Source organism: Salmo salar, chromosome 14 (genome assembly GCF_965601325.2).
Source record: "Salmo salar chromosome 14, fSalSal1, whole genome shotgun sequence".
Lineage (NCBI taxonomy): Eukaryota > Metazoa > Chordata > Actinopteri > Salmoniformes > Salmonidae > Salmo > Salmo salar.
This window is the reverse complement of record NC_138304.1, coordinates 41,226,041-41,297,453: the sequence shown is the minus strand read 5'-3', so window position 1 is coordinate 41,297,453 and position 71,413 is coordinate 41,226,041. Positions and strand designations below refer to the sequence as shown.

The 71,413-nt window shown below is 43.9% G+C and overlaps 4 protein-coding genes and 1 long non-coding RNA gene across 6 annotated transcripts; 1 reads left to right on the top strand and 4 right to left on the bottom strand.

The window, feature by feature from the left end:
* Positions 1-1,030: 1,030 nt before the first annotated feature.
* On the bottom strand, positions 1,031-2,515 carry LOC123726627 (uncharacterized). The gene is made up of 2 exons (XR_006758688.2): positions 2,304-2,515; positions 1,031-1,348 (listed from the first exon to the last, which is right to left on the bottom strand). It is a non-coding gene; the product is annotated as an uncharacterized LOC123726627 (long non-coding RNA).
* A 13,888-nt stretch (positions 2,516-16,403) lies between these two features.
* LOC106569538 (fizzy-related protein homolog) lies at positions 16,404-24,880 on the bottom strand. Its single transcript, XM_045694351.2, has 13 exons — positions 24,722-24,880; positions 23,234-23,304; positions 22,211-22,339; positions 21,766-21,829; positions 21,421-21,551; positions 21,184-21,266; positions 20,853-21,036; positions 20,643-20,708; positions 19,655-19,757; positions 19,255-19,439; positions 18,666-18,899; positions 18,309-18,506; positions 16,404-18,126 (listed from the first exon to the last, which is right to left on the bottom strand). Exons 2-13 carry the CDS (start codon positions 23,300-23,302, stop codon positions 18,085-18,087), a joined length of 1,488 nt encoding a protein of 495 aa, XP_045550307.1. The 5' UTR covers positions 23,303-23,304; positions 24,722-24,880; the 3' UTR covers positions 16,404-18,084.
* Positions 24,881-43,853: 18,973 nt separating this feature from the next.
* On the bottom strand, positions 43,854-45,670 carry plekhj1 (pleckstrin homology domain containing J1). The gene is made up of 6 exons (XM_014140997.3): positions 45,256-45,670; positions 44,994-45,061; positions 44,836-44,902; positions 44,528-44,618; positions 44,336-44,399; positions 43,854-44,235 (listed from the first exon to the last, which is right to left on the bottom strand). The coding sequence occupies exons 1-6, from the start codon at positions 45,347-45,349 to the stop codon at positions 44,152-44,154; spliced, it is 468 nt and encodes a 155-aa protein (XP_013996472.1). The 5' UTR covers positions 45,350-45,670; the 3' UTR covers positions 43,854-44,151.
* A 363-nt stretch (positions 45,671-46,033) lies between these two features.
* On the top strand, positions 46,034-59,260 carry sf3a2 (splicing factor 3a, subunit 2). Its single transcript, NM_001165401.1, is given in 8 exon segments — positions 46,034-46,048; positions 46,682-46,973; positions 57,213-57,259; positions 57,355-57,464; positions 57,783-57,832; positions 58,048-58,188; positions 58,307-58,375; positions 58,499-59,260. Coding segments are annotated over 7 exon segments (927 nt in total). The 5' UTR covers positions 46,034-46,048; positions 46,682-46,775; the 3' UTR covers positions 58,811-59,260.
* A 108-nt stretch (positions 59,261-59,368) lies between these two features.
* LOC106569539 (uncharacterized) lies at positions 59,369-64,394 on the bottom strand. 2 transcript variants are annotated; one of them, XM_014140996.3, is made up of 6 exons: positions 64,293-64,394; positions 62,727-62,821; positions 61,346-61,471; positions 61,110-61,244; positions 60,834-60,931; positions 59,369-60,199 (listed from the first exon to the last, which is right to left on the bottom strand). In XM_014140996.3, the coding sequence occupies exons 2-6, from the start codon at positions 62,812-62,814 to the stop codon at positions 59,834-59,836; spliced, it is 813 nt and encodes a 270-aa protein (XP_013996471.1). In that variant the 5' UTR covers positions 62,815-62,821; positions 64,293-64,394; the 3' UTR covers positions 59,369-59,833. The 2 variants fall into 2 exon arrangements, with proteins under 2 accessions (XP_013996471.1, XP_013996470.1); XM_014140995.3 differs by having other exon boundaries at positions 60,768-60,931; positions 64,293-64,381.
* Between the last annotated feature and the right edge of the window lie 7,019 nt (positions 64,395-71,413).

Here is a 71,413-nt window from a genome sequence, read left to right as displayed (position 1 = left end):
AGGCCAGTGCCCTGTGCTGAGGGGCAGACTGGGACTTGAACTTGCAGTATGCAGCAGACTGTAGGCCAGTGCCCTGTGCTGAGGGGCAGACTGGGACTTGAACTTGCAGTATGCAGCAGACTGTAGGCCAGTGCCCTGTGCTGAGGGGCAGACTGGGACTTGAACTTGCAGTATGCAGCAGACTGTAGGCCAGTGCCCTGTGCTGAGAGGCAGACTGGGACTTGTTGTTCTCATTGCTCAGCATCACAACAAAATCACTAGTCTTCCACACAGCACTAGGATCAGTTGTCTCTCTCTCTCCATCCATCCATTCATCCGTCTGGTGTTCTGGATCCTTTGCTTCAGCTGAAATAAAATATTAAGAAAGACGTGATAGCACAGAGCCTTGACACAAATTATGAGGGAAAAAATCCCATTCCACATATGCACCCACCTAACATTTTTATTCCCGCTCTGCACATCCACATTTATACAGTATGCACTCAACATGTAAATACCACACTCTACTACTCATACTTATTGGGAGCTGTAGTTGGAACTCTAGTGGAAGATATGAAAAGTGACAAGGGGTGTAGAGGTGAGAGGTTTATTTTGCACTGTCCTTTTCTCATCCCTGTGTTTTCTCTCTCGCGCTCTCTGTCTCTCTCTCTGTCTACCTGTTTCTGTATGAAGCCTGTTGACATTCCGTTCTGCCTTTGTTCTAATGCCAACCTTTCAGCCCTTCTCAAAGAGGCAGAGGAGAAGATGGGGGAAGAGGAGGAGGACAGCAGTATGAGGGGAGATGGGGGAGGGGAACATAGCACTCGTAATAAACCCTATTTGCTAAAGCACTGCTACTGCATGGAGTGCCTTCTTTTCTCATCAAATTCCAATATTAAAGAAATAGAGATGGCCTTAATAATGGGGTTTGCCTGAGCTACATACTGTAGATAGTTGTGAAAACGGTTCTACATTATCATAGTGTTCATATTGTGTTACATTATCTACACAGTACTGTCACCACTAAGGAAAACAGACGACAGTCAAAGACTGAACTTCCACAAGGAGATAAATCCCATTTTTATTTGCTTTTGGCTTGATTTTATCATCTGGATAGTGTGCATGCTCACAGCTATAATCATTGTCTTCCATCTCCAGTGTGTTTCATGGGCAGAGCAGGTAGCTATGCAACAGGACTGGGAGCAACTGGGAGAGGAGGGTGGGGTGGTGGTGACAATTTAGTAAGGGAAGAGAAGGGAAGGTTGGGGGGGTGGGAAGGGAAGGTTGGGGGAAGAAAGGATGACAGTAAATGTTGGCAACCATGGTTTGTAGAGAGGCTGGCAGATCACAGGCGGAGAAAGCTCTCTCCCTGGAAAACAGATAATTTAGAGGAGATGTGTTATTATATGTGGAAAAGTAAATTCCTCTTTTGAGTAGGTCTTGCTTTCCAAGTCATGCCTTTCCTTCATTTTCTGTTCACAGTAACATATCTTTTTTTTTAAATGACACTCAAATGTAAAATTATATATGAACATCTCAATGGCTCTTTTTGACATGGATTTCATGAAGCTTTCCACTTGAAAGTAACTGGGGAAGAAAACAAGAAGAAAACAAGGCCAGATGAATGAAAGGTGGTGTGGAAGAACTAGTAGTCGACTAATGATGTCATTACATGGTCTGATCTTGTTGCTAACAGGACCAACAAACAAATTAAAAATCTAGTAGCAAATGTATTTTATTTTTATAAACGATATTTGTTATTGATTGTCGAATAGACATTGTGGACGTGGGAGCTGTCCAGTGGCTCAGTGCTGAATGACGCCCTAACCCCAGCATCAGACTCGTCTTTCCCTACACCGGCCCCGGAAACCACATGTTGCACGAAAGTTTTCCATCTAATGCTGATTAAAATACCCTAGATATTCGACGTAAATGAAGACAAACTACGTAAATAGGCTACTGAAAGTTAACCGATACACACACCATTTTGAGATTTGTTCGACCAAAAAAAAACAGCAACGGGATCGGGAATATTTTTCTCGGGGCTCAAGCTATATGGAGCGAGAGAATGACATTGCATTTCAGAATAATTTCTGTAAATATGGAGTCCACTCTTAACTTGCCAATGATACGAACAAATGTACTTCTCACACTGACCGTTTTCTTCTTTCGGGCACGTCCTGGATCTCTTCAACCATAATTGTGTAAACAACACAATATATTGCCTCTACAATTCTCTCTACAATGGCAACGTCTTTACAACAAGTTAAAAAAATGTTTACCTGTCTAACATGTGAAAGTGAAATAGAGGACGTCTGACTTACCATCATAAAGCCTACGGATCAACAGGTGACTCCTTAGTACCGTTTCTATTGGGCTGTGTGCTCGTCTTGTCGCCCCGCTTTCTCTCTTTCCGGCTGCCATTGAAACACACGTCAATCTCAGCTGTAAACCCTCCCCATCTGAGGTCCACGTAATGGTTATTAGGATGTTACTAGGTAGCTCAGCGAGAGATGAAATTCTGTCCGTTTATATATTGTCCAAACACCAGAAAGGGGGCTGGATCAATGCAGATGACGACTACAGGAAAAGACCAATTGAGATTCGATGTTTTTATATATATATATATTTTTGAAAATCATGGGTGCGGCCCCAACAAATTATGACCTGAAACTACAAATAAAAACCAATGGAGTGAAACATAAATGATCTAAAAGGCAAATAGGCTTACACGCACATTATATAATGTATAACATTTATTATAGATGAAAAAGGGCTTTATGAAATAGATTTGATTGATTGATCGATCATATAAGGCTGTTCTTGTAAGGATTAAATCCCCTATCTTGAGAAAAGGTGAAATTCATGAGCCAATGTTCTGCAAATTGCCCCAGAAAATGGCCACAGTGTATGGTCACTTTACAGACAGTTAAAAGGCAGTACACCAACAAGATAAATGATCATATGAATGTGTGCATACTGTATTTTCCTACCTGGAATTACCTGAACAAATAAAGAAAATAGGAAATAATATGCAAATAGATCGCAAGGGTGCCCTCTTCAAATAGATTGCCAAACTTTCAATAACCACCGAAGGTTATGTGTGACTCATTATTGTGGATGCTGCTCATCTCACTCCTCTCTCAGATAAACATATTTGGAAAACCCAAGTGGTTGTATTTTCCATTTCAATGCTCATTTTAACCCCCCCACCCCTTATACCACACAAATACCTAATTACTAAAAAGGTTGAAGCCGTCTCATAGCCAATGTGTTGTAGACTAAAATCTAAAATGTGAGTATGTTCCCATCTGAGGGCCTTGAAGATGTTTTTGGTGCACCACTGCCCTTCCTATGAATAAACTCAATTACGCAGCAGCATTGTCTGTAAAGGTCGCTGTTAATTGTGAAGAGTCCCGCTCGTGCCTCAAGAGGGCCCTAAAAGGCCGGAGCCATGCAAACTCAAAAACATGTACAAATACAAATGTGAGGTACAAAATGGGTGCAGTTTAAAATCATATATCTCTGACTGTATCACTTGAACACCCTGTTTCTCAATATATCATACTGGGCATGAGTCTGTAAGGACTAAGGATGCAATGTAGTGTCAAATCAAATCAAAATGTATTTGTCACATGCGCCGAATACAACAGGTGTCAGGTTACCGTGAAATGCTTACTTACAAGCCCTTAACCAACAGTGCAGTTCAAGAAAGAGTTAAGAAAATATTTACAGAGTCAATGTGTGGGGGTACAGGTTAGTTGAGGTAATTTGTACATGTAGGTAGGGGTGAAGTGACTATGCAAAGATAAAAAACAGTGAGTAGCAGCAGTGTACAAAACAAATGGAGGGGGGGGGGGTCAATGTAAATAGTCTGGTGGCCATTTGATTAATTGTTCAGAAGTCTTATGGCTTGGAGGTAGAAGCTGTTAAGGAGCTTTTTGGTCCTAGACTTGGCGCTCCGGTACCGCATGCCGTGCGGTAGCAGAGAGAACAGTCTATTTCTTGGGTGACTGGAGTCTGACATTTTTTGGGGCTTTCCTCTGACACCGCCTAGTATATAGGTCCTGGATGTCAGGAAGCTTGGCCCCAGTGATGTACTGGGTTGTACGCACTACCCTCTGTAGTGCCTTATGGTCAGATGCCGAGCAGTTGCCATACCAGGCGGTGATGCAACACGTCAGGATGCTCTCGATGGTGCAGCTGTAGAACTTTTTGAGGATCTGGGGACCCATGACAAATCTTTTCAGTCTCCTGCGGTGGAAAAGGCGTTGTCGTGCCCTCTTCACGACTGTCTTGGTGTGTTTGGACCATGATAGTTGGTTGGTGATGTGATCACCAAGGAACTTGAAACTCTCGACCCGCTCCACTGCAGCCCCGTCGATGTTAATGGGGGCCTATTCGGCCCACCTTTTCCTGTAGTCCACGATCAGCTGGTTAGAGAGGCATACAATCCTATAAGGACACAGCCTATTGAATGACCAAACTAATGTTTAACAGCAAATAGGGTATGCAAAGTATTATGGCCTAGAAATAGGATAAAGCATCAAGTCACGTATCCTTACAATGTTGTATTGAAAACCAACCCAAGATATAGCCTTTCTGGATAGCCAACACAAAGCCACGCTCCTTTAGCCCTGTTTATACCTGGTTCTAAAATGCAGCCTTTGTCCCAATCTTGTCCACATTCTGATTGTGCCCACATGTTTAGACAATTGTAGATGATTAAAAGACACATTGTGATCTGATTGTGATCAGATCTTATAAGTGTAAACAGGCAAGATCGGGATAAGATCAGGAAGTAGGACGCATGTGAACAGCAGGTATAACAGAGTCTTTGATTGCCCAGCAGTCTGGTGGTGATTAGCACTACAGCTGGGTTCAATATGGATCCTAAAGACCTCTCTCTCTTTGGGCCGTCTCCTGATAGACTCATCGGGAGGCAGGATTATGCATATGAAGACATCTCACTCTATTCTCCAGCCTGCTCTCAAGGCTTAATTTAATGGTAAAGCAACTAAGCTGGAGCGGGTGCAGAGATGTAACGCTTTGCATGCCCTGTTGTATGCCTACATCACAATACATCTGTGTAATTTGCATTGGATTATGATTGGGTTCTACAGTAGACAGCAGACACAATACATTATCTGCCTGACGAACACACCGTTTGATCCTTCATTGTTTTTCTGTTTGTGTCTGTGGTCCAATAGTCTCCAGCAGTTTCCAATTGTCTATCCGGTCCAAAAACAAACCCGTCTGCTAATCTCTCTGTGTTTGCAGATCTGAATGGACTGGATAGGTGTAAACAATGGCGGACCAGTCACTATATTGCTTAAACCAGTTGTGTTCCTTCAGATTAGTAAACAGGCAACCAGGTTAGATAAAGGGATGGAGCTTGGTAAGGGTTGTTTTCAGAATGAGCCTCCATCCCCTCTACCTCCACGAACAGTGAAGGGTAAAGAGGTACCTTATTGGCCTCTCCTTTCAGTTCAGTGGTCATGAAGAAAAGGAGACAAGTAAAGGAAGCAATTCAATACTATTAGGATGCAGCTGTCCTATGGGCCTAAATGGAACATTACCAGTTCCTGACCCTTTGGTGTTGGCAGGTCTCTAAGGACAATATTGTGGGAAATCTTTGTAGCCATTTGTGGTACTAAGTGAAGCAGAAGCACCATATTTTTTCCCACCTCCCCAGTCGTTTCACACCATTGAACCCTGAAGGGGTGGGAGCAAGCAAACTAGCTCTGAAGGGCTCTGGACAGCCACAGTGTTTGCAAGCTTTTGTCATTGCACACTCACCCAATCAGAATAATCCACAACCTGGACTCAGGGGTAGACGTAACATAGTAAAAGTAAATCCCGGACACTCCAAGTAGTATCATATGTTTTGTTTTGTTTAGTATGTATTCATTTCTGGATGTTCATCATCCATTTTGTATGATCTGTTGCGAATTACAATTCGTACAATATGTTACGAATTGCATTTCATACTATATGTTCCTGAATTTGCAAAACATATGATGTGTTACGAATTGCAATTTGTTGTGGCAAACATTAGCTAGGTGGCTAACGTTAGCTAAGCTTTGATTTTATTTTGTTAAGATCCCCATTAGCCGACGCCAATGGCAACAGCTAGTCTTACTGGGGTCCAACACATAACGAAAAAGACATTAGAGACAAAAGACTACAATTGACATACATTTTAAAACCTGTTGGGGCTAGGGGGCAGTATTTTCACGGCCGGATGTGTAACGATCGTCGTGCAGGAAGGAAGAAGTGGACCAAGGCGCAGCTGGGAGCGAACACATGTTATTTATTACAGACTGAAATAACACGGTCAAAACAGAGAATAAACGTATCGCTACTGCTCCAACAAAAAGAGACAACAACCCACAAACATCGTGGGGGGAAAAGGAACTTAAATATGATTCCCCAATCAGAGGCAACTAGTGACAGCTGTCTCTGATTGGGAATCGACAGAACCCAACATAGAAATACACCCCAAAGCAAGGCTATATCAAAAACATAGAAAATAAACTATAGAAATTCCACACCCTGACCAAAATAGAAGAGTTCACCTGGTCAGGGCGTGACAGTACCCCCCCTCCAACGGTGCGTACTCCCGGCGCACCAACCTAAAGTCTATTAGGGGGGGGGACCCGGGTGGGCGCCTCACCCTCGGTGGAGGCTCTGGCCCCGGGCGTGTTTCTCCCCCTGCCTCCACCCTAGCCCTACCCCTCTGGCCCGGACTGGACCACGGTGGAGCGGCATGCTCAGGCTCCGGAGTGGAGCCGCCGACCGGAACAGGACTGGTCACCGGTGGACCGGACACAGGCCGTGCCGGACTGTGGACACGCGCCGTGGGCCTGGTGCGGGGAACAGGGACGGGCCGGACAGGACCGGGGACACGCACCACCAACCTGGTGCGGGGAGCAGGGACGGGCCGGACTGGCCTGGGGACACGCACCACCGGCTTGGTGCGGGGAGCCGGGATGGGCCGGACAGGACTGTGGACACGCACCACTAACCTGGTGCGGGGAGCAGGGACGGGCCGGACTGGACTGGGGGCACACACCACTGGCTTGGTGCGGGGAGCAGGGACGGGCCGGACTGGACTGGGGACGCGCACCACTAACCTGGTGCGGGGAGCAGGGACGGGCCGGACAGGACTGGGGACACGCACCACTAACCTGGTGCGGGGAGCAGGGACGGGCCGGACTGGACTGGGGGCACACACCACTGGCTTGGTGCGGGGAGCAGGGACTGGCCGGACTGGACTGTGGACGCGCACCACTAACCTGGTGCGGGGAGCAGGGATGGGCCGGACAGGACTTGGGACACGCACCACTGGCTTGGTGCGGGGAGCAGGGATGGGCCGGACAGGACTGTGGACACGCACCACTAACCTGGTGCGGGGAGCAGGGACGGGCCGGACAGGACTGGGGACACGCACCACTAACCTGGTGCGGGGAGCAGGGACGGGCCGGACTGGACTGGGGGCACACACCACTGGCTTGGTGCGGGGAGCAGGGACGGGCCGGACTGGACTGGAGCCACACACCGGCGACACAGTGCGCATAAGCGGCGCCGGATATCCTGGACCGAGGAGGCGCACTGGAGGTCTGGAGTGCACAGCTGACATCACCCGTTCTGGCTCAACACCCACCTTAGCCTGGCAAGTGTGGAGCGCTGGCACAGAACGCACTGGGCTGTGTAGCCGTACCGGAGACACAGTGCGCGTCCTCGGCGCAGGATACATCGGACCGAGAAGGGGCACCGGAGGCCAGGAGCGCTGAGCCGGCACAACACGTCCTCGCTGAACACTCCCCCTAGCCCGGCAAATGTGGGGCGCTGGCACAGAGCTCACTGGGCTGTGCAGGCGCACTGGCGATACCGTGCGCACCTCTGCCACCCAAGGCTCTTCCTCCACGCTGTCCTTACGCAGGTCCTCCAGGACCTGACACATCTCTGCCTCCTCCTTCGCCGTTATCCCCCACGAGAGCAGTGGTCTGGGCTCTTCCTCTGCCCTTCCGGACCACCCCATTAGCCCCCCCCAAAAAAAATTATTGGGGGTGTCTTCCGGGCCTCCTCAACCGCCGCCTGCGACTCCTTCCACCGGCTGGCATCACCTCCTCGACCTGGGAATCCTTCCGCCAGGGTCCTTTCCCCGACATGATCTCCTCCCAGGTCCAGAACTCCTTTCCCTCGCGAGCCCATCTCTCGCGCTCCTTTTCCTCCCGCTGCTTGGTCCTGGTTTGGTGGGTTGTTCTGTAACGATCGTCGTGCAGGAAGGAAGAAGTGGACCAAGGCGCAGCTGGGAGCGAACACATGTTATTTATTACAGACTGAAATAACACGGTCAAAACAGAGAATAAACGTATCGCTACTGCTCCAACAAAAAGAGACAACAACCCACAAACATCGTGGGGGGAAAAGGAACTTAAATATGATTCCCCAATCAGAGGCAACTAGTGACAGGTGTCTATGATTGGGAATCGACAGAACCCAACATAGAAATACGCCCCAAAGCAAGGCTATACCAAAAACATAGAAAATAAACTATAGAAATGCCACACCCTGACCAAAATAGAAGAGTTCACCTGGCCAGGGCGTGACAGGATGAAAAACGTACCCAATTTGAACAGGTTACTACTCTGGCCCAGAAACTAGAATATGAATATTATTAGTAGATTTGAATAGAAAACACTCTGAAGTTTCTAAAACTGTTTGAATGGTGTCTGTGAGTATAACAGAACTCATATGGCAGGCAAAAACCTGAGAAAAAGTCAAGCAGGAAGTGAAAAATCTGAGGTTGTAGTTTTTTCAAGAGATTGCCTTGACTGTATACAGTGACTTAGGGTTCATTTTGCACTTCCTAAAGCTTCCACTAGATGTCAACAGTCTTTAGAACGGTGTTTCAAGATTCTATGGTGAATTTGATGGGAATAACAGCACAACATTTACATTTACATTTAAGTCATTTAGCAGACGCTCTTATCCAGAGCGACTTACAAATTGGTGCATTCACCTTATAATATCCAGTGGAACAACCACTTTACAATAGTGCATCTAAATCTTTTAAGGGGGGGGTTAGAAGGATTACTTTATCCTATCCCAGGTATTCCTTGAAGAGGTGGGGTTTCAGGTGTCTCCGGAAGGTGGTGATTGACTCCGCTGTCCTGGCGTCGTGAGGGAGCTTGTTCCACCATTGGGGTGCCAGAGCAGCAAACAGTTTTGACTGGGCTGAGCGGGAACTGTGCTTCCTCAGAGGTAGGGAGGCGAGCAGGCCAGAGGTGGATGAACGGAGTGCCCTTGTTTGGGTGTAGGGCCTGATCAGAGCCTGAAGGTACGGAGGTGCCGTTCCCCTCACAGCTCCGTAGGCAAGCACCATGGTCTTGTAGCGGATGCGAGCTTCGACTGGAAGCCAGTGGAGAGAGCGGAGGAGCGGGGTGACGTGAGAGAACTTGGGAAGGTTGAACACCAGACGGGCTGCGGCGTTCTGGATGAGTTGTAGGGGTTTAATGGCACAGGCAGGGAGCCCAGCCAACAGCGAGTTGCAGTAATCCAGACGGGAGATGACAAGTGCCTGGATTAGGACCTGCGCCGCTTCCTGTGTGAGGCAGGGTCGTACTCTGCGAATGTTGTAGAGCATGAACCTACAGGATCGGGTCACCGCCTTGATGTTGGTGGAGAACGACAGGGTGTTGTCCAGGGTCACGCCAAGGCTCTTAGCACTCTGGGAGGAGGACACAAGGGAGTTGTCAACCGTGATGGCGAGATCATGGAACGGGCAGTCCTTCCCTGGGAGGAAGAGCAGCTCCGTCTTGCCGAGGTTCAGCTTGAGCTGGTGATCCGTCATCCACACTGATATGTCTGCCAGACATGCAGAGATGCGATTCGCCACCTGGTTGTCAGAAGGGGGAAAGGAGAAGATTAATTGTGAGTCATCTGCATAGCAATGATATGAGAGACCATGTGAGGATATGACAGAGCCAAGTGACTTGGTGTATAGCGAGAATAGGAGTGGGCCAAGAACAGAGCCCTGGGGGACACCAGTGGTGAGAGCACGTGGTGCGGAGACAGATTCTCGCCACGCCACCTGGTAGGAGCGACCTGTCAGGTAGGACGCAATCCAAGCGTGGGCGGCGCCGGAGATGCCCAGCTCGGAGAGGGTGGAGAGGAGGATCTGATGGTTCACAGTATCAAAGGCAGCAGATAGGTCTAGAAGGATGAGAGCAGAGGAGAGAGAGTTAGCTTTAGCAGTGCGGAGAGCCTCCGTGACACAGAGAAGAGCAGTCTCAGTTGAATGCCCAGTCTTGAAACCTGACTGAATAGGATCAAGAAGGTCATTCTGAGAGAGATAGCAAGAGAGCTGGCCAAGGACGGCGCGTTCAAGAGTTTTGGAGAGAAAGGAAAGAAGGGATACTGGTCTGTAGTTGTTGACATCGGAGGGATCGAGTGTAGGTTTTTTCAGAAGGGGTGCAACTCTCGCTCTCTTGAAGACGGAAGGGACGTAGCCAGCGGTCAAGGATGAGTTGATGAGCGAGGTGAGGAGGTCTCCGGAAATGGTCTGGAGAAGAGAGGAGGGGATAGGGTCAAGTGGGCAGGTTGTTGGGCGGCCGGCCGTCACAAGACGCGAGATTTCATCTGGAGAGAGAGGGGAGAAAGAGGTCAAAGCACAGGGTAGGGCAGTGTGAGCAGGACCAGCGGTGTCGTTTGACTTAGCAAACGAGGATCGGATATCGTCAACCTTCTTTTCAAAATGGTTGACGAAGTCATCCGCAGAGAGGGAGGAGGGGGGGGGGAGGGGGAGGAGGATTCAGGAGGGAGGAGAAGGGAGCAAAGAGCTTCCTAGGGTTAGAGGCAGATGCTTGGAATTTAGAGTGGTAGAAAGTGGCTTTAGCAGCAGAGACAGAAGAGGAGAATGTAGAGAGGAGTGAGTGAAAGGATGCCAGGTCCGCAGGGAGGCGAGTTTTCCTCCATTTCCGCTCGGCTGCCCGGAGCCTTGTTCTGTGAGCTCGTAGTGAGTCGTCGAGCCACGGAGCAGGAGGGGAGGACCGAGCCGGCCTGGAGGATAGGGGACAGAGAAAATCAAAGGATGCAGAAAGGGAGGAGAGGAGGGTTGAGTTTGTGCTTTTCGGTAAAAGCACATTTTGCAATATTCTGAGTAGATAGCCCGGCCATCGTGGCTAGCTATTTTGACACCCACCAAGTTTGGCACTCACCAAACTCAGATTTACTATAAGAAAAATTGGATTACCTTTGCTGTTCTTCGTCAGAATGCACTCCCAGGACTTCTACTTCAACAACAAATGTTGGATTGGTTCCAAATAATCCATAGTTATATCCAAATAGCTGTGTTTGTTCTTGCATTCAAGACACTATCCGAAGGGTGACGCGCCGGCGCGTATCGTGACAAAAATGTTCAAAATATTCCATTACCGTACTTCGAAGCATGTCAAACGCTGTTTAAAATCTATTTTTATGCGATTTTTCTCGTAAAATAGCGATAATATTCCGACCGGGCGACGTTGTTTTTGTTCAAAGACTGAAAATGTAAAATGGAATCTTCACGTGCACGCGCGCACCCGTTTCATTGTTCTCAGATTGACCACTATCCAAATGCGCTACTGTTTTTCAGCCAGGGACTGCAGAGTCATCATTCAACGTTCTGGCGCCTTCTGAGAGCCTATGGGAGTCTTAGAAAATGTCACGTTACAGCAGAGATCCTCTGTTTTCGATAAAGAGGGTATAGAAGGCCAAGAAATGGTCAGAGAGGGCACTTCCTGTTTAGAATCTTCTCAGGTTTTGGCCTGCCATATGAGTTCTGTTATACTCACAGACACCATTCAAACAGTTTTAGAAACTTTAGGATGTTTTCTATCCAAATCAAACAATTATATGCATATTCTAGTTTCTGGGCAGGAGTAATAACCAGATTAAATCTGGTACGTTTTTTAATCCGGCCGTGAAAATACTGCCCCCTATCCTAAACAGGTTAAAGAAAACCAACCCTCTGTGTTCTATTAGAGAGATAGCTCTGAATTCACAATATAGCAGAGGTTGAAAATACCATTACACAGGTTATGGTCAATAATATCAAAGACTGCACTGAAATCTAACAGTACAGCTCCCACAATCTTCCTATGGTGAATAAAATGTCAAGCATAGATTGTATAATACGGAATATGCATTTTACATTATGAAAAACAGAAATGTGAAAACGTATCACTGTCTCTTTAACAACCATCAGTCATTTGTGTCAGTGCAGTACATGTTGATTGCCCTTCTTTATAAGCATGCTGAAAGTCTGTTGTTAATTTTTTGCAAGGAAACAGCATTGTATTTGGTCAAACACCATTTTGTCCTACAGTTTGCAAAAAGCTGGCAGCAAGCTGATAGGCTGGCTGTTAGAATCAGTAATGGCCGCTTTACCATTCTTTGGTAGCAGAATGACTTTGTCCTCCCTCTAAGCCTGAGGATAAACACCTTCCTCGAGGCTCAGATTAAATATATGACAGATAGGAGTGGCTAGAGTCAGCTACCATCCTCAGTAACTTTCCATCTAAGTTGTCAGTGCCAGGAGGTTTGTCATTATCGTTCAATAACAATAATTTTCCACCTCTCCCACACTGACTTTACAAAATTAAAACTTACATTGCTTTTCTTTCATTATTTGTTTTTGTATGCATGAATGGGACTGCTCAGTGTTCATTGTTGGCATTTCCTGCCTAAATGTTCCCACTTTGCCAATTAAGTAATTATGAAAATAATTGTCAACATCAAATGGTTTTGTGATGAATAAGACATCTGATTTGCTGAAAGATGGAGTTGTCTTTCTGCCTATAATATCATTTAAAGTGTTCCAAAGTTTTTCTATATCATTGATCTTGGCTTCATAATACAGTTTATGTTGATTTAGTCACATAATTTCTCAATTTGCAATAAGTCAGCCAGTCAGATATGCTGCCAGCCTTATTAGTCACTCCTTTTGCCCCATCTCTTTCAACCATACAGTTTTTCAATTCCTCATCAATGTATGGAGCCTTAACAGTTCTAACAGTCAGTTTCTTAACAGGTGCATGTTTATCAATAATTGTAAGAAGCAATTTCATAAATTCATCAAGTGTAGATTCTGGATGATCCTTATTAATCACACCAGACCAAAATATATTTTAAACATCATCCACATAAGAGTCACAGCTAAATCTTTTGTACGATCTCTTATATGCTATTTTAGGCCCAGCTTTTGGAACCTTGGCTTTCCTGGATATAGCAGCGCATCACTGCATCCAATGGGTACGGATATAGCTTTAGAACAAAGTTCTACAGTATTAGTAAAAATGTGATCAATACAAATGGATGATATAGTTCCTGTAGTGTTTGTAAACAGCATGGTAAGTTGATTTGAACCTCTATGGGACCCCCTTCCCGTTCTCATCCCGGTAATGGGATTGCTTGACAAGATAGCAAAAATCAAATAATTTCAATTTCTCAAACAATCAACTATTTTACACCATTTGAAAGATAAACATCTCCTTAATCCAACCACGTTGTCCGATTTCAAAAAGGCTTTACGGCGAAAGCATAAAGTTAGATTATGTTAGGACAGTACATAGACAAAAAATTACACACAGCCATTTTCAATGCAAGGACAGGCGTCACCAAAAGCAGAAAAACAGCTAAAATTATGCACTAACCTTTGACAATCTTCATCAGATGACACTCCTAGGACATTATGTTAGACAATACATGCATTTTCTGTTCTATCAAGTTCATATTTATATCCAAAAACAGCATTTTACATTGGCGCGTGACGTTCAGAAAATGTATTTCCCCCAAAACCTCCGGTGAATCAGTACTACAATTTACAAAAATACTCGTCATAAACGTTGATAAAATATTAAACTGTTATTCAAAGAATTATAGATTAACATCTCCTGAATGCAACCGCATTGACAGATTTCAAAATAACTTTACTGGGAAAGCACACTTTGCAATAATCTGAGTACTGTGCTCAGAAAAATACACTACGCAATACAGATAGCCGCCATTTTGGAGTCATCTAGATGCATAAGTAGAATTAGAAATATTCACTTACCTTTAATAAACTTCATCAGAAGGCACTTCCAGGAATCCCAGGTCCACAACAAATGTTGTTTTGTTCGATAAAGTTCATAATTTATGTCCAAATAAAATGTCACGACGAAAAGTAAAAACAAAAAATCTATTTACTTTCGTTCAAACATGTCAAACGTTGTATAGCATCAATCTTTAGGGCCTTTAGAACGTGAAGATTCAGTAATATTCCAACCGGACTCATGCATTGTCTTGAAAAACGTTTTGGAACAGAGCTACCTCTCGCGTGAACGGGCACCAATGAACTGACATCCTTCCCTGGGTTACCAACTTCCCAGCCTTCTCATTCGGTCTCTGTTCATCATAGACGCCTCAAACAACTTTCTAAAGACTTTTGACATCTAGTGGAAGCCGTAGGAAGTGAAAAATGAATCCTTAGTCACTGTGTGTTTGATTGGCAATGACTTGAAAAACCTACAGGCACCAGATTTTTCATTTCCTGGTTGTATTCTTCTCAGGTTTTTGCCTGCCATATGAGTTCTGTTATACTCAGAGACACCATTCAAACCGTTTTAGAAACTTCAGAGTGTTTTCTATCCAAATCTACTAATAATATGCATATTCTAGATTCTCGGCCAGAGTAGTAACCTGTTTAAATTGGGTACGTTTTTCATCCGGCCGTGAAAATACTGCCCCCTAGCCCAGACAGGTTTTAATAACCTGAACCAGATCCCAGGCACTGGTGTGACCACCATTTGCCTCATGTAGTGTCACACATCTCCTTCGCATAGAGTTGATCGGGCTGTTGATTGTGGTCTGTGGAATATTGTCCCACTCCTTTTCAATGGCTATGCGAAGTTGCTGGACACGCTGTCGTACACGTCGATCCAGAGAATCTCAATGATGCTTAATGGGTGACATGCCTGGTGAGTATGCATGCCATGGAAGAACTGAGCCATTTTCAGATTCCATTAATTGTGTAGAGATCCTTGTGCATTATAATGTTGAAACATGAGGTGATGGCGGCGGATGAATGGCCTCAGGATCTCGTCACGGTATTTCTGTGCATTCAAATTACCACCGATTAAATGACATTTTGTTGGTTGTCTGTAACTTATGCCTCCCCATACCATAACCCTACCGCCACCATGGGGCACTCTGTTCATAACGTTGATATCAGCAAGCCACTTGCCAACACAGTGCCATACACGTGGCCTGCGGTGTGAGGCCGGTTGGACGTACTGCCAAATTCTCTAAAATGAGGTTGGAGGCGTGCACATGTGTAATGAGCATGCTGTTTAATCAGCTTCTTGATATGTCACACCTGTCAGGTGGATGGATTATTTTGGCAATGGAGAAATGCTTACTAACAGGGATGTAAACAAAGTTTGGCAAAAATTTGACAGATTTGGAACATCTCTGGGATGTTTTATTTCAGCTCATGAAACATGGGACCAACACTTTACATGTTGCGTTTATATTTTTGTTCATTGTAGATACTGACTGTTAGCACTTGGTGGCCTATAGCAACGCCCTAAAATAATAGGCTTTTGATGATGCAGGTGAACCTGCAACCACAACACTTCAGCTGGCGGTTAGGGTTAAGGTTAGGAGTCAGGTTAAAGCGTTAAGGTTAACTATCATGCAAAGTAGTTGCACGTTTTCTAATTAGCTAAAATTGTACATGAGATTCAAACACACAACCTTTGGGTTGCTAGACATTCGCATTATACGACCACCCTACTTTCATTTTTATCCTAAGTAACCTTCTGTCTTACGTAACCATACGTAACATAGGCCTACTAATTTCAGTTTCCTAAATTTACATTTACTATGTTACATCTAGTCTGTAAGACCATGCTGTACATTCAAATGATTATTTTGAATCAAATGGCAACAAAAACCTGCACGAACTACAGCCTGATCTTGGTGCGGAAATGGAACAGGGGTGTGGATGAGGCTGCTGCTGTAGGAGACAACGCCCTCTGGTCATTCCTTTGCATTAGGACAGCTACAAGAGCCATCTAACAGAGGGCTTCAGTTCATAGTACGATATTCATCACACACAGCAATCAATCAAAGCACTTCAGCAATAGTGATGTATGTCTCGAGGGATTATTCCACACGTTATGCCGATTACACATGCTCCACATTCCCATTCAGACACAGTTGATCATACGATTACACATGCTCCACATTCCCATTCAGACACAGTTGATCATACAATGATTACACATGCTCCACATTCCCATTCAGACACAGTTGATCATACAAACGATTACACATGCTCCACATTCCCATTCAACACAGTTGATGATACAAACAGATAAAAACGTACACTCGAAAACCTTATATACAATCACTTTTTTTTAATTCCGTTTCTCTCAGTACAGAAATATTTATCTTCATAACATTCTTTAGGCATTTCCAGTTGGCAGCATTCTTTGTTTTTATTTGTTTTTAAGTGGCATAAAAGGAGTACAAATGCTTATTTAGGACTGGAGCTAATATATACACCAAACAGATCAGCGTTCCACCTTTCTCAGATAATATTCAACTCTCAGAACAAGCTATGGGTGTACTACTGGACACTTTTACACAGCTCAAATAAATACCACTCATTCAAAGATGGCACACCAGGTCATGCCAACACCACATCCAAACTGAGAAAATGAAAAATAATCACTAGAAAAATCGGCCTAAACATTTCTTTTAAATGAATTAAAACAAAATGAGATATTTTCACATCTGCTTAGAGTCAAGAACAAAATATAAGCTGAGGAAAAAGATAAGTGCCATGGACTAAATATATCCTTATTTTCTTTTTTACCACAGACACAGCACAATGCACTAGTAATGCCTTTAAGAGGCCATCAACATCTTTCCTTTTTTCTTTACAGTGACTTTCAGTTACTGCTACACCCAGGAAAAAAAGTTCACCTGATTAAGATTAAAAATGTTACTTTTAATATTTCCGTTTTTTCTTTCTTGTATAAGTCTCAATGCAAAGGTTATGCCTAGTTATTTACATCTGTTTTGAATGCTACTAGCCCATTATCACACTGAGTGCAATTGCAACTCAAGACAGCAATAATGTGAAATGTGTCTAGGTAAATGTAGGTTAAAGATAGAAACTGGTTAAAGATGTAAAAAGACAACTGCCAAAACAATACGATTTACAGATAACTAAGTGAGTATATGTAGTTTGTTTGCGGCCACTGCTCAAATTACAATTGCAGATTTTTTTCTAATTAAAAAAACATAAGACTTCCGCGCATCATCACACTTCAAATGAACTTAAAAAGGTGTTTTTACAAGGTGAATAAATTACAATGGTCTACAACATGCAAAAAAACAGTGAGCTCCCACCTCTCAAGCCGTAGGGTTAACCATCACTAGTTTACAAACAGGTACAGGACAGCTCACCCTGAAGTCAAAGCATGTCATACATTTCTATACCGTCAATGGTGAAAACATGAGCTTGATTATAGACGTAAACTACCCCTTTAAGGCAGGCACAAACACAAAAGCATCAGGCTCTTCACAAAGTCTGACACGTAACATTAACACACACAGAAAACAAAACCCAAACACAGGCTGCAGAAGCAGACTGGAGACGACACGTGATAACAATGTTTTAAAAAAGAAAAACAATAAATAAACATTCAATAAAAGGACAAACTTCGTATTTGGCAGGTATGCACACAGTGTCTGTCAAAAAACAGAATCACTTGGGGGAAAGGAAAGTTCCAGAGTCCTCTTCTTCCTCTTCCTGGGACAGCACCAATATTACTGTATGAGGGTGTGGCCTTGTGATGTCACACTGGTTATGATGGGCGGTGAGGCAGTGGAAGAAGACTCCTCTATCGGCTTGACGACCTGGCCTTGGGTATGTGAAAGGACCCTAGCCTACCAGAGGCCTAGGAAGAGATAAGGGGTCCGACTTGTTGTGTACAGTACATTATTCCCTATGGGCTTGTTCCCCCACCCCGCTTGTTCCCCTGCCGGACAGCTGCGCCCCTCTGGCTACCGGATCCTGGTGAACAGGTTCAGAACAGATACAGACTCCTGCAGAGGAAGAGAGCAGGGGTCAGATCTTTAAAACACTACAATCCTCTATATCAGCTGAGACAGTGGTTTTGCTTATTGGGTTGTTATTGGTAACAAAATCATTTAAAAGGTAGACTTCATATGGGGCACAGGCAGCACAAAAAATCTATGTCCCCAATCAATATGAGGTGTCTGGCTACCTTGGTGGACCTCATCTTGCTGAAGACGTTCCAGAAGCGCAGCGTCTCGTCTCCGGCTCCTGTGACGATGGCCTCTCCGTCTGGGGACATGGCCAGGTAAAGCACTCTGTAGGAGTGGCCTGTGAGTTTGGCCACCTGTGTGAGGGAGGGGTACTTCCACACCAAGATCTGGTTCTGGGAGTAGCCGTGTGTGCTTACCTGGAGGTAAAAAGGATTTTAGTCACAAATGTTTAGGAGTCAAAATGATTTCCTTTAAAAAGGGCCTGTCTTTGTGCCAAATTAATGGAAAATATCACATTTCATACAAATTTTTGTTTCCCACAGAATGACCCTAAAAAGCCGCCCCTACCTACGTACCAGTTCGTTGGTGTGCTTGGACCAGGCCAGGTTGCAGACTTGGGAGCCTGTGTCGGTGCACTGCAGGGGCTGGCCTGTCAGGGTGTTCCAGAAGCGGATGCAGCGGTCGGCAGTGCCCCCTCCAGACGCCAGCAGGCCATGCTGATGGGGGGACCAAGCGATGGCCTTCACTGCTGCCAGGTGCTCCGTGTACTGCTGCACCGGGAGAACGCTGGAGTGGTTCCATACCAGCAGCTATGGGGAGGGATTGTTATTTTTCTGGGAAGTTAATGCCATAGGATAAGGATATAAGCAGGAGTGTACAATAGTTATTCAAGAGGTTTGTGTTTGTCCTGTAATCCCCGATACCAGTAGCTGGTGGTCTGTACTGTGTGTACCTTGTTGTCATTTCCCCCTCAGGCCAGTAGCTGGTGGTCTGTACTGTGTGTACCTTGTTGTCATTTCCCCCTCAGGCCAGTAGCTGGTGGTCTGTACTGTGTGTACCTTGTTGTCATTTCCCCCTCAGGCCAGTAGCTGGTGGTCTGTACTGTGTGTACCTTGTTGTCATTTCCCCCTGAGGCCAGTAGCTGGTGGTCTGTACTGTGTGTACCTTGTTGTCATTTCCCCCTGAGGCCAGTAGCTGGTGGTCTGTGCTCCACTTGAGGCCGCAAACTTCCTGTCTGTGTCCCTGGAGACGGCGTTCTGACTGGAGGGGCGGGGCTCGGATGTCCCTCTGCAGGATAACCCTGTCACGACTGCCAGACGACAACTGGTCGGCATTCCACGCCAACGCACCTAGAGAAAAATATTTTGCAAAAAATATTAAAACAGCTGAAATGCACTCAGTTTTCATAGTTTTCTTTTGACTAAAGGATGAATATTTAATGATGAAGCCATAGCCATAGAATTAGTAAATATTATATTCTATGGTTGCAGCACTACCGTTCCTCTGACTCAGAGGAGAAGCTCTCCTCTTCTCTCTGTAGGACAGCCAGCCTCCTCCTACTCACCCACTCTGGCTGTGTGTCCCTCCAGTACTGACAGTTTCTTCCCTGCTGCTGCGTCCCAGATCTGTACATAGCCCTTATGAGTCCCCACCGCTACTAAGTTCCCCTTGAGAAACCACCCACACACACACACACACACACACACACACACACACACACACACACACACACACACACACACACAGAGAAGAGTACAATAACCGGACACACATGGTATCAGGGCATATCCATCACACCCCATGAAGCGTATAGAGCCAGGACTACAGAGCCCTGGAGGTATAGGGTAAACTGTAAATAAGCGTATAGAGCCAGGACTACAGAGCCCTGGAGGTATAGGGTAAACTGTAAATAAGCGTATAGAGCCAGGACTACAGAGCCCTGGAGGTATAGGGTAAACTGTAAATAAGCATATAGAGCCAGGACTACAGAGCCCTGGAGGTATAGGGTAAACTGTAAATAAGCATATAGAGCCAGGACTACAGAGCCCTGGAGGTATAGGGTAAACTGTAAATAAGCATATAGAGCCAGGACTACAGAGCCCTGGAGGTATAGGGTAAACTGTAAATAAGCATATAGAGCCAGGACTACAGAGCCCTGGAGGTATAGGGTAAACTGTAAATAAGCATATAGAGCCAGGACTACAGAGCCCTGGAGGTATAGGGTAAACTGTAAATAAGCATATAGAGCCAGGACTACAGAGCCCTGGAGGTATAGGGTAAACTGTAAATAAGCATATAGAGCCAGGACTACAGAGCCCTGGAGGTATAGGGTAAACTGTAAATAAGCATATAGAGCCAGGACTACAGAGCCCTGGAGGTATAGGGTAAACTGTAAATAAGCATATAGAGCCAGGACTACAGAGCCCTGGAGGTATAGGGTAAACTGTAAATAAGCATATAGAGCCAGGACTACAGAGCCCTGGAGGTATAGGGTAAACTGTAAATAAGGGGTGAACATGATAACACGTAGGAGTTAAAGCACACAGACTCACCCTCTCTGACCAGCCCACTGACGTGACAGAGTCCCCTTCCACTGACAAGTCACACAGACGCGTCACCTGAAGACCAAAAGACACAATCCATAGATTGTCAATTTCCAACTCACATCATATGAAAGAGTTTACGAGAGAGAGGCATTTGCGATAAACGGAGACAGTGTCACTGATTTCAGTGTGATAACACACAAACATTCACACACACACCTGGCTAGTGCAGGCGCTCCAGAGGTAGACGCAGGTTCCCAGGCCGACACTGAGGACGTTGAGGGAGGACCAGTCCACCAGGTTGAGGTAGAAGTCATCCTGCAGCTCCGGAGCATCAAGCACCTTGAAGGGGATCTTAGAGATCTTACGCGTGGGTTTCCTAGGCGACCGTAACAGCTTCTGACTACAAGGAGGGAGACAAGGAGACAAGACGGATGACTCATTCAATGTGACACAGAAAAGACTCATTATAATGGAATGAGAGGAGAACTAGAACACCACTGTTAGCCATATAATATAAAACCAATGCATAAGTGAAAGTGGTGGATACCTGTTGCTGCTAACAGGAGACAAGGAGTATGGAGACACTGTGTTGCCATCCTCGGGTAGAGATCGTTTGGCACTGACAGAATACTGTAAACGCAAACAACTGGCATATTTAGTATCAAAGGTAAACATGTTGTACGACTAACACAAATTAAAACTGCAGCACACACAATACACTACCCCTGGTAGCTTTGAAAAAGACGCTATTCCAACAGAATGTATAAGGGCCTATGTTAAGTACACTGAAGAGGCTCCTCTTGGCGGGGGTGGAGGGCTGGAGGCGGCGGTCCTCTGACTGGGGGTCCTGGACCTTCTCTATGCCTGCCCCCAGCAACTCGTTCTTCAGTAGGGCAGAGTACGCCAGGCCGTCCGCTAGAAGGAGGGAGGGATATGTTCATCTCAATTGTAATGGGTATGAATGAATGAATGAATGAGTAAAACAGAATGAATGAGTAAAACAGCATGAATGAGTAAAACAGAATGAATGCGTAAAACAGAATGAATGCGTAAAACAGAATGAATGCGTAAAACAGAATGAATGCGTAAAACAGAAACACAAAAAATTCAACAGAGTCAAGAGGCTTACCTTTGCTAGTGTCTGTTGTGCCATCCTTTGTCTTCCTGTTCTGATTGTGAGACTTCTCATTCTCCTACACAACAACATTAACAGTGACTAATGTGTAGAGCCAGGAGAGGAGCGCTTTATTGGTTTATAGTTAATCCATGAGGTGCTCTTTGATCATGGGGTGAAATACTATAGATGATTTGATGCTGGATAGTAAACAATGCCGGAAAAGCCTTTGCAACCAAACTTCCAGAAGTAATCAAGGCACTCTCATGTAGTGGAACAATTTTAAAAGCCTTTATCGTTTAATGCATAGCAAAAAAATTTAAATGCACCGACGTGGTGCAGCTACAACACCCTTCATTAGGGTGACAGAAAACAGAAACCCAGCAAGTGATACGATCAACACAGATATAAAACTTGGGACACAAAACAAAATCCCAAAGTGCATTGCGGGGGGACTCACGTTGATGCGGTGGAAGTTGACGCTCCAGTTAGCGCCGGCGCGGGAGGGGATGAAGCGGTCGCCATGTTTGCTTGGTGACGACAGGGGGGAGTTGGTGGGTGTCAGGGCTCGTACTGTATCTATGGCCTTCTTCATGGGGAGAGAGAGTGGGATACAGGGTCAGAGAGGGACTCGTCCACAGAGAGCACAATTTAACCACGAGATGAGAAAATGACAATCATTGCACATTAATATCTCATGAGATCCGCAGAGCCCAAGCGAGATAAACAATTAACTAAGGGGATTTCGTGATTCACGGATGAGGTGTTCAATAGAGATACAATTAAAAGGAATACTCTAAGATGTAGCCTATGCCTATTTTCTAATGGGTTTCCACAGGGAGAGAGGGGTGAAACTTGACGTAAAGTAAACAGGAAGGGTCAATCAGAGAGGTGGTTTTAATGCAGACAAAACATCAGGGGACCTGACAGAGCGACTAATTGAATAAAACCGTAACTTTTAGACTTCACACACGGTTGGACAACAAAGCTCTCGTGTCACACATTAGACACCCTCTTTAGTCTTCACAAAGCAGTGTTGTTATTAAACATGTAAGGGAGGAGCCAGTATCAGACTATTGTCAAGCTAATCTGAAAAAATCTATATAGTCTTTGTTCAGTAGCTATCAACTTCAAACACTGACAGTGTGTTCTGCTTAGGCTAAATGTATGTCTGATATAGTTTAGCAAGAAAATAATACACAGACTGGTTCTCTAGGACAGCCTACTGGTACACCTGACCTACTTTCAGGGGATTTGTATCTCTGGATAGATGACCATACGCTACATCCCATCAACTGAACTAGAACTTACTCTTGAAATCCCTGAACATTATGCTGTCAGCTGAGTGTGCCAACCAATTCAGACAAATACATCTAGATGTTGGCATCTATGAACATCATATGCCATCTCAATACTGAATGATATTGTGCACCACAAGCCAATCCAGAATAATACACAACTTTTATTGAGTCTATGCACTTACTAAAGGGCTGGCATTCTCGTTCTGGATGTTGATCTGCCTGAGCAGCCGACACTCATAGTCCTGGTCCATGTCTGTAAAGGAGCACATTTACATTTCAGTCATTTAGTGAACACTCTTATCCAGAGCAACTAGGGTTAAGTACCTTGCTCAAGGGGACATCTACAGAATTTTCACCTAGTGGGCTCGCAGATTTGAACCAGCAACCTTCTGGTTACTGGCACAATGATCTTAACTGCTAGGCTACCTGCCACCCTACAACAGGGATGTAGTAGGCCAACTCATTATTTGGACACTGTAGCAAACATGTTGCAAAACATTTTGCAACAAAAATTTGAGCTTCTATTGGACAAATGCAGGTAGGTCGCTTCTCATTTTGTTCCGTTTCGCTCTATAAATTCACCCCAGAAAAGATACAGAATGGATATAACTTCACAAACATTGTCATCTACACAGATCCTCAAAAATATATATTTATTTTTTTATTTAACTAGGCAAGTCAGTTAAGAACAAATTCTTATTTATAATGACGGCCTTGTTAACCGCCTCGTTCAGGGGAAGAACAACATATTTTTACCTTGCCAACTCAGGGATTCGATCCAGCAACCTTTTGGTTACTGGCCCAAAGCTCTAACCACTAGGCTACCTGCCACCTCTATGACAGTGGTTCCCAACCAGGGGTACTTTGCCTGTATCCACAGGGGGTACTTGGCCTACTGGTAAAATTGACTTGACTTCAGCAGTACTCCTGGCAGAGAAAAAAATGACTTGGTGGTACAGTAACGAAAAAAGGTTGGGAACCACTACTATATGATACTGCGTGGTGTATATAAACTCAACACCTCAGATTATTGGCACTGCTTTGACTTATGGAAACTGTACCTAACTATTGGGGTCGTTTTGTGTGGAGACTTGACCAGCTGGTTCACTAATCTCGATTTATCTTCTGTCGTGCTTGTTGTGTATATAGTATCATCAGAAACCTGTTGGCATTGCTTATTGATGTCATGACCTGTAAACTTAGCCCATTGACAGAAGGCCTCAGAACGGGTGAACATCACTTCCATCCCATAACTAACACTACGCTTGTCACTTTCATGTATCTCGATGAAGGAATGGAAATATGCGGATTTCTTGGAATTTCGTATTAGAGCTCTACTAGTCTGCTCAATAAATACTAATCGATGTTGTAGACAGCTAACGTTAGCTAATTAGTCGACAAACCTGAGTGCTCGTTGCACTAGCTAGCTACAAAGCTAACGTTAGCTAGTTAGGCATTAATAGCTAGCCAACGTAGTTCAAGACAAGAGAGCAAACGTGAGCGCCACTTTTAAACACCATTAGATAAGGCCACTGATAGTAGCTAGACTACCATTAGCACGCTGAATAGGCTAAAAGTTAGCACTATCTAGCTAACGCTAGCTATTGTGATTGTTTATCTCCAAACGTTCGAACTTGTTTCTCACACAATTATTTTTCAGATTGACCTACCGTGCAGCGTCAAAGACTCTCAGTTATACACCAAGTTTGAGACTGTTTGTTTGGCGAGATTTTTGGAAAAATAAATCAATTTTATTTATTCTCCAGCCCAGACAGAGACAAATGTTTAGACCAACAAATCGAACAAACGCTCGACTGCGATTCGCAAAGCAACATGGGAATGGCGCGGTGACGTCACTGTTTTTGAATCACACATTTTACGTCGTCAAGGGAACAGAGTTTCCACTAGTTAGCACAGCCACAAAGTCAACGCTTAGCTTTTCGGTCATACTTTAAGGATAGGGTTAAGCATAACGTTAGAAGTATGGTTAAGGTTGGGGTTAGATGTAAAATCAGATTTTATGAAGAGAAATGGTAGAAAAAGTAGTTTTTTTTGTACCTTGTGTTTGTGGTAACGAATGACTGACTACCAGGCAGAAGGGCAGGTAAAAGAAAAAATATATACTGTCAAGGAGGTGTGTAAACAAAACCCCTTAAAAATTTGGCAAGACAAGAAGAATTTCTAAACCATCTTTGATGAAACATCTTTAAGAGGACATTACTGTGCTAAAGATATTTACCATTGATAACCCAATCATAAAAAAACTAAACTAAGAAGAAGGAAGAAGTACCATAATGGGATAGTTACAGTTGTATTATTGACTGTATGTTTTGTTTATTCCATGTGTAACTCTGTTGTTGTATGTGTCGAATTGCTATGCTTTATCTTGGCCAGGTCGCAGTTGCAAATGAGAACTTGTTCTCAACTAGCCTACCTGGTTAAATAAAGGTGAAATAAATAACAGTTGAGACATTCCATTGAAAGCTAATAATGGGCTCGTTTGAGTGGTAAGGCTAAAGCAACCGACCGTAGCCGAACGTCGAGGAGTGAAGTCGACGGGAGGTGATCTGCAACATAAAACGTTTTCTTTATAATGTCGAAATAAACATGTCTTCAACCCCCATATCACACACTCATAAACTGAAATCATATATGTGTTCATTATATAATCAATTGAGAGAGAGCCACAAATATCACACCAATTTGTATATATCCCAGGTAAATTGGTTTCTGTTAGTGATGGGTCGTTTGCGAACGACTCGTCTAAGAGCCGGCTCTTGTAGGTGAACGTTGGGAGCCGGCTCACATATCAGAAGAGCAAAATATATTAATAAAAAAATTAAGATACAAATAATCAAAATACTTAAATGAATAGAATTGACTAATTAAAAGAACGAACAAAATATATGAACCAAAGATGCGTGAGGGAGAGCCGAGACGACTCACTCACAGTCACACACTTAGCAGACGAGGAGAGAGAGGAAGGACAGCTGTGAAAACAACAGCTGGAAAATGAGTCTGAAGCACAGTAGCATTTGGATGCATTTTAATAAAAAAGACAATGTTAGAGCACAGTGTAGAATTTGCCAAAACAAAATCTCATATAAAGCCGGTTCTACGCACAACCTACACCGGCTTCTGCGAACTGTGCACCCAACTGTGAAGCTAGCTGTAGCGGAGCTTGGAGAAACTAGCGGGCCTGCTAGAGATAGTGGTGGAGCCGGTATCCACTCAGTCAAGTAGGCCTACTCCGTGACCCACAGCAAAGCAGTCTTCTATGGACCAGTTTATGCCAAAGTCTATGTCTGTAGCAAAACAAGGTCAAATTGATATTGCATTGGCTAAAATGATTGCCACCGATTTCCAACCATTTTCGATCGAGGAGGACAGAGGTTTTAGAAATTATAGCAATAGTCTGAATCCAATGTACACAATTCCAAGCAAGAAAACCCTTTCAAAATCACTTATTCCACAACTGTATGAGAGCACACAGGCTTCATTGCGGGAAAGAGTCCAAAAAGCTACTGCAGTTTGCCTTACCACTGACTGATGGACATCAAGGGTAACCACTTCTTACATGTCGGTTACATATCACTTCTTTGAAGATTTTTCGATGTCTAGCTGTCTTCTGGACTGCTTTGAGTTCAGCGACAGACACCTCTGAGAACTTGGCAGAGGAACTGTTGGGAGTGGCATGAGAATGGCAAGTAGATGGAAAAGTGGTCTGTTGTGTTAGCGACAATGCAGCTAACTTAACCAAAGCCATGAAAATCTTAAAATGTACCCATCATCCATGTCTTGACCACACAATCAACCTAACTGTAAGAGATGCTCTGAAGGTGATGAAGCACACTGTGGACAAAGCTCCACAGGAGCACAGTAGGTGCTGAAAAACTAAAGTCTACACAACGCCAGATGGGGATGCCTGAGCTGAGGCCTAAACAAGACTGCACTACAAGGTGGAATTCAACATTTTATATGTTGAAGCGGTTTTTTGAGTCAAAGGATGCCATCATCTCTACCCTGGCCATTGTCAATGCACCTATTGATGCTCTGACCCAAGAGGAATGGGATGTGGTGGAGGTGTGCAGAGTCCTGGAACCCTTTGAGCAGGTCACTGTGGAGATCAGTGGAGAGAGGTACAGTAAGCAGTTATTACTACATCATTATTTAATCCAGTATTATATATGTATATGAGCAGTAGATGAGAATGTAGAATCAATAGACAAAACATGAACCTGAACAAATAAGTTACTGTTCTCTCTTTTCAGCTATGTGACAGCCTCAAAAGTGATACTCCTGTGTAAGGGTCTGCAGCGAATCACAGCCAGCCGCCAGAGAGAAGCAAACAGGACATGTGGCAGAGTTGATGGACACCCTATGTTCATCAATGGACAGAAAGTTCCACAGAATGGAATATAATCACGTGCTATCAGAAACCGCTGCACTTGACCCAAGGTTTAAGAAGTTAGCCTTCAGTGATGCCAGAGCGATTGATGAGGCTCTTCAAAGAATAACCTCAGCAGCAGGGAAGAACAGCCCCAGCAGTCAGCTGGCTCAGGCACCAGGGCAACAGGAAGGAGAGGGATCAGATGGAGCAGAAGCACCAGCAGTAGTGCCACAAACATCTGCTGTTTGGATGCTGTTTGACGAGAGAGCAACTGGGGATGCAGCACGAAGGAATCCTTCAGCAGATGCCATAATGGAGGTCCGATCCTATTTGGAGGAGCCCCTCCTCTAAAGATCTGCAGATCCTCTGAGCTGGTGGAGGAACAAGGCCTCTGTCTACCCACGGCTTACTAAAGTCATGACAGGGAGACTCTGCATAGTGGCCACATCCGTTCCCTCTGAGAGGGTCTTCTCGAAAACGGGACAACTAATTACTGAGAGAAGAAACCGCATCAGCCCCTCGAAAGTGAGGCAGCTTGCATTTCTGAATGCAAATTTCTCATAAAAGCTAAATATGGTCAGCATTGCTGTGTGCTGCTGGTTATAACATGGCAATAAAGAAGAGAGAGAATAAAGGGACCAGTTTAATGTTTTAAGTGGGATGCTGCAGTTTTGCACATTGTTATTTATTTTTCTTTGATATGGTGCAATATTCTATTATGCTGTTCAGATTGTTTTAGTTTTGAATGGTTAGATTTATATGCACTTTGTTTATATACATTCAAAAGTTATACTTTAAATGCAAATGTTTAATAGCATTCCTTTTCATAACAAACCAATGCATTTTTAAATACATTGTGGTTAAGGTAGAGTATGATTTAATTTAATCATTTAATTAGAATTGTTTTAACACCAATCATAGTCAAACTATCGCAAACTGTTTAATTTAAAAAAATACAAACATATATTTTTTTAAAGAGCCGTTTGGGAGCCAAACGAGCCGGCTCTTTTTGGTGAGCTGAGCCGAACGAGCCGGCTCACTGAAAAGAGCTGGAATGCCCATCACTAGTTTCTGTTTCAGTCATGTCTTTGGTCATGTTTGAGTGTGTCAAACAAAAACACCCTAATGTTTGGTTGACTGCTCCTACAGTTTTGCTTTGGTACTACAATTTAACTGTTTCCCGGCCCAGAAAGACAATTTCCATACACGGCCACATAGAGAAGTCAGTTACCTCAGAAGTTAGCTCATAGCTGGCTAGCTAAGTTAGCCACACAATGCTACCGTTGCTAGTTAGCTTGTTGTACCTGGTGTTGGCACTTGTTGACTTATGGTGTCGTGCCAGTCCCCGCTTCACTGCCATTACCAGCCTGTTGATCCAGCATTACCACTCCCTAGCTTGGAGTGATCACGGAGCTCGGCGGTCCTGTAGGCTACCGGTCCTCACAACACCGAGACAGACAGTCCACGCTTGACAATGCCAGTCAGATAGCTTCATATGGGCAGGAGTTTAAAGCCTGGACCTTGATAAATATTTAGGCGGGAGTCTCGAACCCAAAGCATGACGGTATAACTTTATAAGTATAATAAGTATAACTTTCTCTCGAAGCATCTGAAGCCAATACAGAGGCAATTGAAGCATACACAGAAACAAACCAAAACAAAAAACTTTTTTCTTGGAACACACTTCTCTTATGTGAAAATCTATTCTTTGCACACTGATTCAGTACTGTACACAGGATGTTGTTCCACCCATATCAACAGTGTGAAAATACAACTCCAACCCTCAGATGAGCACACACTTTGCGTTCGTTGCTAGGGAGCTGAACATGCTCAAGTGGCTGCACAGGATAGCAGCTCTTGCACTCACTGTCAGAAATTCAAACCAAGAGCATTGAAATCTCAACTTGCGGGCTTCGGGGGCGAGCCTCCGGATTCTCATCAGATGAGTCTGCCACACAGATCAATGATCATTCCAAACGCTCCAGGTCTAAAAACGTGTTTCGCTCCCTTCGTGATCCACCGCCCAATAAACGCTATTGCTCATCCTCGCCTTGTCACAAATCTCAAAACACTGAGATGTGCAAGGAGATTAAGTCACCGGACAGCCTTCACTGTGGCTCAGTTGGTAGAGCATGGTGTTTGCAATGCCAGCATGGTGTGTGCAATGCCAGGGTTGTGGGTTTGATTCCCATGGGGGGCCAGTACAAAAAACAAATGCATGAAATGAAATGTATGCATTCACTACTGTAAGTCACTCTGGATAAGAGTGTCTGCTAAGTGACTTAAATGTAATGTATGACAACCATGAGTCTTCCCTTGAGCACATCCTGGCCAGGCTTCCTCTGCTGGTACCTACCTCTGAACGCAGCATGGTTGTTGAATCACATGACACACAAGAGCCTCCCACTCTTATGAGCACTGTGAGGATGATGCTACGTACCACAGCTCTAACATCGTCCAGTCCCAGTCTGCTGGCCTGGCAGTGACGGTCAACTGGAAAATATCCTTGCCTGAAATATTTGAGAGGGCAAGCAGGAACCTCAATGTGGAACATGCACCTACTGCCATGGTGTCCACAACCATGTTTTATTCAGTTCTTCAAAGACTGAGACATCCATTCTGTTGTTCAAAGACTTTGTGCATGAGATCCAATGCACTTGGAGCATGCCAAATGACAGAACTCCTGCCTAGCATATGCACTCGCTTAGCTACAGTATATGGTGCAGATGAGAGTGGTTTTGGACAGTTCCTCCGTATGGACAAATAATTTGCTTCGCTTGTTCTGCCTGATTCTCCCATCACAGTTCAGACCAAGAGCTGCCTAACAAACGATGCAGGACATCTGATCGCTTCCTATGCAGGACACATGACAGCACTGCTTCAGCCGCTAGGCTTGGCAACTCAGCAGCAGTACTGGCCTTTAAACAGAAGGAGCTGCATGAAGCCCCCTCCGCAAACTATGATACTGAGACCTTGAATGAATTGTATACAGTTACAGACTTGCTCAGATGGTTGGGAAATATTTGGCAACACAGTGTGTGGCATGGCGCCACCTATGGTTAGTTCAGTCTAAGCTCCCTGACAAAGAGACGGTTCCACTGGTAGGTGTACCCATAACACCTGGCCAGACATTTGGCCCAGCAGTGGCCCAACTCCTCCAAGTGTCTAAGGAAGACAGAGAAGCACAGATGAAGCTTCAGCACCTCATTCCAAAGCCTACAATGCATCAGCCAGGGAAACCTTTTCTCCCATCCCAGGGTCACAACTGGGATGCCAAGAAACCAGGCTCAGACTAATGCTGCTCAGGGCTGGAGGAACAGACACCCTCAGCCCTACCGAAGATGTAGAGCGCAGCATCGCCCAAGAGGCAGAAGTGCTCCATGTGCAGGCCACATCCTCTCTGCACCACAGCATGCAGAGCCTCGATCCTGATGAGACCGACTATCTAGCGCATCACCGTTTCCTCGAGCACCACCTTTCCAGCTGGAAAAGGTCAATGGCCAACAAATGGGTGTTACGCACTCTAACACAAGGCTGCGCAATACAATTTTGTCAGCGACACCCACGCTTCAGGGGTGTCTTGAAAACAACAAGAGGTAGATCCAGCGCAACAACAAAAAATGCTGGATGCCTCTGTCCGATCCTGGACCTAAGGTGCCTGAATCGTCATCTTTCAGCCCTTCCCTTCAAAATGCTGCCAATCAAAACCATCCTTAAGTCAGTACAATCAGGTGATTGGTTCACCACAGTGGACCTGAAAGATGCATACTTTCATATCCCCATTATACCAGCACACAGAAAATACCTGAGATTTTCCATCGAAAAACGTGTTTTTCAGTTTTGCGTTGTACCCTTCAGCCTTTTGCTCGCCCCTCGCACTTTCACAAAGTGCATAAGCCCAGCGCTAGCCCCCCTTCTCCAAGCAGGAGTCAGGGTCCTGAACTACTTAGATGACTGATTAATATGTGCAGGGTCACAAAGCCTTGGCACACACATCCATGGTCTCACATCACCTCTCCGACTTGGGATTACCAATGAACATAGAAAAGAGTAATCTAGTCCCCACTCAGTGTGTGCACTTTGGGCTTGACACTGGAAACCCAAATAATGCAAGCAACAGTCTCTCCAGAAAGAGTGGTATCTTTGACAAATGTCTTTCACCATTCAATCTAAGAAAAGAGGTGACAGTTCTAGAGAGTCAGAGGCTCCTTGGCCTCCTTGCTGCTGCAGTCCATGTTGTACCATTGGGCGTGCTCCACATGCTGCCAATACAGCGCTGGTACAACAGACACAATCTATGTCCCAGAAGGGACAAACACAAAAAGCTGACAATTTTAATTAATTGCTAGAGAGCAATACAATGGTGGCGCTTAGCACTTCAAACTTCCAGTGGAGCTCTCCTAGGCACAGTTCACAACCGGGTGACTTTGACCACATACGCCTCCCTACAGGGATGGGGAGCAGTCTTGAACCAGTCAGTGTTCCATGGTGTATGGTCAGCACCATGGATAACGACCTACATCAACATACTGGAGCTCAAGGTGGTTCACCTTGCACTCCGGTACTTCCTCCCAGTACTGCGAGGACAACATGTTCTCATACTGACAGACAAGACAATCGTGGTTGCACACATCAACCGCCATAGTGGACTGAGGTCAATGGCCCTGCACCAATGATGTATATAAACCCTGGATTACTGATGCTATGTATTGGCCATTGAGAGGCTTTGAAGCCGCCAGTCGGCCATATTGGCACTCCCCAGTAGGAGCAGTCCTCCATAGGAATTCATGGAATTCTACACTATTTCAATTAAACGTTTCAAGGCCAAAATTACATTAATTGAAGTATTTTTGTTGTTGTAGTGGGAACACTGATTTTAATCATCTCTAAAAATGGTAGTTTAACAAAAATGTTTTTATATAATCTTTCATTTGAAATGTTTATGTTTAGCGCACATAATATCATTTAAAAGTAAAAAATATGCATTAAGTCGTCTGTAATTTAATACATGTAATGTAAACATTAATAAATGCATTTCTAAAGCTTCCCAATTTTTTTTATAATCTTGGGGGAGTGTCAAGATGGAGACGCGGTAGATTCAACACAGCGCCCCCTATAAGTCATCTAGTGTATATATAAATTAGGGATGCACGATATATTGGTAAACATATCAGAATCGGACGATATTAGCTAAAAATGCCAACATCGGCAACGGCCCAATGTCTAGTTTAACGCCAATGTGCAAAACCGATGTCAAAGTTGACGTGCATACCTATATAATGTTGGTACATGATGTAATGACACCAGGTAAAATTTTGCGCTACACGTGCAACACAGCATTCCTAACCTAGCGCACAATGTCTGCTGTGTGGATCGAGCATTCAACAAGTCGAGCAGTCATTTGAAAGAGTAAGAACATTTCAGTGAGACAACTCAAAGGCAACATTCATAAACGCCAAGATAATGGAATTCATTGTCCTTGACAATCAACCGTTCTCTGTCGTGGGTGATGTTGACTTTCGCCGACTGGTCGAGCACCGGTACACACTACCAAGTTGGTGCTATTTTTCAGATGTTGCCCTACCGGAGTTACACAGTATTACTATTAGCGTCACTGCTATTAGCTTCACGACTGATATTTGGATCAGCGATGTCAGCCCCATGAGCATGCTGAGTCTGACAGCACAATGGGTCGTCGTGGATTTCCAACTGAGGAAAGCCGTATTGTATGTTCAAGAATGTGCTGTTTGTCATACCACTGCTGCCATTTCAATTGCATTTGAGAACATGTGTGAAACTTGGAAACATGAACACACTAGCTCCATTCGAACAACTGACTCGGGAAATAAGCTTATCAACTGCACCTGCAGCAGACGTGATACCCTCTGTCATAGCATTGAAATGCCTGCTCAACAAAACTGCTGACACAGGCTGTGATCAAGCGATTCGGTGTCATTCTCTCTGAGCCTCTTTACTGTGTCGCCACCATGCTCAATGCTAGGTACAAGGACCACTTCTTCGATGCAGACAAGAAACAGGGTTTACGTGAAATCTTACAGACACAGCTGGACAAGATGGAAACGGACACAGTGACAGTGCGCACCGAGGAAGCGGACCAATGACAGAAGAGGCCACGGACAGACAGAGCTGAAATTTCACTGCTTGACATGTATGATGAAATCCTGGTTGAGAATGAAACGACTGAACAAATTAACAACGAAACAACACAGCAAGTAAGTGAAAGAAATAGGTTTTGATGTTTTACTGGTAATGGGGACATAAGTAAATGCCAACAAAATAACTTGTTGGTCAGTGTGGTGTGTGTGTAACCTTTATTTAACTAGGCAAGTCAGTTAAGAACAAATTCTTATTTACAATGACGGCCTACCCCGGCCAAACCCGGACGACGCCCTGGCCAATTGTGCTCCGCCCTATGGGACAATCACGGCCGGATGTGATACAGCCTGGATTCGAACCAGGGACTGTAGTGACACCTCTTGCACTGAGATGCAGTGCCTTAGACCACTGCATTCCATGTATGTGTGTGTTAACTATTTAACTGTACTAGAATGCTTCTAAGGCCGCAAAAATGTTAAATATCGGTTAGCGGTATAGTTTTTTGGGGGGCAAGGAAAATATCAGATATCGGTATCAGCCAAAAATGTCATATTGCTGCATCCCTAATATAAATAATTTCACTGCACCAGGTAGAAAGTGAGCTACTGCTTTGGGCAAGCAGACACCTTACATCCCTCAGAGCAATACACCCACCGAGGTTGGAGAATCGGGCAGCAGACCTTCTCTCCAGAGGAGCCCCACTTCCTTCAGACTGGAGGACACATCCCACAGTAATGGAGATGATCTAGGCTCGATTCGGAAGGGCCATCACCGTCTGCTCGCATCACAAGACTCAACCCATTGTCCTATGTGGTTCTCAATAAAGGGTCCAGCAGGCCCACTCAGGGTCGATGCCCTATCACACAGATGGCTGCTGTATGCGCTTCCACCAATTCCCTTGCTCCCTCAAGTATTGAGGAAGATTAGTCTTGAGAGCGCGTCACACCCACAACATCACTGGTTTTCAGACCTTGTACAGCTCTCAACCATGGGAAGTCCCTCTTCGAGCGGACCTGTCACAAGTGAATGGCAAGCTTTGGCACCCCAAACCCAGCATACTGAAGTTGTGGGTGTGGCCCCTGAATGTGACTGCCTTGTAGCTCCAGGATTGCCCTCCAAATTTGGCCCTCGGATGGTTTTATTTGGACCCCTGTCACGTCCTGACCATAGTAAGATGTTATTTTCTATGGTAGAGTAGGTCAGGGTGTGACAGGGGGTGTTTTTCTATGTTTTGTATTTCTATGTTCAGGTTCTAGTTTTGTATTTCTATGTTGGGTTTGTTTGGGATGATCTCCAATTAGAGGCAGCTGGTCCTCGTTGTCTCTAATTGGAGATCATACTTAAGCAGGGTTTTTTTTTCCACCTGGGTTTGTGGGAGATTAATTTTGAGTTGTATATGTTTCACCTCTGCGTCCCGGTTTTGTTGTTTTTTTGTCATTCAGTTTATTTATGTATTGCATAGTTTCACAGTATAAATTAAATGTGGAACGACACACACGCTGCACTTTGGTCCACTCATTCCTACAACAACTGTGACACCCCCAATTTTTCTGGGCAAAAATAAATTCATTGTTGGACATAAAATACTCTAAAAACACCAGGAAATCAGCTCCAATTGATTTTAATTTTGTAATCTGTTCCCAAGTATTCCCAAGCAAAATAGAGATGTGATCATATATACTGAACAAAAATATAAATGACATATAAAGTCTTGGTCCCATGTTTCATGAGCTGGAATAAAAGATCCCAGAAATGTTTCATAAGAACAAAAAGCTTATTTCGCTCAAATTTTGTGCACAAATTTGTTTACATCCCTGTTAGTGAGCATTTCTCATTTGCCAAGATAATCCATCAACCTGACAGGTGTGGCATATCAAGAAGCTGATTAAACAGCATGATCAACACACAGGTGCACCTTGTGCTGGGGACAATAAAAGGTCACTCTAAAATGTGTAGTTTTGTCACACAACACAATGCCACAGATGTCTCAAGTTTTGAGAGAACGTGCAATTGGCATGCTGACTCCGGGAATGTCCACCAAAGCTGTTGCCAGATAATTTAATGTTAATTTCTCTACCATAAGCCACCTCCAAAGTCGTTTTAGAGAATTTGGCAGTACGTCCAACTGGCCTCACAACAGCAGACCACGTGTAACCACGCCAGCCCAGGAACTCCACATCCGGCTTCTTTACCTGCAGGATCATCTGAGACCAGCAACCTGGACAGATGAAACTGAGTATTTCTGTCTGTAATAAATCCCTTTTGTGGGGAAAAACTCATTCTTACAGTTCATATAAGGAAATCAGTCAATTTAAATAAATTAGGTCCTAATCTATGGATTTCGCAGGGGTGCAGTCATGGGTGGGCATAGGCCCACCTACTGGGGAGCCTGGCTGCACCCCTGCGAAATCCATAGATTAGGACCTAATTTATTTATATTGACTGATTTCCTTATATGAACTGTAACTCAGTAAAATCATTTAAATATATTTTTGTTCAGTATATACAAAGGTCAGCAAGGTTTGAAACGATTCTGTTTTAGTCACATATCTGTTTGGGATTCTTGCGGTCAATTTGCAGTCTACACATGATTTGTAATTATGTTTCGGCCCCCTGACCATCCGCTCATGAAAGAAACGGCCCGTGGCTAAATCTAGTTGATGATGCCTGCTCTATGCGAACCCTGTATTCCTACAAGTGAAATGTGTTCAGGAAGTGTTGTGTCGACCATGCAGAAATGTCACCTTCCTGCCCAATTTCTGTCATTTTTACTTTCCTCCAGGACCTCATGGCTGCAGGAAAGGCCCCATCTACATTGAACGTGTATATGGCAGCCAGCTCTATGGGTCATGACCAGATTGCAGGTGCAACATCAGGGCACACCCTCTAGTATCATAGTTAGTTAAAAGGTGCACCCCAAGGCTCCTTCAGTACCCCTCATGGGAGTTCACTACGATCACTTATGAGCCCACTGAGCCCTGTCTTCACCTGAGCTACAGTGCCTTCAAAGTATTCATACCTCTTGACTTATTCCACATTTTGTTGTTTTCCAGCCTGAATTCAAAATGGATACAATTTGAGTGTTCTTTCTCACACAATACCCCATAATGACAAAGGGAAAACATGTTTGTGTATATGTTAGGAACATTTATTGAAAATGAAATACAGAAATCTCTCATTTACATACAATGCAGTCAGAAAGTATTCCCCTTGAATTTTTCCACATTTTATTACGCTACAGCCTTATTCTAAAATGGATTCAATTCTTTAATGAAAAAAAGCAAAAACAGGTTTAGATATTTTTGCAAATGTTTGAAAAAACCCCCCGGAAATATCTAATTTACATAAGTATTCAGACCCTTTACTCAGTACTCTGTTGAAGTACCTTTGGCAGCGATTACAGCCTCGAGTCTCCTTGGGTATGATGCTACAAGCTTGGCACACCTGTATTTGGGGAGTTTCTCCCATTGTTCTGTGCAGATCCTCTCAAGCTGTCAGGTTGGATGGGGAGCGTTGCTGCACAGCTATTTTCAGGTCCCTCCAGAGATGTTTGATCGTGTTCAAGTCCGGGCTCTGGCTTGGCCACTCAAGGACATTCCGAGACTTGTCCTGAAGCCACTCCTGCGTTGTCTTAGCTGTGTGCTTAGGATCATTGTCCTGTTGGAAGGTGAACCTTGACCCAGTCTGAGGTCCTGAGCGCTCTGGAGCAGGTTTTCATCAAGGATCTCTCTGTACTTTGCTCCGTTCATCTTTCGCTCGATCGTGACTAGTCTCCCAATCTCTGCCACTGAAAAACATCCCCACAGCATGATGCTGCCACCACCATGCTTCACCATACGGATGGCGCCAGGTTTCCTCCAGATGTGACTCTTGGCATTCAGGCCAACGAGTTCAATCTTGATTTCATCAGACCAGAGAATCTTGTTTCTCATGGTCTGAGAGCCTTTTGCAAACTCCAAGCGAGCAGTCATGTGCCTTTTACTGAGGAGCGGCTTCCGTCTGGCCACAGATCTGTGCCCAACACAATCCTGTCTCAGAGCTCTACGGACAGTTCCTTCAACCTCATAGCTTGGTTTTGGCTCTGACATGCACTGTCAACTGTGAGACCTTATATAGACAGGTGTGTTTCTTTCCAAATCATGTCCAATCAATTGAATTTACCACAGGTGGACTCCAACCACGTTGTAAGTCGCTCTGGATAAGAGCGTCTGCTAAATGACTTAAATGTAAATGACTTAAATGTAAATGTAGAAACATCTCAAGGATGATCAATGGAAACAGGATGCACCTGAGCTCAACTTTGAGTCTCATAGCAAAGGGTCTGAATACAAAAATGTATACATACCTGTTTTTGCTTTGTCATTATAGGGTATTGTGTGTAGGTTGATGAGGAAAAAAAATATTTCATCCATTTTAGAATAAGGCTGTAACATAACAAAATGTGGAAAAGGGGATTTTTGTAGTAAGTTAGCTGGTGATGTAGCTAAACTCAGGACCCTGTCTTCGAATGATAATTCGTAAAAATCCAAATAACTTCACAGATCTTCATTGTAATGGGTTTAAACACTGTTTCAACCTGCTTGTTCAATGAATTAATGAACATGCACCTGTGGAACGGTCGTTAAGACACTAACAGCTTACAGATGGTAGGCAATTAAGGTCACAGTTATGAAAACTTAGGACACTAAAGAGGCCTTTCTACTGACTCTGAAAAACACCAAAAGAAAGATGCCCAGGGTCCCTGCTCATCTGCGTGAATATGCCTTAGGCATGCTGCAAGGAGGCATGGGGACTGCAGATGTGGCCAGGGCAATAAATTGCAATGTCCGTACTGTGAGGCGCCTAAGACAGCGCTACAGGGAGACAGGACGGACAGCTGATCGTCCTCGCAACACCTGCACAGGATCGGTACATCCGAACATCACACCTGCGGGACAGCTACAGGATGGCAACAACAACTGCCCGAGTTACACCAGGAACGCACAATCCCTCCATCAGTGCTCAGACTGTCCGAAATAGGCTGAGAGAGGCTGGACTGAGGGCTTGTAGGCCTGTTGTAAGGCATGTCCTCACCAGACATTACCGGCAACAACGTCGCCTATTGGCACAAACCCACCGTTGCTGGACCAGACAGGACTGGCAAAAAGTGCTCTTCACTGACGAGTCACGGTTTTGTCTCACCAGGGATGATGGTTGGATTCGCGTTTATCGTCGACTAATGAGCGTTACACCGAGGCCTGTACTCTGGAGCGGGATCGATTTGGAGGTGGGAGGTCCGTCATGGTCTGGGGCGGTGTGTCACAGCATCATCGGACTGAACTTGTTGTCATTGCAGGCAATCTCAACGCCGTGCGTTAGAGGGAAGACATCCTCCTCCCTCATGTGGTACCCTTCCTGCAGGCTCATCCTGACATGATCCTCCGGCATGACAATGCAACCAGCCATACTGCTCGTTCTGTGCGTGATTTCCTGCAAGACAGGAATGTCAGTGTTATGCCATGGCCAGTGAAGAGCCCGGATCTCAATCCCATTGAGCACATCTGGGACCTGTTGGATCGGAGGGTGAGGGCTAGGGCCATTCCCCCCAGAAATGTCCAGGAACTTGCAGGTGCCTTACATCTCACAGTAGCAACTGGCAAATCTGGTGCAGTCCATGAGGAGGAGATGCACTGCAGTACTTAATGCAGCTGGTGGCCACACCAGATACTGACTGTTACTTTGATTTTGACCCCCCTTTGTTCAGGGACATATTATTCCATTTCTGTTAGTCACATGTCTGTGGAACTTGTTCAGTTTATGTCTCAGTTGTTGAATCTTGTTATGTTCATACAAATATTTACACGTTAAGTTTGCTGAAAATAAACACAGTTGCCAGTGAGAGGACGTTTCTTTTTTTTATGAGTTTAGTTAGCTGTTAGCCAATTGGCGTTCTCAACTAGTTCAAACCTAGTGAATGCTCCCAAGTCGTTCCTCCAATAACTCCCATAGATTATAAAATGTGGAATAACAACATGTCATATTTCAGTCTTTGTGCTGGCCATGATGACGTTGAATTAAAGTGCAAAAACGGATTGGATTTTCAAAAAGTCATCAATGTAAAGGAATTTCAGGATTATTATTATTTTCACCAAATCTTTTACCTAAATCCAATGACATGGTTAACATTTTTCGTTGATTTCACTTTGAAATCACGTTAGTTGACTACTCAAACGTAAATCAAAACTAGACGTTGAACTGACATCTGTGACCATTGGGATACCCTCAAGGAAGGAATTCAACAACTGTCCTCTGGGAAAGTCCCTTCCTCAAAGGTAACACGACAGAGAGACCAACCACAGAGTCTTAACAGCGTTATTTCTGGTCGCGCCCTGGACTACGATTCAATGCCCTGGCTGACGCTGTTGTTATCATGAGGTGTCTCATCTTCTTGGACCAGCCTGTGAACTTTTAACACCAACTGTTTGCCAATTGTGTGGGCAGTAGCCTAGCTGGTACTGTCTCTGTCTGTATTCATACTACATGTACCACCCTGCCAAATTCTCTATTTCACACAAAGACAGACACATAGACAACTGCAAGTATGCAACAACAACAAAAAAACACAATGGCACACATCAGGACAGGGAAAAAATTACATGTTCTCTCTCTGTCACTATCCATCCCTCTCTCTGGTGCTCTGATGAGTGCACTCTATTAAATCTAATGAGATTGCTTGTGTCAATAATTGAGTAGGGTGTGGGTTACAGAGCACGCTAGTGGAACAGCATAAAGGAGCAGTTACTCTGTCAACAATGTGTCACTGGAACCCCTGTTTGTTTGGTGGAAAAATACCTCTGTTAGAAGACACATGCAAAAGACAATTATTTTTCAGGCAAGATTTAACTGGCAGTAGGCTAAATGGAAACAGAGTCTCTTTCAGTTTCACATTCTGCAATGTTGCCAGCCCTGATGTCACAAAGTAAGAGAAAAAGACAAATGCACATTTTTCATTATATCCATTACATGTTGTGCATGGAAAATGGAGTCCGAATTTGTGAACAGGTGAGTGAATTCACCAAAAAACAGGCTTTGTCGCTAGTGGTCATTCTGGTAGCTGCTTTCTTGTAATACAGTAACGAATGAGCCCTGTCTTGTAGTGCTGAAATGTAGGACCCAATGATACAGTGCCTTCAGAAAGTATTCATACCCCTTTACTATTTTCACATTTTGTTGCATTACTGCCGGAATTTCAAATGTATTAAATGTTGATTTTGTGTCACTGGCCTGCACACAATACTCCATAATGTCAAAGTGGAATTATGTTTTTATCACTGTATACAAATTAATTTAAAATGAAAAGCTGAAATGTCTTGAGTCAATAATGTGTTGTACTGGATTTGCCCCAAACATTACACTTTGTATTCAGAACAAAAAGGGAATTGCTTTGCCACATTTTTTGCATTATTACTTTAGTGCCTTGTTGCTAACAGGATGCATGTTTTTGAATATTTTTATTCTGTACAGGCTTCCTTCTTTTCACTCTGTCAATTAGGTTAGTATTATGGAGTAACTACAATGTTGTTGATCCATCCTCAGTGTTCTCCTATCAGAGCCATTCAACGATGTGACTGTTTTAAAGTCACCATTGGCCTCATTGTGAAATCCCTGAGCAGTTTCCTTTCTCTCCGGCTACTGAGTTAGTGACTGGGTTTATTGATACACCATCCGAAGTGTAATTAATAACTTAACCATGCTGAAAGGGATATTCAATGCCTGCTTTTAGTGGTTGAATCTGTGTTTGAAATTCACTGCTCGACTGAGGGACTTTACAGATAATTGTGGGTGTGGGGTACAGAGAGGAGGTAGTCATTCAAAAATCATGTTAAACACTATTATTGACACAGAGTGAGTCCATGCAACTTATGCAAATCTTTACTCCTGAACTTTAGGCTTGTCATAACAAAGGGGTTGAATACTTATTGACTCAAGACATTTCAGCTTTTCATTTTTTTTATATTTAGTTAAAACTTCAAAAAACATAATTCCACTTCGACATTATTGGTTATTGTGTGTAGGCCAGTGACAAAAAAAAACACAATTTAAACCATTTAAAATTCAGGCTGTAAGAATATTTTTTTGGGAGAAAGGGTGTAAATACTTTCATTTTGTTGCTTTACAGCCTTATTCTAAAATTGATTTAATTGTTTTTTTCCTCATCAATCTACACACAATACCCCATAATGACAAAGCAAAACCAGGTTTGTAGAAATGTTTGCAAATGTATAAAAACAAATACCCTGAAGGATCACATTTAAAGAAGTATTCAGACACTTTACTCAGTACTTTGTTGAAGCAACTTTGGCAGCGTTTACAGCCTTGAGTCTTCTTGGGTATGACGCTACAAGCTTGGCACACCTGTACTTGAGGAGTTTCTCCCATTCTTCTCAAGCTCTGTCAGGTTGGATGGGGAGCATTGCTGCACAGCTATTTTCAGGCCTCTCCAGATATGTTCAATCTGGTTCAAGTCCGGGCTCTGGATGGGAACCTCAAGGACATTCAGAGACTTGTCCCGAAGCCACTCCTGTGTTGACTTGGCTTCGTGCTGTTGTCCTGTTGGAAGGTGAACCTTTGCCCGTCTGAGGTCCTGAGCAGGTTTTCATTAAGGAGCTCTCTGTACTTTGCTCCGTTCATCTTTCCCTCGATCCTGACTAGTCTCCCAGTCACTGTCGCTGGAAAACATCCCCACAGCATGGTGCTGCCATTACCATGCTTCACCAGCGGGATGGTGCCAGGTTTCCTCCAGACGTGACGCTTGGCATTCAGGCCAAAGAGTTCAATCTTGGTTTCATCAGACCAGAGAAGCTTGTTTCTCATGGTCAGAGTCCTTTAGCAAACTCCAAGCGGGCTGTCATGTGCCTTTTACTGAGGAGTGGCTTCCGTCTGGCCACTCTACCATAATGGCCTGAATGGTGGAGTGCTGCATTCCATTTATCCCGTTCCAGCCAGTCCTCCCCAATTAAGGTGTCACCAGCGATACAGCATTTGATTATTGAAATATCAGCCTAACTCTTTGCTTTTTTTATTTGAAGAATAATCAGGAACATTTGAGACAGCTCTAGTCAGGGACTGTCGCTGGAAATCGGGGGCGTCCGGTCTCTGTGCACTAGATAGAAGTTGTTTGATTGACACAGCGTGAGCAATAGATCAACTGGTGACAGGGAGACCATTTTTACACTACATTGACTTATACATTGATTAAGCTTGGAATAAACATGTTCACTCACTCTCAAAAGGTGATGTCTTTAAAAATCGGACTTTATTCAAAAATAGAAAAATTATAGAACTCATACTTGGTGGTATTGAAGTATGACAGTGAAATGTACATTGTATTACTTGAAGTAAAAGCATAATCAGGCTTTAGGTTTAACCACACACTCAATGTGCCAAAGTAACGCAACAGAAACATTCAACATACATACCCAGACTTTATCAAAGCATTGTCATTATTGGAAGGACATTCTGCAAATCCATTGATACAGTGTCCTAGAACAGTGATGCAGTGGTGAGGAAATTGTAGTCTGGAGAAAAGTAACATGCATTGTTACCATTGTAGGATCACTGCTGCTCTATTCCAAGTCAGACTTTGATTGTGGATAAAACAGTTTTAGAGGATGACATTGTCAGTTTCACATTTAAATGAACAGTAGTCCTCAATTTGAATTAAAGTGTTAGACAAACAGATTAACTGATGTAAAATAGCTTTAAAATTAGGTAGGTAAGAAGGTAGATGAGTGCAATTCTTAAACTAGTCATGACAAGTATTTGTTACAGAGAGACTGTACACAAGCCAAATCCATTGTCTAAACAAACATGTGCAAAAGTATCATGAAAACTAAAAACATTGGTCTAAAGTACAAATAAGATCAGTAATCATAACTAACACCAATAAGATCAACTGTCGTGGAATATTAGTCAAGCTAAAAAAAAAAAAAAAGGTATTGCCAATCTGGCTAAACACATGACATATAAGAACATGAAGTGAAAAAATAAGTGGGTTGGATAAAAGTGCAGCCGGTACATCATTTCAGTCTCATTCACTGGGTGGGGGGGTTCAAGAAGTCAAAAACCTCTGCACATTCAATGGCTGACAGCTTTACCGTCTTCACATTGTACTAAGAATACAGCTTCTGACACTAGAAAACCATAGTAAAAAAAACAACATATCTACACATATAGGAAATGAGAATCACACAGCCAGCCAACTCAATGAGTGAAATGACTAAATGTACAGCAGGTGACAGAAGGGTCAAAGTTAATATTGTAGGGAAAAAAATGTGGGCCCCAGAAATTCTGGCAGGAAAAAAATTGAGTAAAAAGTTTGAATATCACTGCAGTAGCTCGTGAAACAGTTGTACAGTACGTGGATATAGGAGGCCATATCATTACAACAAACATAAAAACAGACAAACAATTAATCTAAAATATAAAAGGCTTTCCCCATTTACCTAGGTTGGACTCTTGAGCAAGAAAAGACCACTATAATATTGAGATGCTAAGGGATGTGGTTGGTGTGATGAGAAGTCCATCGTAGGTAGGCGGGGGCTACAGTACATCTTAAATGTCTTTAGGCATGAGCTGTAGGCCACTAGTGACCTGGAAGCGTGTCTCATCTTCAATACCATACTGCTCCAGAGGGTCCTAGGAGAAGGTAATCAGTGTGTATTCAGGTTGTGTAGAGTTACTTTGTAAAGTCTATGGTTAGAAGAGACCATCCAGATAACAGGTCTGTCTGTCTTACCTTGCCGGTCAGCCGGTGGATTTCTGTGCGATAGAAGATCAAGTTCTTCCTCATGAACTCATAACTGTAGGACAGATGAGGAATAGAGTGGCAACTAGGATGAGTCATGCAAAATAGTCACCCACCCTGGTCCTGAAGAGCTTCTGTAGCTGTGCACTAATAGGCAAGTGAAATGGGGCAGTCCTATATTACCTGGCCTTGATGATGGAGTCAATCCACTCCTGACACTGCTCCTGGGAGTCACACTCAAACAGGTACTTCCTCTCTGCCTCATCTAGGAAAGCTGAGAGAAGATTGGTTCCTTAGGACAGCAGTTCCCACAATGTTTTTGTATGGTGACTAAAGCTTAAAAATGACTGTTTTTCTTTTCTTGTTGGGCACTCTAGCAATGTTTCTTCTGGATAAGAGCATCTGCTAAATTACAAAAAAAGTTTTTAAAAAATTGGGTCACAGCCAACCAAACTCAACAATGAGTGCGAAGAGATCAGTTTTGGACTCACTGATAGAGAAGGCTTGGCTGTCCTCTCTTTCTACCCGACACTGCTCTAGCAACAAGGCACCCTGAGGCTGTCAAGGAGAGAAAAAACACCCACTGTCACTTGCCCAATCCTCATACAGTCAGAGACAGACATAAGATGGTGTTGGTGACTCTTCCTACCTCCTCCTCATCAGTTCGGAAGTAGAACAGGAAATTAACCACCAGCTTCACCAACCTCTTCTTTACAACTGTCATAACAGATGAGAACAAATGAATGAGCAAACGTCTCCCTGATCATGCCATCAATTTGACATTACAGTAGCCTTCCAATGAATGAGTAACAATTGCTAATCGGCAAGTTAGAGTAGCTAAGATCTAGACTAGGTGTTATGGACATCAGTGATAATGACCAAGATAGTGATCCCACTCGGATTAGTCATACCATCTCCTTTCTTCGGTCCTCGCATGCCAAGTTCCGCCGCCCTCTCAGATGGCTGGCGACTCAACGAAATGAGTTCCTTCTCATTGAAACGCATCCTGAGGCGGTTCACAAATGCAACACAGGGTTGACCGTTAATTATACAAATCTTTGGTATGCAACACTCTCAGCTAAAAAGAGCCATGTCCTTATGGCTGAGGGCAAACTAGCCTAGCTTGCTATTCTGTCAAAATGTCAGTGTTGGTAATATCCATCGTTACACGTCTCACTGCGGTAGTTTCATGCGGGTAAACTCGTTTCAGCTAGTTCCTCAAGCCGCCGCCTCCTGCTGCTGTCAGAAGAAGTGCACTTACTTTCAACTACTCGCTGCCTAACTAACAAAGCGTTATGAAATGTGTTGACTTGTGGTTGGTTAACCACACTTAGGTTGAAGTGTTCTATACTAGCCTAGCTATGTCCCTAGAAAAAAGAAAAGTGGACACTCCTTTATATGTGACACTTGCCTTCGTAGTATGGTGACCGTGTGAGGACATTCTGTGGTTGGACTGATACGCATTTGAACATTATAGGCTATAAATTATGGCCAAAGGGATGTCTCAAACTTTAGAGAGGGAAGTAATTAAGATATTGATATTTTTGTTAATCTAGTTCGTACAGTAAAGCTAAAGAAAGACCGCATTTGACATCGTCAATTTGTGTTTTGTCAATAAAGATATACAAACGTACAAAACTCATGTTCGCGCGTGCGCATGAATGTTTAAATTGTGGACAACGTGATCGAAACGTAAATGAATTGGTGAGTTTTTAAACTAGTAATTATCTGGTAAATATGGTATTAACTAGGGTATTGTATTTATTTTAATAGAGGCATCTACATATACGGCAACCAGATATGAAAAGGTGCCCCGTTTTGTTCGTTGAAAGTTAAAATCGTCATTAGGTTGTGCTACCTTGCCGGTTAGCTCAACAAAGCTACTTTAGCTAACATGCGCACCAAAACCCAGTAACGTAGATTAGATGTAACTAATTTGACTTAGTTAATACATGCAGTGCTTTTGATGTAGGAACGTTAAGTTAGCCAATGATGTAGTTATGTTTGCAAATGGACAATGTAACTAGTTAGCATTGGATAAATAGCTACCTCGTTAATTAGTCGCACGCTAATTTATTAGCTAGGTAACGTTGTGGTTTCAGTTGTTCTGCAAATGCACCATATGAAGATATTTTACGTGTTGTTCTCCAATGGTGATGGTTAGATTGGCAATAGCCAATCACAGCCACAGAGATGGCTAGTTAGTCAAGTAGTTTCCACTTTCTATGCCACAGTGCAGATTAGTTGTGGAATTTATCTAATTAATCTTAGTTATTTTTGCTAGTATTTGTTACAAACATAACATTGACAATATTCTTCCTGTATGTTTCTCCACAGTCTGAAGACATATTTTCAGACTATTTGACCAGCTGTCTAGCAGCAGCAGGAGGAGGTTTGTGTTTGAGGGTGAGTGAATAGATCGCCCGCAAAGATGGATTTCCAACACAGAGCTGGGGGCAAGACTGGGAGTGGTGGCGTGGCGTCCTCCTCGGAGAGCAACCGGGATAGGCGAGAGCGGCTCCGCCAGCTGGCCCTGGAAACCATCGACATCAACAAGGACCCCTATTTCATGAAGAACCATCTGGGCTCTTATGAGTGTAAGCTGTGTCTGACACTCCACAACAATGAGGTAAGAAAGTGCTCATTTTAACACACCCTAACTCTTCTCTTTATATGATGTTAAATTTAGGGCGGTCCCCAAGAAGAAAAATCTTGGTTGACCTGGAGTCGTCTGTTCAATCGTCCAATCGATTGGTCAAAATGTTAAAACATGTATTGTTCCCAATATAGACACACCCTATGTGTTTTAATAAAATCAACTATATGTAGGCTACTGAGCTTGTCTGATGCTTTAAACACACTGTGATTTAAATAATTAAGACACACAATTGATTTAAGGGAGCCAGAGACCAAGATAGCCTAACCAGAAGAAAAACTGTTCCCGACCCTCTTCCTCCACTGCTGCTGGCCTAAGCAGATTCTGCTGTTATGCTCCTAAGAGGCAACACCAGGAGGTGGCAATCATTTCCATTTGGAGTGCCAATTTATCTTACAATTTCTACCGATCCGTGTGGCAGTTATGATTTTCGTGGAACAGTTTAATTTACAATTAGTCTTCGTATCTCAAATTGATTATAATGTGGTTAATCAAAATTCTAAAAGTAAGTCCCATTGCCAACTATGTAAAAAGAAAATGCCTACAAATAAAAACATTGCAGCCTGCAGGTAGAACATATCCTTATAAATCACATTGGCTATGCATGGCCTGTCTGCAAGGAACTTGAAACATTGTATCAACTATTAACTTGGGTCTGGCCTGAAGCTCACTCTAGCAAACTTGCAACATTGTATAAAATATTCTGGCCTTCAGAGTTTCCAGCTCCAGTGAGTTTCGGACAGACATAGCTGTAGGCTATTTCCGCACGGGATAAGAAGTAATCAGGTAGGCCTATTTTATATTTCCACCGGATTAGAGCATGACATTTTATCCCCCTCTTTCAAGCTGAGTCATTATCGAAAGAAAGCTGGAAAGATTTTTTTAAATAGGCTACTTCTAGGATCTAAACTCAGCAAAAAAAGAAACGTCCCTTTTTCAGGACCCTGTCTTTCAAAGATAATTTGTAAAAATCCAAATAACAGCACAGATCTTCACTGTAAAGGGTTTAAGCACTGGTTCTCCTGCTTGTTAAATGAGCCATAAACAATTAATGAACATGCACCTGTGGAACGGTCGTTAAGACACTAACAGCTTACAGACGGTAGGCAATTAACATAAGATCACAGTTATGAGAACTTAGGACACTGAAGAGGCCTTTCAACTGACTCTGAAAAACACCAAAAGAAAGATGCCCAGGGTTCCCTGCTCATCTGCGTGAACGTGCCTTAGGCATGCTGCAAGGAGGCATGAGGATTGCAGATTTGCCCAGGGCAATAGATTCCAATGTCCTTACTGTGAGATGCCTAAGACAGAGCTACAGGGAGACAGGACGGACAGCTGACCGTCCTCGCAGTGGCAGACCGTCTAACAACACCTGCACAGGATCAGTACATCCGAACATCACACCTGCGGGACAGGTACAGGATGGCAACAACAACTGCCCGAGTTACACAAGGAATGCACAATCCCTCCATCAGTGCTCAGACTGTCTGCAATAGGCTGAGAGAGGATGGACTGAGGGCTTGTAGGCCTGTTGTAAGGCAGGTCCTCACCAGACATCACCGGCAACAATGTCGCCTATGGGCACAAACCCACCGTCGCTGGACCAGACAGGACTGGCAAGAAGTGCTCTTCACTGACGAGTCGCGGTTTTGTCTCACCAGGGGTGATGGTTGGATTCACGTTTATCGTCGAAGGAATGAGCGTTACACCGAGGCCTGTACTCTGGAGCGGGATCGATTTGAAGGTGGAGGGTCCGTCATGGTCTGGGGCGGTGTGTCACAGCATCATCGGACTGAGCTTGTTGTCATTGCAGGCAATCTCAATGCTGTGAGTTGCAGGGAAGACATCCTCCTCCCTCATGTGGTACCCTTCCTGCAGGCTCATCCTGACATGACCCTCCAGCACGACAATGCCACCAGCCATACTGCTCGTTCTGTGCGTGATTTCCTGCAAGACAGGAATGTCAGTGTTCTGCCATGGCCAGCAAAGAGCCCGGATCTCAATCCTATTAAGCACGTCTGGGACCTGTTGGATCAGAGGGTGAGGGCTAGGGCCATTCCCCCCAGAAATGTCCAGGAACTTGCAGATGCTTTGGTGGAAGAGGGGTGTAACATTTCACAGGAATAACTGGCAATTCTGGTGCAATCCATGAGGAGGAGATGCACTGCAGTACTTAATGCAGCTGGTGGCCACACCAAATACTGACTGTTACTTTTAATTATGACCCCCCCCCCCTTTGCTCAGGGACACATTATTCCATTTCTGTTAGTCACATCTCTGTGGAACTTGTTCAGTTTGTCTCAGTTGTTGAATCTTATGTTCATACAAATATTTACACATGTTAAGTTTGCTGAAAATAAACGCAGTTGACAGTGAGAGGATGTTTTTTATATTTCTTTGAGTTTACATGTCAATGGATTTAAAAACAGACTTCGTTTACTTTGCTGTTTGAGGTGAAGAAAAAAGTACTTTGAGAAGTTCCAGTGGTGGGGAGTTAAAAAAGTCAGAAGTACTGTCAGATCCCTAAATGGACACATTTATAGGCCTACATTTACACGCAGACCAGGTAGCCTAGGCCTACTTCTTGGCATAATCAGATTTGTGTCCTTACTCAACATTGACAGGAGCCAAAACTTGTTTTAGCCTAGGTTGTGCAGTCTGCAAACAATGTGTCCACTCCGACCATGAGAACGCTAAAAGACTGTAATAATACACTGCTCAAGAAAATTAAGGGAACACTTAAACAACACAATGTAACTCCAAGTCAATCACACTTCTGTGAAATCAAACTGTCCACTTAGGAAGCAACACTGATTGACAATACATTTCACATGCTGTTGTGCAAATGGAATAGACAACAGGTGGAAATTATAGGCAATTAGCAAGACACCCCCAATAAAGGAGTGGTTCAGCAGGTGGGGACCACAGACCACTTCTCTGTTCCTATGCTTCCTGGCTGATGTTTTGGTCACTTTTGAATGCTGGCGGTGCTTTCACTCTAGTGGTAGCATGAGACGGAGTCTACAATCCACACAAGTGGCTCAGGTAGTGCAGCTCATCCAGGATGGCACATCAATGCGAGCTGTGGCAAGAAGGTTTGCTGTGTCTGTCAGCGTAGTGTCCAGAGCATGGAGGCGCTACCAGGAGACAGGCCAGTTCATCAGGAGACGTGGAGGAGGCCGTTGGAGGGCAACAACCCAGCAGCAGGACCGCTACCTCCGACTTTGTGCAAGGAGGAGCAGGAGAAGCACTGCCAGAGCCCTGCAAAATGACCTCTAGCAGGCCACAAATGTGCATGTGTCTGCTCAAACGGTCAGAAACAGACTCCATGAGGGTGGTATGAGGGCCCGACGTCCACAGGTGGGGGTTGTGCTTACAGCACAACACCGTGCAGGACGTTTGGCATTTGCCAGAGAACACCAAGATTGGCAAATTCGCCACTGGCGCCCTGTGCTCTTCACAGATGAAAGCAGGTTCACACTGAGCATGTGACAGACTTGACAGAGTCTGGAGACACCGTGGAGAACGTTCTGCTGCCTGCAACATCCTCCAGCATGACCGGTTTGGCGGTGGGTTAGTCATGGTGTGGGGTGGCATTTCTTTGGGGGGCCGCACAGCCCTCCATGTGCTCGCCAGAGGTAGCCTGACTGCCATTAGGTACCGAGACGAGATCCTCAGACCCCTTGTGAGACCATATGCTGGTGCGGTTGGCCCTGTGTTCCTCCTAATGCAAGACAATGCTAGACCTCATGTGGCTGGAGTGTGTCAGCAGTTCCTGCAAGAGGAAGGCATTGATGCTATGGACTGGCCCGCCCGTTCCACAGACCTGAATCCAATTGAGCACATCTGGAACATCATGTCTCGCTCCATCCACCAACGCCACGTTGCACCACAGACTGTCCAGGAGTTGGCGGATGCTTTAGTCCAGGTCTGGGAGGAGATCCCTCAGGAGACCATCCGCCACCTCATCAGGAGCATGCCCAGGCGTTGTAGGGAGGTCATACAGGCACGTGGAGGCCACACACACTACTGAGCCTCATTTTGACTTGTTTTAAGGACATTACAACAAAGTTGGATCAGCCTGTAGTGTGGTTTTCCACTTTAATTTTGAGTGTGACTCCAAATCCAGACCTCCATGGGTTGATAAATTGGATTTCCATGTATTATTTTTGTGTGATTTTGTTGTCAGCACATTCAACTATGTAAAGAAAAAAGTATTTAATAAGATTATTTCTTTCATTCAGATCTAGGATGTGTTGTTTAAGTGTTCCCTTTATTTTTTTGAGCAGTATATATTGAGGGCATTATCATAAATTCACCTATCCAAACAAACATTGTGGACTAGAAATGATGGGAATTAATGTTACATTTACTACTGGTGATACTGTTGTGCCATCCCCGCGGCCTCTGCAATGGATTAGTCCACTGAGACAGGCATGAATGACAGGTGTCTCATGTGCCATAGAAAATATATATACACTACCAGTCAGAAGTTTGGACACACCTACTCATTCAAGGGTTTTTCTTTATTTTTACTATTTTCTACATTGTAGAATAATAGTGAAAACATCAAAACTATGAAGTAAAACATGTAATCATATAGTAACCAAAAAAGTGTTAAACAAATCAAAATATATTTTAGATTCATCAAAGTAGCCACTCTATGCATTGAGGACAGCTTTGCACACTTTTGGTATTCTCTCAACCAGCTTCACCTGGAATGCTTTTCCAATAGTCTTGAAGGAGTTGCTACATATGCTGAGCACTTGATGGCTTATTTTCCTTCACTCTGCAGTCCAACTTATCCCAACTGTCTCAATTGGGTTCAGGTTGGGTGATTGTGGAAGCCAGGTCATCTTATGTAGCACTCCACTCACTCTCCTTCTTGGTTAAATATCCCTTACACAGCCTGGAGGTGTTCTGGGTCATTGTCCTGTTGAAAAACAAATGATAGTCCCACTAAGCGCAAACCAGATGTGATGGTGTATCACTGCAGAATGCTGTGGTGGCCATGCTAGTTAAGTGTGCCTTGAATTCTAAATAAATCACAGACGGTGTCACCAGCAAAGCAGCCCCACACCATCACACCTCTATGCTTCACGGTGGGAACCACGCATGTGCAGATCATCTGTTCACCTACTGTTACGCGCGCCTCTTGGAGAAGGGAACGCAACTCCCCTTGGAGTGAAAAAGTATGTGATTGTTGGTGCGGGGAAGGACGACAGAGGCAGAGAGACAGAGTATACAGGGAATTTATTATTCCTAAACACGGTAAGGTGGGGAAAAGGCGCTGGACGGAACCAAAGCAAAGAAAGTAAGAGTTAGTCCCCTTTCCTACCTTACCTGCCTTCCCACAGCTTACATAACCTTTAGCACCAACTGGCGCGCTAACCAAAATACAGGTGGTGGTCTGCCCACGTCTTACCTAGTGTGCATAGACAGAGTAAATAGTACGGGTTATGTATGCCCGCAGACCTCTTGCCTAAATACTGCGTCTCACAAAGACACGGCGGTTGGAACCAAAATCTCAAATTTGGACTGATCAGACCAAAGGACAGATATCCACCGGTCTAATGTCCATTGGCCGTGTTTCTTGGCCCAAGCAAGTCTCCTCCTTATTGGTGTTCTTTAGTAGTGCTTTCTTTGTAGCAATTCAACGATGAAGGCCTGATTGATGCAGTCTCTTCTGAACATTTACATTTACGTCATTTAGCAGACGCTCTTATCCAGAGCGACTTACAAATTGGTGCATTCACCTTATGATATCCAGTGGAACAACCACTTTACAATAGTACATCTATATATATATATATATATATATATATATTTTTTTTTTTTTGGGGGGGGGGGGGTTAGGATTACTTTATCCTATCCCAGTTATACCTTAAAGAGGTGGGGTTTCAGGTGTCTCCGGAAGGTGGTGATTGACTCCGCTGTCCTGGCGTCGTGAGGGAGCTTGTTCCACCATTGGGGTGCCAGAGCAGCGAACAGTTTTGACTGGGCTGAGCGGGAACTGTGCTTCCGCAGAGGTAGGGAGGCGAGCAGGCCAGAGGTGGATGAACGCAGTGCCCTTCTTTGGGTGTAGGTACTGATCAGAGCCTGAAGGTACGGAGGTGCCGTTCCCCTCACAGCTCCGTAGGCAAGCACCATGGTCTTGTAGCAGATGCGAGCTTCAACTGGAAGCCAGTGGAGTGTGCGGAGGAGCGGGGTGACGTGAGAGAACTTGGGAAGGTTGAACACTAGACGGGCTGCGGCGTTCTGGATGAGTTGTAGGGGTTTAATGGCACAGGCAGGGAGCCCCGCCAACAGCGAGTTGCAGTAATCCAGACGGGAGATGACAAGTGCCTGGATTAGGACCTGCGCCGCTTCCTGTGTGAGGCAGGGTCGTACTCTGCGAATGTTGTAGAGCATGAACCTACAGGATCGGGTCACCGCCTTGATGTTAGCGGAGAACGACAGGGTGTTGTCCAGGGTCACGCCAAGGCTCTTAGCACTCTGGGAGGAGGACACAATGTAGTTGTCAACCGTGATGGCGAGATCATGGAACGGGCAGTCCTTCCCCGGGAGGAAGAGCAGCTCCGTCTTGCCGAGGTTCAGCTTGAGCTGGTGATCCGTCATCCACACTGATATGTCTGCCAGACATGCAGAGATGCGATTCGCCACCTGGTTATCAGAAGGGGGGGAAAGGAGAAGATTAATTGTGTGTTGTCTGCGTAGCAATGATAGGAGAGACCATGTGAGGATTTGACAGAGCCAAGTGACTTGGTGTATAGCGAGAATAGGAGAGGGCCTAGAACTGAGCCCTGGGGGACACCAGTGGTGAGAGCACATGGTGCGGAGACGGATTCTTCGCCACGCCACCTGGTAGGCGCGACCTGTCAGGTAGGACGCAATCCAAGAGTGAGCCGCGCCGGAGATGCCCAGCTCGGAGAGGAGGATCTGATGGTTCACAGTATCAAAGGCAGCAGATAGGTCTAGAAGGATGAGAGGAGAGAGAGTTAGCTTTAGCAGTGCAGACAGCCTCCATGACACAGAAGAGCAGTCTCAGTTGAATGACCGGTCTTGAAACCTGACTGATTTGGATCAAGAAGGTCATTCTGAGAGAGATGGCAAGAGAGCTGGCCAAGGATGGCAATGCTCAAGAGTTTTGGAGAGAAAAGAAAGAAGGGATACTGGTCTGTAGTTGTTGACATCGGAGGGATCGAGTGTAGGTTTTTTGAGAAGGGGTGCAACTCTCGCTCTCTTGAAGACGGAAGGGACGTAGCCAGCGGTCAAGGATGAGTTGATGAGCGAGGTGAGGTAAGGGAGAAGGTCTCCGGAAATGGTCTGGAGAAGAGAGGAGGGGATAGGGTCAAGCGGGCAGGTTGTTGGGCGGCCGGCCGTCACAAGTCGCAAGATTTCATCTGGAGAGAGAGGGGAGAAAGAGGTCAAAGCATAAGGTAGGGCAATGTGAGCAGGACCAGCGGTGTCGTTTGACTTAACGAGGATCGGATGTCGTCAACCTTCTTTTCAAAATGGTTGACAAAGTCATCCGCAGAGAGGGAGGGGGAGGAGGATTCAGGAGGGAGGAGAAGGTGGCAAAGAGCTTCCTAGGGTTAGAGGCAGATGCTTGGAATTTAGAGTGGTAGAAAGTGGCTTTAGCAGCAGAAAGAAAGTAAGAAAATGTGGAGAGGAGGGAGTGAAAAGATGCCAGGTCCGCAGGGAGGCTAGTTTTCCTTCATTTCCGCTCGGCTGCCCGGAGCCCTGTTCTGTGAGATCGCAATGAGTCGTCAAGCCACGGAGCAGGAGGGGAGGACCGAACCGGCCGGGAGGATAGGGGACATAGAGAGTCAAAGGATGCAGAAAGGGAGGAGAGGAGGGTTGAGGAGGCAGAATCAGGAGATTGGTTGGAGAATGATTGAGTAGAGGGAAGAGATGATAGGATGGAAGAGGAGAGAGTAGCAGGAGAGAGAGAGCGAGAGTGAACAGTTGCGTTTGAAGTGTCTGTTACTTGAACTCGGTGAAGCATTTATTTGGGCTGCAATTTCTGAGGCTGGTAACTCTAATGAACTGCAGCAGAGGTAACTCTGGGTCTTCCTTTCCTGTGGCAGTCTTCATGAGAGCCAGTTTCATCATAGCGCTTGATAGTTTTTGCGATTCTACTTGGAAGAAACTTTCAAAGTTCTTATTTTTCCGAAATGACTGACCTTCATGTCTTAAAGTAATGGCGGACCGTCGTTTCTCTTTGCTTATTTGAGCTGTTCTTGCCATAATATGGACTTGGTCTGTCCTCTGTATACCACACCTACCTTGTCACAACACAACTGATTGGCTCAAATGCATTAACCTGTTAGGGCTAGGGGGCAGCATTTGCACGTCTGGATAAAAAAAATGTACCCGATTTAATCTGGTTACTAATCCTACCCAGTAACTAGAATATGCATATACTTATTATATATGGATAGAAAACACTCTAAAGTTTCTAAAACTGTTTGAATGGTGTCTGTGAGTATAACAGAACTCATTTGGCAGGCAAAACCCTGAGACATTTTCTGACAGGAAGTGGATACCTGATGTGTTGTATTGACTTTAAACCTATCCCATTGAAAAACACAGGGGCTGAGGAATATTTTGGCACTTCCTATTGCTTCCACTAGATGTCACCAGCCTTTACAAAGTGTTTTGAGTCTTCTGGAGGGAGATCTGACCGAACAAGAGCCATGGAACGATGATGTCCCATTAGACACCTGGCGCGCGAGTTCATGTTGGGTACCCTCGTTCCAATACGTTATAAAAGAGTATGCATTCGTCCACCTTGAATATTATTCATGTTCTGGTTAAAAAAGGCCCTAATGATTTATGCTATACAACGTTTGACATGTTTGAACGAACGGAAATATATTTTTTCCCCTCGTTCATGACGAGAAGTCCGGCTGGCTTAGATCATGTGCTAACAAGACGGAGATTTTTGGACATAAATGATGAGCTTTTTTGAACAAAACTACATTCGTTATGGACCTGTGATACCTGGAAGTGACATCTGATGAAGAGAATCAAAGGTAATGGATTATTTACATAGTATTTTCGATTTTAGATCTCCCCAACATGACGTCTAGTCTGTATCGCAACGCGTATTTTTCTGGGCGCAGTGCTCAGATTATTGCAAAGTGTGATTTCCCAGTAAGGTTATTTTTAAATCTGGCAAGTTGATTGCGTTCAAGAGATGTAAATCTATAATTCTTTAAATGACAATATAATATTTTACCAATGTTTTCTAATTTTAATTATTTAATTTGTGACGCTGACTTGACTGCCGGTTATTGGAGGGAAACGATTTCCTCAACATCAATGCCATAGTAAAACGCTGTTTTTGGATATAAATATGAACTTGATAGAACTAAAAATGCATGCATTGTCTAACATAATGTCCTAGGAGTGTCATCTGATGGAGATTGTAAAAGGTTAGTGCATCATTTTAGCTGGTTTTATGGTTTTGGTGACCCTGTCTTTGACTTGACAAAACATTACACACAACTCTTGTAAATGTACTGTCCTAACATACTCTAAATTTATGCTTTCGCCGTAAAACCTTTTTGAAATCGTAAAACGTGGTTAGATTAAGGAGATGTTTATCTTTCAAATGGTGTAAAATAGTTGTATTTTTGAAAAATTTGAATTTTGACATTTGGATTCAAATTTGCCGCTCTTGAAATGCACCTGCTGTTGATGGAGTGCACCACGGGTGGCACGCTAGCGTCCCACCTAGCCCATAGAGGTTAAGAAGGAAAGACATTTCACAAAGTAACTTTTAACAAGGCACACCTGTTAATTGAAATGCATTCCAGGTGACTACCTCATGAAGCTGGTTGAGAGAATGGCAAGAGTTAGCAGAGCTGTCATCAAGGCAAAGGGGGTGGCTACTTTGAAGAATCTCAAATATAAAATATATTTTGATTTGTTTAACACTTTTTTTTGGTCACTACATGATTCCGTATGTGTTTTCATAGTTTTGATGTCTTTATTATTATTTTACAATGTAGAAAATTGTACAAATAAAGAAATGTGTTCAAACTTTTGACTGGTGCTGCATATATTTGCAACTGCTCAACTAAAAAAACTTGGTCGACCTACAGACTTTCGACCAAACAATATACCAGTCGACAAAATGTGGTCAGCCCTAGTTCAAAAGGTTGATTTGAATTCGTGATCTTAACCGTTTTCTCATTACAGGGCAGCTATCTGGCCCATACACAGGGAAAGAAGCATCAGACCAATTTGTAAGTACATATCTATTACTACTTAAAAAATGTTTATTTAATTTAAGAACTTTGTATATTTGGTGTTGCTCACTTCCCTTTTTTGTTGAATGCAGAGCGAGAAGAGCAGCCAAAGAGGCAAAAGAAGCCCCTGCCCAGCCAGCCCCCGAAAAGGTGAAGGTTGAGGTCAAGAAATTTGTGAAGATTGGTCGACCAGGGTACAAAGGTAGGTTATGTGTTTTGATATTAGTTAGTCATCAAGGATTCAATGACTCCAGAACAATCCTATGTACTGTCAGGGTTCTCCCCAGGATTTTATAACAAGGTGGTGCTGCTGAGTACAGGTGGGTGTGCAGTGGCCCCAAGTTTTGCATTTTTGAATAGTTGTAAATGCAATTTTTTGCAATCTAGAGAAAAAAAAGTCCTTAAATGATGATATAGTTAAACAAAATAGTGGGGCAGTCCACAAGGTGGCGCAGCGTCCCTCTTGCATTCTTTGGGGAGAATCGTGGAGCTGAACTGATATTATTTCCCTTGTCAACAGTAACCAAGCAGAGAGATCCAGAGAGTGGGCAACAGTCTTTACTTTTCCAGGTGAGTCTGAATGAAACATGGACATAATTAACATGGGTCAAATCAAATTTTATTGGTCACATACAGGTGTTTAGCAGATGTTATTGCGGGTGTAGTGAAATGCTTGTTGTAGTGAGACACGACAAGGTCAGATCAATGGCGGGGAAGCAATTTCTACTGTTCTGAGTCTTGGGACACACTGGTTACCTTGAGTAACTGTCCTCCTCCCTTATCAGATTGATTACCCAGAGATAGCGGAGGGCATAGGGCCCAGGCATCGCTTCATGTCTGCATACGAGCAGCGCATCGAGCCCCCAGACCGTCGTTGGCAGTACCTTCTACTGGCTGCAGAACCATATGAGACCATCGCCTTCAAGGTGAGTGTCTTCATTTGGACCTAAGGGAATCCCCAATCACTCCAATTTGTCTTTGCCTCGTACTGTTTTCCTGTGAATGACAAATCATACCTGTTTTGTATGTTCTGTATTTCTGCAGGTGCCAAGCAGAGAGATTGATAAAGCCGAGAGTCGCTTCTGGACCCACTGGAACAAAGATACAAAACAGGTATGGTACTGGTGCTGACAGTCCCATGGATGGTCGTATCTTTTGGAGGATATTTGGGTATTAATAGAATCCTGAACTGAATATCCACATCATGTAATCCCCCTCCCCCCAATATCTTTCCAGTTTTTCCTCCAATTCCACTTCAAGATGGAGAAATCCCTCGCTCCACCCAGCGGACCCGTACCCCCGATGGGTGTAAAGCGCCCCCCTCCGCTGATGAGTGGGATAGGGCCTCGGCCCCCCAATGAGGCCATGCCCCCTCCACCCCCAGGGGGGATGCATATGCCCCCCTTGCCCCCTGGTGCCCCTGGCCCTCCTCAGATGCACCACCACCATCAGATGCAACACGGTGGCCCCGGGATGGGCATGCCACCCCTGATGAGACCCCCGCTCCCTTCTGACAGTCATGGAGGAATGCCCCATCAAAACAACTGATTGTGTTTGCCTATCGTTTGGTTGCTATTACACTACAGTGCCCCTTCATTGGACTGTGTCAAGTGTACTGTTTCAATATACACTTTCTAAACTGGATGACACGTTGTCTATCCACATGCTTTTCTACCGACGGACCATATTCAGTAGGTTTTGTACACAGTTGCCAAGGGAATTTTGTCATACTGATATATTGTCTCTGGCAGCATCTACACTAGGGGTACTACTCAGAATTAAGCAGTGTACATGTAATGGTCATGCATTCTAAGTGTTCTGATAGTGTGGATATTGTAAGGTAGTCATTGTTTTGTGAGCTCTGTAATAGCACCAGTATGAATAGACTCCTCTGTATTGTAGATGTTGAGCCCTCTGAATTAAACAACATCTTTGACAATCCACAACTCATCTTTAAATATACTTTTTTTTTAAATAATAAAGAATGTGGAAAAGTGAGTTGTATCTTATGACATTACTCTGTGCTTCGCTGTAAAGAAAATGTGTTTAGCTACAAAGACATTATATGCTTGTGGAATAATACAATACTTATTTGTTTCTCAAAGATTACACAGGGAAAGCTTTATTGATGTGTCCAGTGCTTTGTGACGGAGTTAGGGTAGCAGAAATGAGATGTTTACATAAAAGTATGTTTTTTTTCTTCAAGTACAGTATTTACAGTGTTATCAAAAAAATTACATCAATTGCCCAGGCAGTCTGAAACATCCAGCATTCCTATAAAGAGGCCCCAGTTGAGCAGTTATTTTACAATGGCACCCTTACAATTAATCATAAGCCTCATCTTTACAATACAAACCACAAATCATTCAATTACCTAAGCAAAAATTACATGGCAGACTAAGAACTTGTTTTCTCTTTTGACTGGCACTTGTAATGGTTGCCAATGAGCCAACAGCATGTATTAGTTGTAAGTGATGTGGCCTCATTTTACAATTACAAATGGAGAACTAGATCTATCGTTGTACTCCTTTACAAAATGCTTCAACAGATGGCGTGGTGTTTGCCTTAAGATTAGCTGGCTTTTGATTTCAGAACCTTTTGTAGCTTCTTGGGTTTTACCTCATCTTCCTCTTCATTTATCTCCTCTTCCTCATCCATTTTTTCCACATCTCTCAGCTTGGCCTGTTTTCCCTTTTTCTTTCCCTTAGTTTCTTCATCCCTCTCTCTCTTGGCCCTCTTATCTTTTGTCTTCCCCTCTCTGCCTTTGACAAGTTTTCTCTCTGGTGTTCTGTTGCTTCTCAGGCCCTTCAGCGACCTCTCTCGAACCCTTTTATTCACACGACCTTGTTTGGTTTCCCCTTCATCAGCTTCTTCATTATCATCGTCATCAAACTCAGGTAACCACCAGAAGAGCACCTCATACAGAGACGTCTCAGGCTGCAGAAACAGGAAATGGTCATAAGCAAACACAGAAGTGCAGAACATCTTTGGAAAAGGTACTGCATGCTAACTTTTAACACTGCATGAGTATGTACTTCATACTCATAAAACAACGTACTATTAGAAAATGCTGTGGTGTTTGTGTTAATATCTTGCTCGTTATCAAACTTCAGAATCCGATTTGGGAAAATTGTCCTGGTAAAGCGGTCAATCATATCAGAGACATGCGTAGAGCACTATCTGGTGTACCTTTCCGCCAGCTATGCATTCTGGGGTATAAATGGGTGGAATTGTTGTGGTCCCATACACGTTTTCAGTGAATGTTGTATGACGTCCGAGTATTTCAAGCACGATTCAACCATACTAATTAAGCCTGTTGTATGGAAGTGTGTGGTTCCATACACACACATGCAGCTAAAATCTATATAATGATCCATATTTGAATGGATTGTCCAGCTAACCGTCAGTGACGGTAGTAGCTGATCTGCAAAGTGCAGATGAAAACCAGCGCTCACTGCAGGCTTTTATGAGTGCTGCTTGGCATCAAATCTCCTGTAATCCATACCATGTCGGGAATGAGGTTTCTGAGCCCAGAGAGACGGGAGAGTATTTTGTATGTCTGTACCACTACCTCCTGTGGTTGGACTTTGTGTCTCAGCGCGGAGCGCCTCACAGTCAGTGCAATGTCATACTCCTCTTCCTCCACACCCCGTCCACCTTTTATGGTTTCTATAGGATGACAGTACAATCACATCCGTCATGGAAATCACTTTAATCATTAATGACAAAGTACTTTTTTTTATTCCCAGCACCTCAGAGGTGTGCCAGTTCTCCTATGGAAAAGAGATGATTTACTGTATACAGTATACTGTATGTAGTGGGGTGTGGGTTACACTTGTCTACTTGCCATGTAGTTTCTGAAAGCCAGTGCTGAACAGCAGGATGGTGATGGCTATGAACAGACAGCGGTTGAGGGTGACCCCTTCCCAGGGTGTCTCTATCTGGCTCAAGTTCTGGAGAGACATAGCTTTACGCAGAGACACTGAGATACACAGAGAAGAAGAGAAACAAAGACAGGGGTTATAAAAGCATAAATCAGGTGTCTTTGACATGTTTTTGAGAGATAAAGAGAGGTGGGCTCACTGCTTCTGGCAGGGAGACTGGGTTCTCTGGGCATCATCTTGGGGACTTGCTGCATGACTGGAGGTTCCTGTTGAGAAGGCATGGTCCTCTCCTGGAGGGTCCTCCTCCTCTCCTGAGTGTACATTTCTGCAGAGAATCAGATCAGAGTTAGCCAGGGGAATACTCACCATTGGGAGCAGGCAAGGACGTGGTGTTGGTGGTGCAGAACGGGTGAGTAGAGTGTGAGAGAAATGAGATGAGGGAGAGAGAGAGAAAATATATACTCGGTTGTAACTAGAGGATAGGAGCTTTGCTAGTTAAAGCTCCCCAGTAAGGCTGTGTGAGGTGAATTCACGCTGTGGTGCTCATAGGACCAGAGATCATATTTCAATGGCGTGGTAACTATGTAGAGGAATGCTGCTACCACCAGCCTGCACCACTCACATGCTATTAGACCGCAGTGTTCTGAAATAGGGACCCTAACGGTTTTAGTATACTTGGTGTAAAGACTTCTTGACCCCAAGGATAACCTTACAAGATAAGATAATGGTATATACACTCAGTTTATTAGATACACCCATCTAGAACCAGGTTGCCCCCCCCCCCCCCCCCCCATTCCCTACACCATTACACCACCAGCCTGTACCGTTGACACCAGGCAGGATGGGGCCATGGACTCATGTTGTTTACTCCAAATCCTGACTCTGCCATCAGCATGATGCAACAGGAACTGGGAATCGTCGGACCAGACAATGTTTTTCCACTTCTCAATTGTCCAGTGTTGGTGATGGCGTTCCCAGTGGAGCCGCTTCTTCTTGTTTTTAGCTGATAGGATGGGACCCTGGTGTGGTCGTCTGCCGCAATAGCCCGTCCGTGACAAGGACCGAGGAGTTGTGCGTTCCCAGATACTGGAACCGGCACGCCTGGCACTGACGATCATACCCTGCTCAAAGTCGCTTAGGTCACTCGTTTTGCATATTCTAACGTTCAATAGAACAGTAACTGAATGCCTTGATGCCCGTCTGCCTGCTTTACATAGCAAGCCACGTGACTCACTGTCTGTAGCACCGAACCATTTACGTGAACGGGGGGTACCTAATAAACTGAGTTTAGGTCACACAGCTGGTAAAGGAGACAAGGCTTGGTTGTGTTTCCTGGTCCAGTGGTACTTGGAATAAGGTCTATATTTACTTCAGTCTGTGATTGATTGTCTGCCACAGAGACTGAAACAGTGTCTGACTCACGCTCTTTGTTGTGATCAGTGAGCTTTAGTTGAGTCAGTGGTCACTGTGTGTGTGTGTGTGTGTGTGTTCCTTCCTTCCTTCCTTCCTTCCTTCCTTCCTTCCTTCCTTCCTTCCTTCCTTCCTTCCTTCCTTCCTTCCTTCCTTCCTTCCTTCCTTACCTGGACCTGGACCTGGTCTGCGGACAGGCTTCTGTGGTGGAGGTTCTGGTCTGGCTAACTCCTCAAATTTCTCAAAACTCTTCTCCATCCCTGCCCTGAGAGAGAGAGAGAGAGAGGAAAGAGAGGGGGAGAAAGGAGGGAGAGGGTAAGAGGCGAGAAAGAGATTTATAGGATTGTCACAGTTAATTATGTTACAATTCTTTTTCCTGAGACACCTACAGTATATAGGGGGTAGAAACAAGACACAGACTTCATATTGTCAATGCATTTGGTCAGAGCATACCTATGGATTAGTGGCTATTTTTAGATGGGAGTTTTTTGCTTGCTGTCGATATAGACGTGTAAATGAAATGAATGATGACTGGATAATTATACACTGAGTATACCAAACATTAAGAACACCTTCCTAATATTGAGTTGCAACCCCCCCCCCCCCTTTCCCTCAGAACAGCTTCAATTCGTCATCAGGGCATGGACTCTACAAGGTGTCGAAAGCGTTCCACAGGGATGATGGCCCATGTTGATTCCAATGCTTCCCACAGTTGTGTCAAGTTGGCTGGATGTCCTTTGGGTGGTGGACCGTTCTTGATACACACAGGAAACTGTTGAGTGTGAAAAACCCAACAGCGTTGCAGTTCTTGACACTGCATACCCTGTTCAAAGGCAGTTAAATATTTTGTCTTGCCCATTTACCCTTTGAATCCCACATATACACAATCCATGTCTCAATTGTTTCAAGGCTTAAAAATCCTTCTTTAACCAGTCTCCTCCCTTTGATCTACACTGATTGAAGTGGATTTAACAACTGACATCAGTAAGGGATCATAGCTTTCACCTGGATTCACCTGGTCAGTCTATGTCATGGAACTAACACGTCTTCTTAATGTTTTTTATAAATTGGGTGGTTCGAGCCCTGAAGGCAGATTGGCTGACAGCCGTGGTATATCAGACCGTATACCACGGGTATGACAAAACATGTATTTTTACTGCCCTAATTACGTTGGTAATCAGTTTATAATAGCAATAAGGAACCTCTGGGGTTTGTGGTATATGGCCAATATACCACGGCTAAGGGCTGTGTCCAGACACTCCGCGATGCGTCGTGCCTAAGAACAGCCCTTAGCCGTGGTATATTGGCCATATACACACCCCCTCGTGCCTTATTGCATAAGTATACTCAGTGTATAATCAGTCATTACAATAAAATATAGTGTGTAATTATAACCAACACATATGTAACAGACCTTAATAAAGCAACAACAACAAACAACAAAGGCGTTAGGCGTCAAGGCAACCTCTCCAGGCCCAGTCTACTAACCTAAATGATTACATTCTAATCCACTGAAGCCATAGTTGAGGACATTACATTTCTGTTTGAACCTTGAACTGATCTTATAACAGTCCTAAAAATAGTGATGAGTCGACACTATAGAGAAACAGACACACAAACAGGCATGGATAGTTGCAGAGAGAGGCAACTATGATGTTCCAGCTGGGATAGCAGCTTGTCTCCCCAACCGTATGGCCTGACCACTAACCCTTGACCTCAGACGGAGTGCGTCTTACCTGGTTCGACATGAGGGGTGCCTCAGAAAACATCAAGGACTTTTGTCACTGAGCAGTTGTCCTGGAGCGGGGCCGGGGTGGTGGCAGTGACACCCTCTGTGTGGAGGGTGACAGCCAAGCACAGCTGCAGCATGGAGAATGAAAAAACAAAAAGCATTGAGTGTCAGCCAGAGGGGTTGAACGATGCTGGGTGGACTACATGCCAGCTTCCAGATCCAGAGATAGAGGTATGGGGGAGGGAGAAAGAGGGATGGGGGGAGAGCAAGGGTTACGCTAAATCAGGAATGGCCACTCCTGATGCTGCAGAGCTGCTTTGTATACAGGCGTGTTCTAGACCAGCATGAACCCATGTTCAATTATTGTCAATTATTCAATTATTTGTCAATGAAATTACCCATGGCTGCTTAGAATTTGACTTTGATATTTTGGGTCAATATGAAACACCGACATGTATTGTTTTTTCCATTATGCTTTATGGGTGACAACTGTACTGTTCATTGTTTCAATACCATATGAGGATGTACTTTACAGAATTGACCACCAGGGTGCGGTATAAGGCAAGAAGTAGAGGCCAAACCAGGTCATGGCTGGGGCTGGGACGTGGTTGAAGTATTCTGTGCGTTTCATTCATCGGTGTTACCTAAGAGAGAGAATAGGGTCCTTTCAACAGACATTTCAATATGACGACATATACTATTGTGTGTCCTTTTGTGATAGCAGATGGAATACCAACTCAAGAGAAATGGGAAAATGCAGAATAGTGAAGAAGAATGGGTTAGGGTTGGAGACAGAGTGTTGGAGGGGCTGGGTGTGCAGGGAGCAAATAGCTGGGAAGCAGGATTAGCTAGTGGGGAGGAAAGATGAGTCATCATGTCATTGTTAGTGCCAGGGTTAGCCTTCCTGGTACTGCACGCGATCCGGACGGTGCCCGTCAGTGGTCACCCGCAATCGACCTCGCCCATGGATACAGGATCTGTGGCACAAATGACACCATATTCCCCAGAAAGGGTACTACTTTAACATCGACCATTAACATCCTATTCCTCATACAGTGCACTACTACTGTTGACTATTGATCAGAGTCTGCATAGTAGTGCAGTGCAATGGGAGTCACTGTCAGAGCTGGCTATTTGACCCCCTGGGAAGGACATTTTACAGTAAGACTGGTTAAATGACCCTGCGATTCTAAACCAGGCGCTATCCGTATATGTATAGTATACACTACCTACCATATATGTATAATATACATTATCTACCATATACAGTTGAAGTCGGAAGTTCACATACACCTTAGCCAAATACATTTCAACTCAGTTTTTCAGTTTTTTTAATCCAAGTAAAAATTCCCTATCTTAGGTCAGTTAGGATCACCACATTTTCTATGGGATTGAGGTCAGGGCTTTGTGGTGGCCACTCCAATACTTTGACTTTGTTGTCCTTAAGCTATTTTGCCACAACTTTGGAAGTATGCTTGGGGTCATTGTCCATTTGGAAGACCCATTTGCAACCAAGCTTTAACTTCCTGACTGATGTCTTGAGATGTTGCTTCAATATATCCACATAATTTTCCTGCCTTATGATGCCATCTATTTTGTGAAGTGCACCAGTCCCTCCTGCAGCAAAGCACCCCCACAACATGATGCTGCCACCCCCGTGCTTCATGGTTGGGATGGTGTTCTTCGGCTTGCAAGCCTCCCCCTTCCTCCTCCAAACATAAGGAGGGTCATTATGGCCAAACAATTCTATTTTTGTTTTATCAGACTAGAGGACATTTCTCCAAAAAGTACAATCTTAGTCCCCATGTGCAGTTGCAAACCGTAGTCTGGCTTTTTTATGGCCGTTTTGGAGCAGTGACTTCTTCCTTGCTGAGCGGTCTTTCAGGTTATGTCGATATATGACTCGTTTTACTGTGAATATAGATACTTTTGTGCATATTTCCTCCAGCATCTTCACAAGGTCCTTTGCTGTTGTTCTGGGATTGATTTTCACTTTTCGCACCAGAGTACATTCATCTCTAGGAGACAGAACGCATCTCCTTCCTGAGCGGTATGACGGATGCGTGGTCCCATGGTGTTTATACTTGCGTACTATTCTTTGTACAGATGAACTTGGTACCTTCTGGCGTTTGGAAATTGCTCCCAAGGATGAACCAGACTTGTGGAGGTCCACAATTTTTTTCTGAGGTCTTGGCTGATTTCTTTTGATTTTCCCATGATGTCAAGCAAAGAGGCACTGAGTTTGGCCTTGAAAATACAGAAAAACGAAATAGAGAAAAGAGCTTTCAGAATACAGAAAAACGAGTTTTAATGACTCCAACCTAAGTTAGTTTCACTTGTGTTTTGTGGGTGGTTATTTTCTGTATAGCCTGGGAGCCTTATGGAACTGGTTTTCGTCGTTTGTTTATTTTGTTTAAGTGTTTTCATCGAATAAATTAAGAAGATGAGCACTTTACCCGCTGCGCCTTGGTCCAATCGTTACGACGCCCTTGACATTCTCTCAACTATTATTCTGACATTTTACATTCTTAAAATAAAGTGGTGATCCTAAATGACCTAAGACAGGGAATTTTTACTAGGATTAAATGTCAGGAATTGTGAAAAACTGAGTTTAAATGTATTTGGCTAAGGTGTATGTAAACTTCCGATTTCAACTGTGTAGTATACATTATCTACCATATATGTATAGTATACATTATCTACCAATTATGTATAGTATACATTATCTACCAATTATGTATAGTATACATTATCTACTAATTATGTATTGTATACATTATCTACCGTATATGTATTGTATACATTATCTACCATACATGTATAGAATACATTACCTACCATATATGTATAGTATACATTATCTACCCTATATGTGTAGTATACATAACCTACCATATATGTGTGGTATACATTATCTTCTGTGTATTTATAGAATACATTATCTACCATACATGTATAGTATACGTTACCTACCATATATGTATGGTATACATTATCTACCGTATATGTACAGTATACATAATCTACTGTATATGTAATAGTATACATTATCTACCGTATATGTAATAGTATACAATATCTACCGTATATGTATAGTATACATTTTGTTCCATATATGTATAGTATACATTATCTACTGTATATGTATAATATACATTGCCTACCATATAGGTGTAGTATATATTATCTGCTATACATGTACAGTATACATGACCTACGGTATATAGTATACATCATCTACCATATATGTATAGTATACATTATCTACCATATATGTATAGTATACATTATCTACTGTTTATGTATAGTATACCATATTCTAAAATGGATTAAATAAAAACATTTCCGCATCAGTCTACACACAATATCCCATAATAACAAGGACAAAAACAGTTTTTTAGAAATGTTTGCATAAAACAGAAATACCTTATTTACATATGTTTTCAGACCCTTTGCTATGAGACTCAAAATTGAGCTCAGGTGCATCCTGATTCCATTGATCATCCTTGAGATGTTTCTACAAGTTGATTGGAGTCCAACTGTGGTAAATGAAATTAGTTGGACATGATTTGGAAAGGCACACAACTGTCTATATAAAGTTTTTTCAGTGGCAGAGACTGGGAGACTAGTCAGGATCAAGGGAATGATGAACGGAGAAAAGTACAGAGAGCTCCTTGATGAAAACCTGCTCCAGAGCACTCAGGACCTCAGACTGGGGCGAAGGTTCACTTTCCAACAGGACAATGACCCTAAGCACACAGCCAAGACAACACAGGAGTGACTTCAGGACAACTCTCCGATTGTCCTTGAGTGGCCCAGCCAGAGCCCGGACTGGAACCCGATCGAACATATCTGGAGAGACCTGAAAATAGCTGTGCAGCAACGCTCATCATCCAACCTGACAAAGCTTGATAGGATCTGCAGAAAATAATGGGAGAAACTCCGCAAATACAGGTGTACCAAGCTTATAGGCCCTAATCGCTGCCAAAGGTGCTTCAAAAAAGTACTGAGTAAAGGGTCTGAATACTTATGTAAATGAGTATTTCAGTTTTGTATTTTTTATACATTTGCACAACATTTTTTAAACCTGTTTTTGCTTAGTCATTATGGGGTATTTTGTGTACATTGATGAGGAATTATGGTTATTTTATTAATTTTAGAATAAGGCTGTAATGCAATAAAATGTGGAAAAAGTCAAGGGGTCTGAATACTTTCCGAATGCACTGTATGTATAGTATACACTATCTACTGTATATGCTGCAGGACATGTCAGTCGCATTTCTGGACATGTTTGCATTGGAAGTTATTGTTGCTCATAAATGGGAAGTCTTAAGTCTTAACTGACTTAATTAACCAAGTGAACATTTTTTGCTGAGTTGGTTTGTCATCGTTGATTAGTGCTCAGGACATGACCTCGTAAGAATTGGCGAGCCGAAGGCGTTATCTGTTTGATCGTCAAGACTGTGCCTTTTCCGCCCCATTTCCAAACAAAATGATCTCACGCCTCATCTGATGAAAATAACCAGAGGAATCAGAGTGACTTTCTCTCGTCCTCTTGTCATTGCTGTTGGTACAATAGGGAGAAGTCAAACTCGGCCAAGTTTGTCCCAAAGTTTTGGGGATTGTTTCAAGGTCTACGGAAGCCCCAAATACAGTGCGGGGTAAAGTGGGCTAACAAAGCCTCCGGACTCCCTATGCCCCACATTATCTCACAAGGGAGGCCTATGGCTGGCTGTGGCGCTTTTGAATCTGCCCCTTTTGTCCTTATGTAATGAGGAAATAGTTCAGAGGGCAGAAAGACTGTGTGTCTGTCCACCACCGTGTGGGACACTCTCTATGCCCTGCCTCACAACGGGACATTATGAAGCGTAAAATCATATTAGCTCTTATTTCCTGGCTGCCAGTTAGAGGGTTTGATGACCTCACAGAGTAAGTAAGCGTGACTGTTAACTCTATTGTCGAATAGTCAGCGACAGTCTGCCGACGATGAACGTGGCCCCAGATTGCAATGATAATGGCTGCTACAACAATTTGCAGTGCGGCAGTGCATAAGGGCCAGATGTGCTCCATTTACAATTTTTACCAGTGCTGTATAAAGTTTGTACATGTGATTTTCAAGAGGGAATAAAACAGAAAAGAGCGAGAAAAATGAAGCCTTTTCCCAAAAAAGAAGTATGAATAAATTGTTTATTTTGGTATTTTATTCTCATGCAGTCTCAGTAACAGGCAAGGAATTCAGGGGTGCTTTGCTGCAGGAGGGACTGGTGCACTTCACAAAATAGATGGCATCATGAGGTAGGAAAATTATGTGGATATATAGCAACATCTCAAGACATCAGTCAGGAAGTTAAAGATTGGTCGCAAATGGGTCTTCCAAATGGACAATGGCCCCAAGCATACTTCCAAAGTTGTGGCAAAATGGCTTAAGGACAACAAAGTCAAGGTATTGGAGTGGCCATCACAAAGCCCTGACCTCAATCCCATAGAAAATTTGTGGGCAGAACTGAAAAAGCGTGTGCGAGCAAGGAGGTCTACATACCTGACTCCGTTACACCATCTCTGTCAGGAGGAATGGGCCAAAATTCACACAACTCATTGTGGGAAGCTTGTGGAAGGCTACCCGAAGCGTTTGACCCAAGTTAAACAATTTAAAGGCAATGCTACCAAATACTAATTGAGTGTATGTAAAATTCTGACCCACTGAGAATGTGATGAAAGAATAAAAGCTGAAATAAATCAGTCTCTTGTCAGGCGGTGGGTGTAGCTGGTGCATGGCGTCAGGCGCAGGAGAGCAGAGATGAGTGAACAACGCACTTTACTTAAGAAATAGCACAAGTAACAAAACCAATGTGCGAACAATAACGGTTGCCACAAAGCACGGGTGAAAACAGCACCCGGAAAAAACCAGCCGGAAATGTACCGACCTGAACAATAAACAATCACACACAAAGACATGGGGGAAACAGAGGGTTTAAAACATGACCAGTAATTGGGAAATGAAAACCAGGTGTGTGGGAAACAAAGACAAAACCATTGGAAAATGAAAAGTGGATTGGCGATGGCTAGAAGACCGGCGACGTCGACCGCCGAGCACCGCCCGAACAAGGAGAGGAACCGACTTCGGCGGAAGTCGTGACATCTCTACTGTTATTCTGACATTTCACATTCTTAAAATAAAGTGGTGATCCTAACTGACCTAAGACAGGGAATTTTTACTAGGATTAAATGTCAGGAATTGTGAAAAACTGAGTTTAAATGTATTTGGCTAAGGTGTATGTAAACCTCTGACTTCTACTGTACATACTTCTAAAACTTTTTAGGAAAAGGAGGAAGTCAGAAGCAGCATTAACTGGAACTGCGTTATAGGCAGACGAAGGGACGAGGATGATGAAGGGAGGAAAAAACAGAGGAGAGGTACAGTCGTCATGAAACCTGACGAGCAGGCAGGCAAATCCATTAACAAAAGAGGAGAATGAATCATTGCTTCCGGATACTGGATTTGCCCAGCACCACTGTCGGAGTGTTTTATTGGGAGGGAGAGTGAGGGTAAAGCCATTCCATGCAAATCTCTTTAGAATGCTGTGTGTTTCAGTGGTGAAAAATCAAGAATCTGCCTCCAGCAGAGTGGGATAAACTGTTCTAATGTAGAACAGGCGGGCATTGAGGATTCCACATACGGAGTAACAGAACACTCAGAGTGGGGTAGTGTTCCAGAATTAGAACATTCAAATGTTAGAATATTGAGGAGAATGTGACTAGAATGTTCAGACCTAGGGGAAAGGAGTGAAAGGAAGTTCAGTAGTTTTTGTGGGAGTTCGTCAGAATTGGTTGATCGAACAAAACGAAAGTGAAGAAGTAATGTATATACAAACAACTTACCACCTTGGCTCTGAAATGAAACTACTACAGACCTGTAAGGATGGTTATAGATAAGCATTATCCTGAATAATAGATCTTGAGACTTGACTATCATCTGATTGATATTATTCAGCAGTAGTGTCCAGCTAGGGCCACAACAGTGTGCTCCTTATCCCAGTAGTAGTGGCACTGGTCCATTTGATCACAGCGACTTTGACAGACTGCTCCTCTCCAGGCCTGGCAATGAGTCTGGCATCTGCCGTCTGA

Excerpts from the sequence above, each read along its gene's own strand:
- LOC106569538 (XM_045694351.2), bottom strand. The coding sequence starts at position 23,302 with ATGGACCAGGACTATGAGTGTCGGCTGCTCAGGCAGATCAACATCCAG. Across the intron at positions 21,037-21,183 it reads TCTCCTGTTAGCAGCAACAG|TCAGAAGCTGTTACGGTCGC; the intron begins GTATCCACCACT and ends CCCTCCTTGTAG. Across the intron at positions 18,127-18,308 it reads GCAAGATGAGGTCCACCAAG|GAGTCTGTATCTGTTCTGAA; the intron begins GTAGCCAGACAC and ends CTTCCTCTGCAG.
- plekhj1 (XM_014140997.3), bottom strand. The coding sequence starts at position 45,349 with ATGCGTTTCAATGAGAAGGAACTCATTTCGTTGAGTCGCCAGCCATCT. Across the intron at positions 44,619-44,835 it reads CAGCCAAGCCTTCTCTATCA|CTTTCCTAGATGAGGCAGAG; the intron begins GTGAGTCCAAAA and ends ATCTTCTCTCAG. Across the intron at positions 44,236-44,335 it reads TCCACCGGCTGACCGGCAAG|GACCCTCTGGAGCAGTATGG; the intron begins GTAAGACAGACA and ends ACCTTCTCCTAG.
- LOC106569539 (XM_014140995.3), bottom strand. The coding sequence starts at position 62,814 with ATGGAGAAGAGTTTTGAGAAATTTGAGGAGTTAGCCAGACCAGAACCT. Across the intron at positions 60,932-61,109 it reads TGGCTTTCAGAAACTACATG|AAACCATAAAAGGTGGACGG; the intron begins GCAAGTAGACAA and ends GTCATCCTATAG. Across the intron at positions 60,200-60,767 it reads GAAACCTCATTCCCGACATG|CCTGAGACGTCTCTGTATGA; the intron begins GTATGGATTACA and ends CTGTTTCTGCAG.